Source organism: Aulonocara sp. 'chitande type north' Nkhata Bay, linkage group LG16 (assembly GCF_057382095.1).
Source record: "Aulonocara sp. 'chitande type north' Nkhata Bay isolate Kocher_YH1m ecotype deep benthic linkage group LG16, A_spYH_male_GT1.1, whole genome shotgun sequence".
NCBI classification, from domain to species: Eukaryota; Metazoa; Chordata; class Actinopteri; order Cichliformes; family Cichlidae; genus Aulonocara; species Aulonocara sp. 'chitande type north' Nkhata Bay.
In genome coordinates this window covers 2,668,816-2,740,334 of record NC_141359.1, presented here as the reverse complement: position 1 = coordinate 2,740,334, position 71,519 = coordinate 2,668,816, and the positions used below count along the sequence as shown (strand labels likewise).

The 71,519-nt window shown below is 43.3% G+C and overlaps 3 protein-coding genes and 1 long non-coding RNA gene across 5 annotated transcripts; 3 read left to right on the top strand and 1 right to left on the bottom strand.

The window, feature by feature from the left end:
- Positions 1–9,644: 9,644 nt before the first annotated feature.
- On the top strand, positions 9,645–10,742 carry LOC147310801 (uncharacterized). Its single transcript, XR_015125267.1, has 3 exons — positions 9,645–9,729; positions 10,400–10,488; positions 10,686–10,742. It is a non-coding gene; the product is annotated as an uncharacterized LOC147310801 (long non-coding RNA).
- Positions 10,743–29,821: 19,079 nt separating this feature from the next.
- On the top strand, positions 29,822–32,239 carry LOC147310800 (uncharacterized). Of its 2 annotated transcripts, XM_086266763.1 has the most exons (4): positions 29,828–29,914; positions 30,288–30,398; positions 30,911–31,008; positions 31,341–32,239. In XM_086266763.1, the coding sequence occupies exons 3-4, from the start codon at positions 30,944–30,946 to the stop codon at positions 31,801–31,803; spliced, it is 528 nt and encodes a 175-aa protein (XP_086122889.1). In that variant the 5' UTR covers positions 29,828–29,914; positions 30,288–30,398; positions 30,911–30,943; the 3' UTR covers positions 31,804–32,239. The 2 variants fall into 2 exon arrangements, 1 of the variants encoding a protein (XP_086122889.1); XR_015125377.1 differs by lacking the exons at positions 30,911–31,008; positions 31,341–32,239 and adding an exon at positions 30,847–30,867 and having other exon boundaries at positions 29,822–29,914.
- Positions 32,240–37,277: 5,038 nt separating this feature from the next.
- On the bottom strand, positions 37,278–42,846 carry LOC147310799 (uncharacterized). The gene is made up of 12 exons (XM_086267442.1): positions 42,634–42,846; positions 42,453–42,485; positions 42,267–42,356; positions 41,784–41,855; positions 41,587–41,675; positions 41,372–41,474; positions 41,025–41,127; positions 40,893–40,945; positions 40,707–40,785; positions 38,368–38,864; positions 37,975–38,168; positions 37,278–37,866 (listed from the first exon to the last, which is right to left on the bottom strand). The coding sequence occupies exons 1-12, from the start codon at positions 42,844–42,846 to the stop codon at positions 37,722–37,724; spliced, it is 1,671 nt and encodes a 556-aa protein (XP_086123568.1). The 3' UTR covers positions 37,278–37,721.
- Positions 42,847–61,099: 18,253 nt separating this feature from the next.
- LOC147310798 (uncharacterized) lies at positions 61,100–62,829 on the top strand. Its single transcript, XM_086267465.1, has 4 exons — positions 61,100–61,243; positions 61,911–62,114; positions 62,278–62,455; positions 62,693–62,829. Exons 1-4 carry the CDS (start codon positions 61,100–61,102, stop codon positions 62,827–62,829), a joined length of 663 nt encoding a protein of 220 aa, XP_086123591.1.
- The last annotated feature ends 8,690 nt before the right edge of the window (positions 62,830–71,519 follow it).

The following is a 71,519-nucleotide window of genomic DNA, read 5'->3' as shown; positions in this document are numbered from 1 at the left end:
CCTATTTTTCTTCCTTTCATCTGATTGGTAAATGTCATGTCAATCACAAATGTAACAATCCAATCAGAGAACAGATGGGTTTGGCTCTCGGAGGGGCGCTTTTTTTGAACTGCAGGTCTTTGAAGGGAATAAATGCCCTTTTACATGCCAACCCAGCGTTTTCCTTCATCACCACGAAGGAAAACAGTCTGTTGTCGTCCGAGTTTGGTGATTGTTGTTTCACAGGTCTACGTGTTTAATACAGGGACTTCCACAGCCTTTTCAACAGCGCTGCGGACGCAGGGGGGGCAGGCAGTGTTTTGGAAATGACAGTCTTTGTTACAAAGCTTTCTTCGTTATGAATTAGCATACATGATTTTATTGAACATTTGAAGAACCAGCAAAAAAACAGAAACTCTTGTAGAGGACATGAAGTCAGAGATAGAAAAGACAAGGAGCAGGTGCATCTAGTACAGGTAGAGCTGCTGCAAAAACCCACAGAGCCCAGCAGCCAGCAACAAATTCTGGATCCTTGGCTTTTAGTTAGCAGTTAGCATTAGCAGCACATCCTGCGTCCGATGTGAAAGGACTTTTATGCTGCGCACTGTGACTCACAGCAATGGTCCCGGGTCAGCCCTGACTTTGTGTTAAACTAATCCTAAAGTAATAATGGTATTTCTAACCACTGACATACCACAACTTTATCCTTTCAACAGCTGCTGAAAGTAAGGGGACCTAACTGCTATCGGATATTTATATAGAGATTACCCTTCAAGGACCTGCAGTTCAAAAAAGTGCCCCTCCGACAGCCAAACCCATCTGTTCTCTGATTGGATTGTTTAATTTGTGATTGACATGACATTGACCAATCAGCTTAAAGGAAGAAAAATAGGGTCAAAATTCGTATTTGTAACTTGCAGGGGTTTTTTTGGGCTAAGTCCACACACAAATCTTTTTTACACACCCACAAATCTTTTTTACACATACAAATCTTTTTTACGCACGCACAAATCTTTTTTACACATACAAATCTTTTTTACGCACGCACAAATCTTTTTTGCACATACAAATCTTTTTTACGCACGCACAAATCTTTTTTACAAGTACAAAATATTTATGACCACATTTTGAGCCCATAGATTCTCAAAAAAAGGAATGAGACGTGTAATTTGACTTATTTTGTTGTTTTGTGTGTGTGTTTCTCTGTGTGAAGTTTTGATGTGTATCTGAAAAACACAATTTCGAAAACACTGGAAAGACCTCAAAGACATTTTTCCTTTACTTTCTATGTAAACAAAAAATTTGATTTTATTTATTTTCTGCTGTGTTTTACTTGCATCTATTTGAAAGAGTGAGTGTAAACACACAAAAAAATATATATTTTATGTGCTGGAATGTGCAGAAAATAGGTTTAAATATTAAACAAATTTCTTCCAGTCAGAGAATGTTGCATATAATAAAATTTTTGCTTGATGCATAAAGTTAAAAGGTTAAAACTAATAAAACAAGTTTTAAAAAGAGACTTTTCCATTTGATTACATTTTGTATGATGGATTATGTAGAAAAAGTAGAATTGGGCTGAAAGATCTATCACTTTATCACCTATTCAGGTTGTAAATCGTGTTTTTAAAAGTAACTAAGTAACTAAGTAATTAATTACTTTTAAAAATAAGTAATCAGTAAAGTGACTGGATTACTTTTTTGGGGAAGTAATCAGTAATTAGTTACTGATTACTTTTTTCAAGTAACTTGACCAACACTGGTGCACAGTGACACAAAACTCATTTAACAACGCAAACTATTTAAAAAATGATGTAGGCAGATCAAGGCAATGTTACAGATTCAGTAAGAACGGAAGTTTATCCTAATCCTTTAAATATGCAGGGCGTCACACTAACACCAGGGAAGGAGCGTGGGGGTGGCTTACTGGGTTGTTTTGTCAGAAGCCCGGGGTCTTTTGGAGTGTAATTTTTTCATAGTTAGATGCCTGGCTGACAACTGTATAAAACAAAAAGTACACACAATATTCGAAGGACATAGTGCACACCGTGGGAATTTACGACTGTGCGTGAATCCCCCCTGATATTGGTATGATCCGAGCTCAGGCACTAAGTGACTGAGCGAGGGGGCGGGGCAGCTGCTGCCAGCAGTGAGTGCGCTGTTGGAGAAACGGAGCCAGCCATACTAAGGAGAGCTTAAGTTTGACCAGGTACCAAAGCAAATCATTCATACCGTACAAATAATGTAAATATGACGGTGAATCACGAAAGATTGATATCAAACTGATCACTTGACCAATATTACGTTACTTGCTCTTCAAGTGAATCAACAAATGGCGAAATGAAAAGCCGAACTGTTGTATGTTCACCAGTATGATAATGATGAAGCAGTAATCTCAGTTAACGTGGTTTTATTAACCAGCACAGCAGCAGAGAACTTACATGCTTGGATTCAATAACGGAATGGCGCCTATACCACTCAAAACATACACACACCTACACGGAGGTACGGCAAGCGGATTAGGACAAAATACCAAACTAACAGCAGGTTATCTACATCCCCCTTCTTTAGTACATCCCCAACTGGACATAAAGTTTAATGCATACTGAATAATAATAATCACAGCATAAAAGGTGACATACGCTGACCCTTAGGAACATTTAAATTTGCAACCAGATGGAAGAAATAAACATGACAAGAATATCATTTTGCTGTATAAAGTTAAATATGATTACTACTGAAAATCACCTCAAACAGAATTTAACTTGAAGCATTGACATCAGTTACTGATGGCTCAAACATCAAACCTGAAAATGTTCTGTGTTTTAACTAGTACCCAATTAATCCTTATATCTTGGATTTGGTTTGCACACACGACCAAAGCGTGTCCTGTAAACACCATCACTCTTGGAAGGTCTTGGAGAATGCAAAACATCAGAAGAGCTCTCAACATGAGTGCTGTCTTTAAACTGTTCTACATCATTGTTTTCACCCACAACCTGCAGTCCATCATAATGATGATGATCAGTGTCTTTCTGAACAGTAACAGGCTCAGACACAGGCAATATGTGTCTGCGATTTCTCCTGTAAGTGTTTCCATCTGACTGTACCAGGTAGGATCTAGGTTCTTTACAAAGTTCCTTTACCACACCTGTGCGGTCATAACCCTGTGGGGTCTGTAACCTCACTACTTGTCCTTCGTTGAGAGGTGGAAGTGGTCGGCTGGATCTGTCATAACAGACCTTCTGAGTCAGTCTCTTGTTGAGTAGTTGGGCTTTCACTCTCTCAGATTCAAGGTGTTGTGGTTCGAGCAGTTTCGTTGTGATTGGGAGCGTAGTTCGAGTCTGTCTGGATAGAAGTCGTTCTGCAGAGGAACCCAGGTTCACATCACGTGGAACATTCCTGAGGTTCAGCAGGTTGAGAAATACATCAGTGCCATCTCTGTGTGATTTCTCCATCAGCTGTTTAGCACTGCGCACTGCTCTCTCAGCAAGCCCATTGGATTGAGGATACTCTGGACTGCTGGTGACATGTTGAAAGTCCCACTGTGAAGCGAAGTCTTTGAAACGCTGGCTTGTAAACTGCCTGCCATTGTCTGAGATCAGAGTGTGTGGAGCACCATGAACTGAGAAGTGTCTTTTCAGCTTTTTGATGACTGTCGCTGATGTCAAATCCTTTAGCAGGTCAATCTCAAACCAGCCTGAGTATGAGTCGACTACTACTAAATAGTGCTGACAGTGCCACTCAAAGATATCTGTAGCCACAGTTGACCAAGGAAGCTCTGGAACTTCATGCAGATGAAGGGGCTCTTTTTGTTGATGAGGTTTAGTGCTGTTACACACCGAGCAGGAAGTAACTGTTTGTTCAATATCTCTTGACATGAACGGCCAGAAGACGATCCCCCGTGCTCTCCGCTTGGTAGCTTCTACGCCGGGATGTCCTCTGTGCATGATGGTGATGTAGTCTCCTTGCAGTGATTTTGGGATCACAGCTTTGGAACCTTTAAGAATGATGCCATCATCCACAATCAGCTCATCCCTGAAAGGAAAATATGGATGAACTGCTGTGGGAAGGTTGTGGAGTCGTTGTGGCCAACCATGTTTGATGAACGAGCTGAGCGCTTGCAGTGTCTCATCCTCAGCTGTGTGTCCTTTAAGTTCCTCCAGGCGTGAAGAAGAGATGCAGCTCACCGTCATGACATCAAAGTTGTCCTCTTCTTCAGGCTGCTGGAAAGTGGAGCTGTTGGGAGCACGAGACAGTGTGTCAGCCAGATACATGTGTTTTCCACATTTATATGTGAGGGTGATGTTGTATTTTTGGAGCCTTAACAACATCCTCTGTAATCTGGCTGGTGCAGCGTGAATAGGTTTCTTTAGTATGGTGACCAGTGGCTGATGGTCTGTTTCTACGACCACAGGCTTGCCATATATGTAGTCATGAAACTTTGTACATGCGAAAACAACAGCCAGCAGCTCCTTTTCTATCTGAGCATATCTGGTTTCAGTGTCTGTCAGAGTACGTGAAGCATATGCCACAGGTCGCCCTTCCTGTAAGCAAGCTGCACCAAGACCATACTGTGATGCATCGCACGTTAGTGTCACAGGTTTGCTGACATCATAATATGACAGAACAGGTGGATTAGACATGTGCTCTTTAAGTGCTTTGAACGCAGTCTGATGCTGTGTGTCCCACATCCACTCGCTGTCCTTGTGTGTGAGCTGTCGCAGAGGAGCTGACAGATGGCTGAAGTTTGGAATGAATTTTCCAAGATAATTGACCATCCCCAGGAACCTCTGCAGGGCTTGGACATCTGTTGGAACTGGCATCTCTCTGATTGCGGCTGTTTTGGAAGGGTCTGCTTTAAGCCCCTCGCTTGTGAAAATGTGTCCGACATAACTGACCTGATTCAGCCGGAATTTGCACTTTAATGGGTTTAGTCGCAGGTTTACTTCTCTGGCACGATCAAGGACTTTTCTCAGGTTGTCGTCATGTTCTTTCATGGTTCTTCCGCCGATGAGTATATCATCAACAATGATGGCACATGGATACCCAGCGAATATCTGCTCCATGGCTCTCTGAAACACCTCGCTGGCAGCGTTAAGACCAAAAGGCATTCTGAGGAACCTGAAACGACCAAAACAAGTGCTGAAGGTGGTTAGCATGGATGATTTTTGATCCAATGACACCTGCCAAAAAGAGTTCTTAGCATCCAAAACAGAGAACACAGTAGCGTTTGACATTATTGCAGCCACTTCTTCTACTGTGCGCATGGGATGGTGTGGTCTTTTCAGAGCAGTGTTTAAATCTCGAGGATTTATGCATATCCTGATTTCATCTTTGCCCTTCTTGTTGGTGGCTACCATGGAAGACACCCAGTCCGTCGGCTCTGAGACGGGAGTAATGACGCCTAATTTCTCCATCCTGACCAGCTCTGCCTTGACCCTGTCTTTCATGGCCAAAGGGATGCGATGTGCTAGGCGAACAACTGGTTTCACATCTGGGTTCAGTGTCATGCGATAGGTGACTGGCAACCTCCCAAGCTCATCAGAAAATAAGTCGCTGTATTCTGTGATAAGCTGTTGTGACAGGTCATCTGCAGACATGCTCAATTGGTGGACGTCATTGCTGAATGATACAAGTCCCATTTCTCTGCATGCACATAGTCCAAGTATTGGCTGAACATCTTCATTAATAACAAAGAATGATAGCACATGTGGCTGTCCATGAAGAAAACACTGCAGCTTAATTACACCTGAGGTTGGAATCTTGCTGCCTCCAAATGCTACTAGGTTAACGGACTTGGGGTGTGCTTTCATTTGTTTATCTGCTCTTATAATGTTAACCGTTTTCTTGGGAAGCACATTACATTTAGCACCTGTGTCCACCTTCATTTCAACAGGAATCCCATTAATCTGCACGGTGACAAAAACTTCCTCTTTGTGTTCCACATCCACATCAGTCGCATGGATTGCATATTGCAGATTTACACCATCAACGTAGAATGTGTCGTCTCCGCTGTCATCAGCTTGGTCTGGTTCCACATGATGAACTGACTTTCTGTGTCTTGCTACGTTTTGGGTAGGCCGAACAGCTCTGCACCGTTTCTTAAAGTGATTCCACTTTTTGCATGCATGACACTGCTGCCCAAAAGCTGGACATTTGCTCTTTTTTGCAGCATGAGCACCCCCACAGTTAGTACAGTTAGTGACATGCTGTGTTTCAGACCTGTCTCCTTGTATTTTCTTTTTATCTCCTCTGTGCTTTCTCGTAAATGTGGGCTGGAGCACATCAACATTTGATGCAGATTGTTGAGGAAAAGCAAGTGTTTTATTATGCTCTTCAGTCATTTCATGAATCTGGCAGACAGATATGGCTTTTGCTAGCGTTAAATCACTATCACGCAGTAGCACTTTCCTTAAATTGTCATTGTTGATGCCACAAACTAGTCTGTCTCTTATTAGTTCTTCACTCAGATCACCAAATCTGCAGCTTTTTGCTTTAATCCGTAAATCACTTACATAGGATTCAACAGTCTCGCCAGTCCTCTGATTCCGCGTGTTGAACTTGTGTCTTTCCATCGTGACATTGGTTTGAGGGCTGCACGTTTCTCTGAATTTCCTTTTGAGGCACTCAGGATCCTCCTTCGATTCTGCAGGAATGAGGACTCGTCCTCCCTCGCCGGGCTCTCTCACTTCTGGCGCGTAAACAAAAGACCGCTCCCGTTCTATAGCTTCGGGACCTGCTAAGTTGAGCAATATGTAGGCTTGTGTGCGCGCTGGCTTGTCAGAGTGTGCCGCCGCTATAAAAATGTCATACTCTTGCTCAAAAATGCGCCAATTTTCAGCAACATTACCATCGAAAACAAGCGGGTCGGGCCTCCTGAATCCTTCCGCCATGTTGTCTGCAGTCCGGATACAAAAAACGCACCCACAAAATAGACTTGAGACGGGGAAAAAAAAAACACCGTCAACTACGAAGTACGTGTTCCGTCGCTTCTGACACCATGTTGTATGTTCACCAGTATGATAATGATGAAGCAGTAATCTCAGTTAACGTGGTTTTATTAACCAGCACAGCAGCAGAGAACTTACATGCTTGGATTCAATAACGGAATGGCGCCTATACCACTCAAAACATACACACACCTACACGGAGGTACGGCAAGCGGATTAGGACAAAATACCAAACTAACAGCAGGTTATCTACACGAACAAATGCTATTTTTTTTAGAGTCTTAGCTTACGTGTGTTTATTTCATATTTTCAGTTCTTACCCTCCCCGACTAAATCGGTTTCAGTTATGTACTGAAATATAAGAATGGACATTAGAGGGTTCTTTCAAAGAAAAAACTCAGGTAAATGTTATTTTATATATTATGCTTTGTATGTTGTTCAGTATATTTCTATGCAAAACAAGAGGGATTTCAGTACACAGCAGGATATTCACATTTGTAACCAGATATTTACATACACTTTAGGGAGAAAACATAAAACATTTTTACTGTACAACATGAATTTAGAGTAAACTTTTGTTTTAGATAAATATTGAAATATCTTTTGAATTAGTTAAATGTCAGAATAAAGAGAGACAGAGCTGTCTATTTTTTATCACTTTGATCAAATTTAGGAGTACATATACACTAAGTTTGTTAATTAATAAGAAAACTGCAGACGATTCCATTCTGAGCTGAAGAAGCTTCTGATAGGTTAGTAGAGTCCATGTGAGTAAATTGGTGGCACAGCTGTGGATGCATATAAGGCAAAACACAGAGCCTGTTTCTTTGACATGGGAAAATCAAGAGATGTCAACCAAAACACCAGGAACTGTGGAGCTCCATAAGTGTGGCTCAATTTTGAATACAATTTGGTGCCATTTACAATTAAGAAATACAGATAGTTTCTCTCTTTACTCTTAAAGTTAACAAATATGTTTTTTATATTTATCAATCTAAAAAAATAAACATTTAGTCTGATTTGATGTTACAATTAAAAAAGTGTTTGTGTTTTTATCTGAAGAGTATGTAAATATCTGGTTTCAACTGTATATTTGATGATTGTCAGCACAAAGAGGGAGAGAGAGGAACAGAGAGGGAGATGGAGAATGAGGACAGAACAGAGATGGAACAAGAGCAGGTGAGACTCACATGTTAGTCAAATGGTTGTTTACCAAAAGTATCACTGTATCATAGGTACTCATGTATCTCGTACCTAGTGTTTCTTTTTAGGTTTGCTATTTTTCAAATTCTATATTTATTAAGTTATGCAGGCTTGTTTGCACAACAAGGCTCAATAATTATATAAACTTTTCTAAATCTAAATAGTGGACTTTGGTAGAATTAAAAATATAAGTGTAGTGCAGGTCTATGATGATTTTTAGTGCTACTATCATCTAGTTCTGATTCTGGTTTTGTCTTTGTTAAATCCTCAGTAGTCCTGATTTTTAACTGTTGTAGTCCTTTTTTAATTCCGGATCAGTTCTGGGTCTGGTTGAATTGGGGTTTAGTCCTCATGTCTTGATACAGCCCCGATTTTGTTCTGCCTTGCTGCTTAATTAAAAAACTAGTTTAAGGTGTCCTGCACATGTGATACATATTTTCCCTATATGAAGTCATTCTTTTTTGAACAAAACTCAAAACAGAGTCTATTAATCTTTCAGTCATTTCTAACCCCCCCCCCCAAAAAAAAAAAAAAAAATCCCACATGCATACTACCCTTTAGGGCTAAGCCCCAGGTGTTTCAAATGTCTGGCTCCGCCTCTGACTAACACAGCTGCTTATGTCCAGCATCGCTCTGTTATTATCAATTTGATTCGAAACGTGTCCAGTTTAATGTCTTAAACTAAACTGGCATTAAAGCTTCAATGAACTAAAGTGGTCCCTCTGAGTCAGCACCCAGAAAGCTCGTCTCTTTGAAAAATGTGGCCATAAATACGAGCGCTGCTGGGATCTTAAAACACTGGGGCTAAATCCAGACCTGAAATCTTTGTTTCACTCAGTAACAGCACCTTTTTAATATTATTGACTATATGTTATAGTCACATTTATATAAAATGTCAAACATCATACGTTAGCTAAAGGTTGAAGTCACAGAATTATACTGAACAACAATGCAATTTGAGTTTTTCTTGTTTGTACTTTATATTTGATTTACTGTAAGCAGCGGGAGTAAAAGCTAAAGAAAAAATAGTAAAGATATGAATGAATCTCTGCTCTTACAGCTTTTATAGTATGGAATCAGAACGATGCCACCTTAAAACGAAACCGAAAAAAATATTGAAACCGAAAAAAAATATTGTAACTGAAATAAATGTACTGAAAAATCTTGTATTGAAACCGAAAAAAAAATTGATAGTGAAAAACAATTAATTGAAAAATTTTTTTTTGTTTTCGCTTACAATTTTTTTTTTTTTTTCGGTTTCAATCCATTTTTCGGTTTCAATCCACTTTTCGGTTTCAAACCATTTTTCAGTTTCACTCTGCTGGCACTGTTTTAGTGTACGGGGGCGCGCTGGGGGGCGGGGATTCCGACCCGCATGTATTTGCATATATTATAATGCCGACCAATGACTGGAGAAAACACTGACGACACGGCTGCGGTCATGGACAAACTCGCACGTGTCTGTTCGGGAATGGCAGATGCCGAGAGGTCCAGCGTTTACAATACCAACTATTTCAAAGTGACAGCCTGAGGTGTTCTTCAGTAAATTGGACTACCGGACAGGAGGACCTGAGGCCCCACCGCATTATTTTTGGTAAGTTAAATGTGTTAAGCTAATCCGTAATTTAGGTCCTTAGCTAGCTACCTAAGGACCTAGCTAGCTAAAATGAGCACTCGGCTGTCGGGGAAACTTGTTTTGTAAAGTTCGTTTAGCTAACCCGTGCAGGTGAATGAATTTACCCTGACTAAAGAAATCAAGAGAAACGCACCGGGCTGCTCGGTGACTAACCACGGTTACTGTACTTTTATTATGAGTATTATACTGTAAGAGCAACAGGCTGGACTCTGATTCTGCTCCTGTGCAGACCTGATTATTAAATATGTGCAAACAGCAGCATGTTTTCTGTCGCTTTCCACATGTGGAAGGACATTAACGCCAACTTTTAAATTCCCCTCATTAGTCAATAGCTACAGATTAAATAGCAAAGCCCGATACTTATGTACTGAAACCAACTACTTCCGCTTGTCAGCTTAAGTTAAAATGTTACATTTTTCCCCTGATTATTTTTTTAGCTTTTTTTTTTACTGAGTTTGTTACAAATATTCAGGTTAAAAAACTGTCCAAATTATTTTTAATGAATTATGTTCACAAAGCCACATGTGCAGTACTCTGTACAGCTTGCATCCTTTAGGACAAATAATTTGAAACATTAATATTTCTTGTTCAATACTGAGCTGATAACACCTCTGTATGTTGTGACCAGGATGCAGCAGCAGACTGAACCTCGACTGAAACCTGCTCCATCATCTCATCTTTGCAGATGTCCATTTATAAAGCATCAACAACTCAAAGGTAAACATGATATTAGAAAATGTGTTAGTAAAGCCTTTAAAACAAATAAAAAAAATAAACAGCTGTCAGCAGAACTGTAGGACTGAACAACTTCAGATCCCGAGTGTGAGGACTGAGAAGGATCAGCTCTATTTCTGATTTGAGAGATAAACTTGATATTTCAGTTTGTGATGATTCTGTTCTGTTTGTGATTACAGGAGCTGTCCTCAGATTCAGACCTCAGCACCACCCAGTGACAGCAGACAGATCATCCTATATCTATCTTTGTAGTAACTCCAAAATTAACTGAAGAAAACAGTACAAAGGTTAAAGTACCACATGTGCTGTCAGTGAAAGCTGCAGCTGTTTTATTGATAAATTTAAAGACAAAAAGTCAAAAGGATTAATCACCCCTGTAACTGTGTCACTATTGTTGTTAAAGACTAGTAGTTAAACATATGCCATTTTATGACCAGTAGTCAATGTAGTAAATTAGCTTAACAGCTGCAGGCCATATATTATCCTTTAGTTCTAATGGTGTGCTATGTATGTAGTTTAGTCTCTATTATACTCTTGAATAAAAGAAACATAATCATTTGTAGTTCATTAGACAAAATGTGCATTACTTTGTATCCTTGATCAGCTGTGAATGTCTGACACTGTTTTCTTGAGAATGTTTTACTGCTGAATCATGTGAAGAAGGCCATAAGAGGGAGACTAGGTGTCTGGGCAGAAGAGATAAAACCACATTCTTTACCCCCCCTTCCAGTTTCACACAGAAAGACAGGGAGGCAAGGTCAGGAGCCAGGCTCACTAAGAATTAGAAAAACATGTGAAGATGCAGCTTTTATGACAAAGAGGGGGGCTGGGATTAGCTATAAAAGTCTGTGAAAGTTGCCACCATTTTGAGACATGCTGTCGAACCTCTGTAGGCATCTCTCCCGTCCGGACGTTGTAATGCTCTGTTTGTGAATTGTACCGAAATAAATGATTGTTGATTGAGCATATATACACCGAGTATTGTCCTTCCTTCAGCCCAAAGATTCAAAGAACTGCGTGTTTTCAACAACTTGGTGCCGTGTGACCCGGATCTTTGGTGTGCTGAGGAGGTGCAGATTTGGCCTTTGGTGAGATCGTGGGGCGAGGCGAACGGAAGACCGGTCTAACAACAAAAGGTAAGCACAGCCTGTTGTATTATACCAAATGTGCATATTGGGCTTTCCAAATTAATCTGTTCGCTGAGTCACATGTGTTTTCACAGTAAATTTGTCGGTGTCTGGTTTTTGGCGCAAGATACTAACAACATAAGTTGAGGCTGAATTCCAGTGTGTTAAATAAACTGCTTCTACCGAGATACTAATAACATACTACGTTGGTCTAGATTGCAGTAATCTGCTTCTACCGAGATACTAATAACATACTACGTTGGACTAGATGCAGCCACTTTACCTTCCACATTTAATTTTGTCTAATACTGGCTTCTGTAGCAATAATACATTAGAATTTATTCTGAAGACGCGGCCATTAGTTCAGTACATTGAAGTTGAGGTTTGTTTATTTTGTTTATGGTGTCAGTGATGTCCTGGCTTTTGCCGGCTATGAAATAGAAGTTGATTTAAGGACAAGCAGATACTGGCTTCACGGTGCAGTTGGACGCTGGCAACGCGAGAGCGAAACACGTCCGTAGGTTTGGTTTATGATACGGCGTGTTCCGGTGGTGCGGCCGTGAAGTGCAGTAGTGGTTGGTGCTAGTTTTAGTACATTTGATAGAGGTTTTGACGGTGGTTTGTGGCGTCAGTCGAGTATAAAGGGCTGCGGCCATAATACAAAGTAAAAATTTAAGTACATAGCAACACCTGGTTTATGATGTCAGGTATAACTTCGGGGATGCAAGCATCACTTTTATGATGCGACTTTGCCCCGTGGTGGCGGTCATAATCGCAGAGAAAGGGGTATTTTGGTCTATGGTGCAGTGTGCTTTAAGAAGATCTAATAGTTGAGCTCAGAGGTTTCTGTGTAAAATTCCCGCTGAGGAAAAGTGTTGTGTGTGAGTGTCAAAGCGCGCTCTGGGTGAGAGAGTGTGTGTGAAGCTGCGAGGCGCGCTCTGGGTGCTGTCTTGTGGGTGAAGCGCGCACTGAGTGAGAGTGTGAGTGAGGCGCGCTCTGAGTGTGTTTTTGTGTGGAGTGTGAAGCGTGAACACAGTGACAGTGACGGTTAATGTGTTTGATTAGGAGGACATTAGAGCAAATACACATTTTAGGATCAAAGGTTGATGCCTAGTGTACCTGTGGAACTTTGCCCTAGGAGTGGCGACCCTCCTGTCCGTGGACGCGTGGCCAGGACCGGCGTTGTCCGGGTGCCGAGGTGGTGACTTGGGGAGGTGAGGGCCCCCGCATAGCTACGGAAATAACACTGGAACGGCCGTGTAATCACGGGTTCACATTTATTTCCGGACTAGAACAAGACACATTTTGCGAACAAACGTTGAGTCTAGATTAGTAAAGAAATATAAAAAGGTTGAATTCCTCGTTTCAGTGGTTGAAATTGTTGTGTGCCTGTCCCCTGACGAGTGTGAAATTAGAATAAAGAGGGAATTCGGAGCCACATAGAGATAGACGGGCATAATTGGGTGTGTTACTCTGTGGTGTAAACATTTAAAAGTATTAAAAATATAAAAAAAAGGAGTGAAAGGGTGAGAAGTGTGTGGTGGTGTGAATATGTCAGGTCTTAAATCTGACATAGAAAGAGGAGAAATGCAGGGTGAGTGGAAAACGGTTGATGAGCAGGTGAAGGAGTTGTTGCGGGCGCTGAGGGTCATGCGACCTGGCAGCGTGGGTGAGAAAAAATCAAAGGCTGCAGCTGTGGCAGCGAAAGTCAAAAAATTGTGTGATAAGGAAGGAGTGAGAGGAGAAACAAGAAGTTCGTTGGCAAAATTACTTCTGGGAATAGCACAGAAGCTCCAGGAAGAAGAGCAGGAGATTAGTACACAGTTAGAGGAGGCTGCTTTTTGGAGCAGGCGGAAACTCGGGAAAAAGTTGCAGGAAATTCAGGAGGAGAAAGCCCGTGTAACGAGGTGGGCTGTGACATGCCAGGGGGTGGAGCACTGGATGAGGGAGAGAAGGGAGGAGCCTGAGAAGCTGATGCTGCCGGCTTCTCCGGTGAAGTCATCGCTCACTGGCTTTCCCCCTCCCTATCAGGCCCCCGCCCCCCTCTACCCTGTGCTGAGGGTGGAGCAGGGCTGTCTCTCTGGTGAAAATGGCCAAGTTTTAGAAGTGACAGGAGGCTATGTAGATTGTGATATATCTAAAGAGCCCAAACGACCTACTCCACCCCCGAGGGGTGAAAGAATAAAGCAAAGCTCCACTTTTGTTAATGAAGAGGGAGCTTGTGGCGGAGTGCAGACACCGCCCATGAAACAGTCTCCCCAGCAGGCAGAGTCTGAAGAAGAGCGGGCTGTGCGGCTGCTTGAAACAGCTATAATAACTCTAGAGCAGCGTCATCAAATTTCTGAGGATGAGGCATGTAGTGGAGTAGTTGTTGCACCACAGGTTGAGAAAGGTGAGGTGTGCGGGCCCGATGGGGACGCATACGAGGGTTGGTTATCAGGCACACTGGATGATAATACGCCAGTAAGTGTCTGGGAAAAGCAGAAATTAGATGCAGTGCCGGAGCTAGAAGAGGCCTTTTACAATAGAGCAGCTAGAGAAAAAGCAGGAAGAGGCAGAGTGGTTAAACCCAAACTTCCAAACAAACCACACCCCATGACGCGTCGGAGCCAGGATGATAGGGACACTTTGTCTCTGCCGGGATCATTTCCCCTGGTGGTGACCGCTGGGGGTCACATGAAATACAAGCCATACGGGGTGGGAGATGTAACTGCATTGATTGAGTTATTACCTCCTATTACAGACGGAGGTGCGGGGTGGTTGAGAGAATTTGATAGAGCAACAACAGGTGTTCAACTGGCCCTAGGTGATTTCAGAGCTGTGGTGGCCAGATGCGTTAAAGGCACAGCACTGGATGACATAGAAAAAATAGCAGGTACAGCATTGATGGCTGATAGCACCCCGTTTTGCCGTGTTGTGAATGAAATATCTCATGCATTACGTGAAAAATATCCCACTCCAAATGCTGCTAAGATTTTGAAGTTGTTATGGAAGCCTGATCAAACTCCAAGGGAGTACATAGAACAGGCTAAAGCCACATGGGCCCTTAACACTGGCCAGCATCCTGGTAGAGAGGGGATGCAACAATTGTGGTTTAGAGACGCTGTGTTAAAAGGTGTGCCCGAAAAGGTCAGAGTGGCCATGACTGATAATCCCGACATGGAGGGAGCAGAGTCTCATGTGTGGGAGAAACATCTGGTGCATCGCCTGCAGACAGCTCATGATGAGGTTATGGCTAAAACTGAGGAGACGGATAGCATGAAAGAGCAATTGTTGAAATTACAGCTGGGCGAGATGAGGGGAAAAGCAAATGACAAGAAAAAGGATGAAAAAATAGCAAAAGTAATGGTAGCTCAAGGTTTCCAGCAAATGGGGACTGATGTTGATCCTAATGCATTGCCAGTAGACACACCGGGACCCGCGCGAGGCACAAATTGGGGTGGCCGTGGGGTCGGTAGAGGAAATTGGGGCTCACGTGGTGGTCAACGGGGAGGAGGCGGCGGCATGGGCAGGCAAAGGGGTGCGCCAAGAGGAGGTTTATATGTGCCAGGGACTGTGTGCTTCAACTGTGGTCAGACTGGACATTGGTTTCGAGAGTGCCCAGAACCACCTCAGCCGTTCAGCAACAACATGCCACGTTCAGCCAGAAGGGGGCGTGGACAATGGTCGGCCCCCAACTCACAGATGGCTCCACCAGGCCAGTATTCAGTGGAATACTGGCAGCAGGGACAATACTGACACACCCCACAGAGAGGCCTGGAAATAGGGGGAGGGGCAGACCCCCTGTTGCCACTGAGGGTTCATGGACGTAACCTGCCCTTTTTAGTGGACACAGGAGCAACGTATTCCACCATTCGTACGGCTCCTGACGACATCCCACTCACAGACACAAAAATCAGTGTTATCGGCTTCTCTGGGGTAACCATGACTTTGCCAGTGACCGTCCCTCTAAAGACGGAGTTAGGACGCCAGTCCTTAACACATTCATACATGATTTCATCACAAGTTCCAGTTAATCTGTTGGGCAGGGACCTGCTCATTAAGCTGGGAGCTACTATCATGTGTTGAGCTGATGGATTGACAGTGACTTTGAGAGATGGCACACAGCTGTCCTGTTTGCAATCAGGAATGAGAGGACAGTGGCTGTTATCTGAGGATTGTGAACGTACAGCGCAGATTTACTGGGCGCGACTGACCACATCAGATGGAATTCTGGCACAGTACCAACTCTGGCGTCCCTGGATAATGTCCATGTCTGTTTACTCTCCCTTGCGTGACCCCTACCACGTGACCTTGTTTTATGATCGTGAGCGCACTGAGTGCTTTGAGGAATTGTTTAATGAGTGTTTAGATGAGACAACTTGGGAGCTTAACTCTCAGGACATTTATGTTGGTACAGCTGGAGTGGCAGCGTTTGTTCCACTCCCTGAAGATAAAATGAGTTGGTATAGAATGGGGGATGAAGCGGTTCCCCATGTGTCTTTGGCAGTACACGAGGATCATCAAGCAAAAGATTTAGGCCCCATGGTGAGAACAGCCACAAGGGCCACAGATTGGCAACAAACACAACTCACTGATGTCTCATACTCACCCAGTTGTAAAACATATCGAATTTCTGTGACTGCTACTGATCAGAGTGTGTTAGAGCACAAATTTTTAAAGCGCACACATGGCAGGGAGAAATCTGATCACGAGGAAGCTGTTAAAGGCTTAACAGAACTCCCAGACACTCTGTGGTCTAAAGGTCCAACTGATGTGGGTTTAACATTTTGTTCACCCATCACATTTGAGTTAAAGGATGACACCCCTATTTGGCGTTCACAATACAGACACAGTCCAGAGGCAGATAATGGGATTGCAGAAACTATTTCAGGGCTCCTGCAGGTGGGTGTGCTGGAGTCGTCTTCCTCTGCGTGGAACACTCCGATCCTCCCAGTTGAAAAGTCAGGCACGGGCAAGTATCGCATGGCACATGACCTTAGGGCAATAAACGCTGTCCTTAAGACACAAACAGTACCTGTACCAAACCCCTACACAGCTCTGACTAATTTATCTCCAGATCAGCGGTGGTTCACATGTATAGATTTGGCAAATGCTTTCTTTTGTCTCCCTCTGCATCCATCTTTAAGAGATATTTTTTCATTCACTTACAGGGGCCAGCAGCTGCGTTACACACGGCTGCCGCAGGGTTTTGCCCTTTCACCTGGCATTTTCAATCAGGTACTAAAAAATGCTCTTTCTCCATGTGTTTTACCTGAAGGATGCACACTGATCCAATATGTGGACGATTTGCTGATTGCCGCTAAAACAGCTGATGCTTGTTTTCAAGCGACACTGACGGTGCTTCGGCAGCTGGCTAAAACAGGCTTTAAAGTAAGTAGAGAAAAACTCCAACTTGTCAGAACTGAAGTTACATTTCTAGGTCGTGTGGTGGCGATGCAGACGGTGGGCATGTTGGCGTCCCAGAGGGAAACAATTATGTCACACCCCCAGCCACGTACAGTTAAAGAAATGTTGTCATTTCTTGGGCTCACAGGTTACAGCAGACACTACATTCCTGACTATGTGGGCAAAACCAAACCTCTGAGGGATTTGGTAAGAGAACACGGCATGAGAGATCTCACAGCTAATCTCAACTGGACCACTGAAGCTGAAATGCGGTTCATTGAATTAAAGCAGGCCCTGTCTCGTGCAGCAGATTTGGCAATCCCCGATTATAACTCTGATTTCTCAGTTGATGTTTCTGAAACAAATGGAGTAGTAAACGGTGTGTTGTTTCAGAAAAAAGGGGGAAAGAGACAAGTACTGATGTATATCAGCATTGGCCTGGATAACACAGAAAAAAGACACCCCATGTGCACACAACATGCAGCAGGGGTAGCAAAAATAATTCAGAAAGTGGCTCACATTGTAAGAGGGCACCCACTGAAAGTGCTCACAACACACAGTGTGGTGGCCTATGTGAACTCACAGGCATTTACAATGACCCCATTGAGACAACAGAGACTGACTAAGATTCTGGAGTCTCCAAACTTGACCTTCACACATGAAGGGATTAACATGGCAGATCAAATGGGGGGGGGGGGGGGAACCCCTCATGACTGTACACAAATAGTAGAGGTTGAAGAGAAAGTAAGATCTGATTTGAGAGCAGAACCGGTGAGTGAGGCAGATGATTACTTTACAGATGGATGTTGTTTTAGAGATCCGAGTGAAGGATTGAAAACAGGCTATGCAGTGATGAAAGGAGTTGGAGAACAGCTGCTGGTGGAGAAATCAGGAACATTAGAAGGGCCTCAGTCAGCACAGAGAGCAGAGCTTATTGCAGTGATAGAAGCTCTGAGATTAGGGAAAGGAAAAAGAGTTAACATTTATACTGACTCAGCATATGTTTTCGGAGCAGCACATGTGGAGTTGGGGCAATGGAGCAGGGCTGGATTCAGAACAGCCACAAATAAACCGATCAAACATGAGGAGGAAATGAGACAGCTGGAGGACGCTCTGAAAGAGCCTCTGGAGGTCGCTATCATAAAGTGTAAAGGGCATGACGACTCTGACACTTGGGTGGCGAAAGGAAACAGAGCAGCCGACGAGGAAGCAAAACGGGCGGCAGGCTATAAGGAAGGAAAACAAATGGTAAGTATGGGTATGGAATGGGGAGACTTGCCAGCCCAAAAGCGAGAGGACATCGAAAAGGCGCAAGGAGGAGCCTCACCCGAGGAAAAGGCGGTGTGGCAGGAAAGAGGGGCTGTACAATCAGAAGGATTGTGGAGAGGGCCCGACGGGCGGCCAGTGCTCGCAGCAGAAGTGGCCCAGGAGAAAATCAAAGAAGCTCATGGGTTAGGTCATGTGGGAGTGGCCCAGATGGAAAGGGATTTGTGTCATTGGTGGCATCCCTACATGAAAAACCTGGTAAGGGAACATGTGAGAGCCTGCCTGATTTGCGGACAACACAATCCGAAGCCCACCGTGAAACCAGAAATGGGTAAGTTTCCTTTGCCAGAAAGACCAGGCCAGGAAATTGTGATTGATTACACTGACATGATAACCGCCGTTCGAGGGTGTAGATATCTGTTGGTGTGTGTGGATGGACTGACTGGTTGGCCAGAGGCGTGGCCTACCCGCAGAGAGGATAGCAAAACAGTGATCAAATGTCTGGTGAATTATTATGTCCCTTGGCATGGATTCCCAGAGAAGGTAAGATCAGATAATGGCACTCACTTTAAAAATCGAGATCTCGCTGAGGTGGAATGTATGTTGGGGTTGCAACATAGATATGGTACAGTTTACCATCCACAGTCTCAGGGAAAAGTGGAGAGAATGAACCAAAATCTTAAAAACAAATTGGCAAAAATCTGTGCACAGACTAACATGAATTGGGTTGATGCTCTTCCCATAGCCTTAATGAGTGTAAGGTGCGCCGTTAATCAGCGCACTGGGTTCACTCCATATGAGCTGCTGACAGGAAGACAATTTCCAGGCCCTGCAGCAGGTGTAAGAGAATTAAGAGAGGAAGTAAAAGTGTCTGAACATGTGAAACAGTTTAAAGCACTAAAAGCTCTTGTCTCTAGTTTCACTACGCAGGTGGGAGATCCAACAGGAAAGGAGGTGACCACGCCAGAGGCGAAGTGGGTGTGGCTGAAGGTGTATAAGCGAAAGTGGGACGAGCCCAGGTGGACGGGACCTTTCGAGGTGACCACTCGAACCTCTCACGCGGTCCAGCTGAGGGGCAAAGGCGACACCTGGTACCACTGGAGCCAGTGTGCAGCGGCGGAGGAGCCTAGGCGATCGGAGAGGCTCTTGGCGAAAAAGGGGGACACGGCTGTGACCCCAAAAAACACAGATCTTAGTATAGAGGGGGCAGAATAATCCCCTGATCTGTGTAACGACCAAAGGGTAGTCCACCCCGGAGGTTGAAGAAAGAAGTCGAGAATCACCCGACGAGAAGATAGTATTAGCTACAGCAAAATTAAAATTTAAAAAGTGCCGTAGGCCTAAAGCTCTAGTTTAGAAGTTATTAGCAAGTATTAAAATGGGGGAGGAAAAGTCTAATGCAAAAATAAAGCTACTGGAGAACTGGAAACTGATGGGAGTGTTAGCTATGATCACTATTGGTGTGCTAACTACTGTTTTTCTGTTGTGTGAGTTGCCCAGTTACAGAACTCATCCACCTCCTCTTCCTCTCGCGGACCCTGAGGCGACCAGCTCTGAACGCGATGTAGGTGAGAAACCAGATCCTTGTTTGGAGTATTATGGAGGCATAGAGGTGGATTACGTTAGAGGATCCACCACAGCCTTCACTTTTGATCTGTGTTCCGTGATAGACTGTGGAAAGGATCAGACCAGTTGGCGCGGGTACGAAGTGTGGACATGTCATGACATAAGATTCACGAATGCTTGTCTTATAGGTAAACCCACCGCCACGGGGTACACCCCGTGTGAGGAGTGGGACATGGTGACCGGTTACACCCTCCCAGGATGGGATACACGGGGCCGTTGGGAGGGGTTTGCAATCCAGCGTGATTTCAGTAACACACAAAATCCACTTACAATGTCTATTGGTGGGTGGCAGGTTACACCGCAGCGGTACAGGAAAGAAGATAAAGTGTTTTATTTAGTGTTAGGTGTAGATGTATTTGGGAAAGACCCGAGGGGCGTAATAAAGATAAACTTTAAAGATCCATCCTGTAAATCACCCAGCCACAACGCCACATTAAGCTGTAATTTATCTAGCAGCGACACCGCATCAACCAAAGCCCCCCCTTCCGTGTCTAAGGTAACAAAAATGGACTACACAAAGTGGAAACCCCGACAGCTGATGTCTCGTGCCACAGGCTATGTGGACAGCAACCTGTGGTTGGACTGGCTGATTGAAACTACAAAAGAGCAAAAGGTGTCTGATTGTGTGGCATGCGCTACAGCACGCCCACGCTTATTTATTGAACCGGCACCTCTGTATCCAGAGGACCCCTGGGGTTTTGATTGCATGCTCCGACTTACTCGGAGAGCAGTGAATTCAGGAAAATGTGCTCCATTATCTGCTTTATTTCCCCCAATAGATAATAACACCATTCCCGGACCATTCACACCTAGGAAAGCTAATTATACTTGTTTCAATTTTACTGCAGATGATCCCGGAGAGCAGGAGTATGACGCTGGAGAGATCCTGGCTGATTGGTGTGAGGCCACATTTCCAGGAAGAGGAGAGGCAGCGCGTGCGGGCGCCACGGTCGTGGGTACTTGGGCTCGAGCCGGTTTGTACTATTATTGTGGAGGTGGGAGTCTGCATGTGCGAATACCACATCAGCATTAACAGTACCTCAGTTTGGTGTTTCAGAAAACTGCTGATCTCAGACCTGCACAACTTCTGTTTTAAACACTGAATGTACTCAGCTACATGAAGACCACATGTTTTCTCTGACACAATTAAATAAAACCTGATTAAAGTCAAAGGTTGTTACTTGTATTTGAACTAAAAACTTGTGATCTGGAATTCTTTCACTGTTTTTTGACAATAGTGTGTTATTTATCATAAAGTAATTCAGAATCAGAATCAGAGTAAGAGTAAGAATTAAAAGTGCTAAGTAGATAGATAGATATATACATGATATATACATGAGTGCAGGTGGTGATCATTGCCAAACATGGAATGATACAGTGAACACAGCGTAGGGTCATGTGTTAGTGGTGGGAACAGTCATACGGTTATTGTTCATGTGTCCAACAGCAGAGGGGAAGAAACTGTTCTTATGGCGAGAGGTTCTGGTGCGAATGGACCGGAGCCTCCTGCCTGAGGGGAGCAGGTCAAACAGACTGTGTCCAGGGTGAGAAGGGTCAGCTGAGATCCGAGCTGCACGCCCCAGTGTCCTGGAGGTGTACAGGTCCTGCAGAGATGGGAGTCTGCAGCCAATCACCTTCTCAGCAGAGCGCACAACACGCTGCAGTCTCTGTTTGTCCCTGATAGTGGCTCCAGCGTACCACACGGTGATGGAGGAGGTGAGGATAGACTAGAGTAACCAGTGAGCACAACATATATTTAACTTTCTACAGGACTTAAAGCTATTACTATAGTCTATAGCTATAGCTATTACTTACCTGCACTACTGTATAGCTCTGTGTAAATAATCATTCTGTACATATGATAATTTTTAATCCTACAACTGTTTATAACTTGCATAGTTCACATTTCTGTATAGCTGTATATCTCAGTTTTCTTTAAAGTTATTTATTTCATATTCTGTATAGTTTTTCATATTTATATCCTGTTCACAGCCTGTACATAGTTTGTACTCACTACAGCTTGTACATACTTATAGTTATAGAATATTCTTAACATACTTCATACCGTGTGCATTGTAACATACCATAATAGACCCATTTCTGTAATATACTTACATATCTATATTATTGCTAATATATATTGTAATATAGCTATATCACTAAAGCACTCCTGGATGGATGCAAACTGCATTTCATTGCCCTGTACCTGTGCATGTGCAATGACAACAAAGTTGAATTCTATTCTATTATATTATGTAAAAGTCCAGACCCTCTGAGGATTATCTGAGTACTTCTAATATTACACAAAGCAAAGGTCTCCATCAGTGTTTATGAAATGCTGGGTTTATCCTTCTTGTGAGGGAGCTGCTGGTGAAGATCACGAGCCCTGCTTGATCCTGGTGACGAGTTTCAGTCTTCCTGGTGTTTCTGAAATGATGCCTCTCACTGTGGGTCAACAGAACTTCTGGCACAGGACAGCTGTAATGAAAGAAATTGAAGTTTAGAAAAAAAAAAATCTTGGAAATGCCCTAAATGTGAGAAGCAGATTTTGTATTTACTTTTCTTTTGCCAATCAAGATAACAAAGTATCATTTTCACCACACAATTACTAACCTTGTCATCTCCTGCACTGTCTGTTTTGGGCTCTGGGCTCGTCCTTCCCAGCGCTCATGAGACTGCTTTGATGCACTGTGGTATGAGGTGCTAACCTGTTGACAGTGTTGGGAAGGTTAATTTTAAAATGTATTCCACCAAAGATTATAGAAGTAATGTATTCTGAATACTTTACAACTACATGAATGTACTAGTGCTGTGTGATTTATTACTATTACTGAAGGCTACTCGCCATACCAATACCAACTAGATGTTAAAATCTTAATATAAATGAGTAACAGTAGGTGGACATTAGGTAAGGCTGCACTTTTTGCAGCGATCTCGTGTAGAAAACTATTCAGCGCGTATATAAAACAGGTCCGCGCCTCCGAACCGTAGTAAAGGGACCTCTGGCTAATACGTCGGGTTCTGTGTCGGGCTCGTAGCTGAAAACTAGCTTTACTTTGTTGTCTGGGTCAACTTTGCTAGCGAGAGACAGAGAGAGGCGTTGAAAGGCTGCTTATTGTTTCGGAGGAAAACATGAACATGGTGTACAGTCGAGTCTTAACAGCTTACTTACAGCTGGGCTCGTCAGGCACTCTTTTTGGCTTTAGTGGTTATTATTATATTTACATGCTTCCAGCTCCTGTTTCTGCCCGGTGACAGCTCGTACTTTTCCTTTCTCTCCCTCCCTCGCTCACAGACACATAACGGGTATGGCAGTCCATTCTCCCTGCAGCACTGCCCATGAGGCTACATTGTTTAGGGCGATGCCTGTAACACTCTGCTATTGCCTTCATATTAAATAATGTTTGCATAATAATTTTTAGAGGCTCTTATTGCGTGTTTTGTTTGGGTTTCCACCGGGGTGGAATTACCAAAAATAGAGAGACCATAGCCTAACATATGAAACAGGAAAACACCGCCATGTAATCCATTTATTTCAACAAACTAACTGTATTCTCAATATCACCTATTGAACAGTAACTGTAACGGATACATTTACTCATATTTTGTATTTTAAATACGTAACGCCGGTGCATGTATTATGTTACTGCCCAACACTGCCTGTTGAGATCCTGAGATCCGCTCCTAGAACACCGGCCTCCAACTCCTGAAGAGACACGGGTGTCCCTAAATTTAGCAAATATTAGCTTCAGGCTAGCTTGCTACGACGAATAGGCTAATACCAGCATTTTACCACAACTTCACCAGATGTAGCTAAAAAAACTAAACTAATGTCCAGTCGAGTGGGACAGCAAGAAAAGATGACAAAAAATGATTACTTACTTGCGGTTTGGAGGTTCAAGCTGAAATTGAAGCAGCCATTGAAAGATGGGAAGAGAGAAAGATGGCAGCTTGGTCAGCACTAGTGGCCTCTATAATGTATGCAAATACATGCGGGCCGGAAACACCCCCCCCCCCCCCAGCGCTCCCCAGACGCCAAAACAGTGCCAGCAGATTGAAACTGAAAAATGGTTTGAAACCGAAAAAATAAAATAAAATTGTAAGCGAAAACAAAAAAATTAGTTTCAATTAATTGTTTTTCACTATCAATATATATATATATATATATATATATATATATATATATATATATATATATATATATATATATATATATATATATATATATATATATATATATATATCCATAGGTCCCTCATCCTATTCATGTAGCCCCTTCCGCCGGGGTTACTTGCGTAGTAAGGCTGGGGTCTATCACACCAGGCAAGACCCCAGGTGCAGGCTGTGTAAAGATGCCCCAGAGACAATCCAGCACATAACAGCAGGGTGCAAGATGCTAGCAGGCAAGGCATACATGGAACGCCATAACCAAGTGGCCGGCATAGTGTACAGGAACATCTGTGCCGAGTATAACCTAGAAGTCCCGAGGTCAAAATGGGAGATGCCCCCAAGGGTGGTGGAGAATGACCGAGCTAAGATCCTGTGGGACTTCCAGATACAGACGGACAAAATGGTGGTGGCTAACCAACCGGACATAGTGGTGGTAGACAAACAGAAGAAGACGGCCGTAGTGATCGATGTAGCGGTTCCGAATGACAGCAATATCAGGAAGAAGGAACACGAGAAGCTGGAGAAATACCAAGGGCTCAGAGAAGAGCTCGAGAGGATGTGGAGGGTGAAGGTAACTGTGGTCCCCGTGGTAATCGGAGCACTAGGTGCGGTGACTCCCAAGCTAGGCGAGTGGCTCCAGCAGATCCCGGGAACAACATCGGAGATCTCTGTCCAGAAGAGCGCAGTCCTGGGAACAGCTAAGATACTGCGCAGGACCCTCAAGCTCCCAGGCCTCTGGTAGAGGACCCGAGCTTGAAGGATAAACCGCCCGCAGGGGCGTGCTGGGTGTTTTATATATATATATATATATATATATATATATATGTGGCGTGGGTGTGGTCCTTGGCCAGCTGCAGAGGAGGGGTGACGCAGTGAGCTCCCGGGGCGGCGCAGGGGCGGGGTGAACAGGTGTGCTGGGATCTGACAGTGATTGTGTCTCTTTATATGTTGGCAGTGACAGACGGAGAGGAGACGGACGTGACAGCAGAGAAAGAGAGCGCGGGAGTATATGTGTCCACGTACAACCCCGAGTTTAATAAAAAGTTCTGCATTGTCAAAGTTGCTCCGGCTGGTATTTCTTGGGTCCACCGTTACAATATATTTTTAATATTTTATTTAATATTTACATTGTATTGCAAAAAACCCCAAAACAAGTTAAAATGAATTAATGAATATTGACTAATTAAACCTTCGTTATTTTTCCACCAGAAATGGACGATATAATTAGAAGAAGTGTTCTGAATGACGAAAAAAAAAGAACTGGAAAAGATACACAACTTTGTGTGCATGTGTCACAATGCCAGGAGGACCCATTCAGTGTTGTGTTAGAAAAATTGAACTCATTAACCCTTCATGGACATTAGAATCAGAATCAGAATCAGAATACTTTATTGATCCCTGGGGGAAATTATTTTTTGTTACAGTGCTCCATTTTAAACCAACATTAAGACAAGACAGACAATACGCTAACTAAGAATAGTACAATATATACATATATATACATACATACATACATACATACATACATACATACATACATAAGTCACTTATAAATAAATATTTGGAAAAGAAACATGTGTAGTTGTAGCAGCAAACAGTGTGTTAAGTGGATGCGTTGTACAGGGAGATGGCCACAGGCAGGAATGATTTCCTGTGTCGTTCAGTGGTGCTTTTCGGTAATCTCAGTCTCTCACTGAACGAGCTCCTGTGGCTGACCAACATGTCATGGAGTGGGTGGGAGGTGTTATCCAACATTGTCTTTATCTTGGACAGCATCCGCCTCTCCGACACCACCTTGAGGGAGTCCAGCTCCATCCCCACAACATTGCTGGCCTTACGGATCAGTTTATTAAGTCTGTTGGCATCTGCGACCCTCAGCCTGCTCCCCCAGCATGCAACAGCATAGAGGATCGCACTGGCCACAACAGACTCATAGAAAATCCTCAGCATTTTCTGGCAGATGTTGAAGGACCTCAGTCGCCTCAAAAAATAGAGACGACTCTGGCCCTTCCTGTAAAGTGCTGTGGTGTTTTTAGCCCAGTCCAGTTTATTGTCAATGTGTACGCCAAGGTATTTATAGTCCTCCACAATGTCCACACTGACCCCCTGGATTGAAACAGGGGTCAAGTGTTTCCTGGTCTTCCTGAAGTCCACGATCAGTTCCTTGGTCTTTGCCACGTTGAGCTGCAGATGATTCTGCTCACACCACGTGACAAAGGAGTCGACCACAGCCCGGTACTCTGTCTCATCATCCCTGCTGATGCATCCAACCACCACAGAGTCATCAGAAAACTTCTGAAGATGGCAGGTCTCTGTGCAGTGGCTGAAGTCTGTGGTGTAGAGGGTGAAGAGGAAGGGGGAGAGGACAGTCCCCTGTGGTGCCCCTGTGTTGCTAATCACCTTGTCAGACACACACACTGTGGGAGACGTACATATTGTGGTCTTCCTGTCAGGTAATCAACAATCCAGGACACCAGAGAAGCATCCACCTGCATCGCTGCTAACTTATCACCCAGGAGGGTCGGCCTGATGGTGTTGAAAGCACTAGAAAAGTCAAAAAACATGACCCTCACAGTGCTCGCCGGCTGGTCCAGATGGGTGTAGACACGATTGAGCAGGTAGATGATGGCGTCCTCTGTTCCGAGACGAGGCTGATAAGCGAACTGAAGGGGATCCAGATGTGGTCTTACTATGGGTCGCAGCTGGTCCAGGATGAGCCTTTCCAGGGTCTTCATGATGTGGGAGGTCAGTGCCACGGGCCTGTAATCCTGGGGGCCACTGGGACGAGGCGTCTTTGGTACAGGGACGAGGCATGATGTCTTCCACATCACCGGGACCCTCTGCAGACTCAGACTCAGCATAAACAGTTTATGAAAGACTCCACACAGCTGGGGGGCACAGGTCTTGAGGACGAGGGGACTCACTCCGTCTGGTCCAGCAGACTTGCCTGAGTGAAGTCTCCTCATTTGCATCTCAACCTGGTATTGAGTGAAGGTGATGGGTGGGGGAGGGGTGTCAGGAATCTCACAGGAGGCAACATGTGAAGAGAGAGGCTGGCACAGTGGTGTGGCTCTGGATTCCAGGCTGACTGCAGGTGAGGTTGTGGGGGTGGGAGCAGACACTGTGGTGTCGAATCTATTGAAAAACAGATTCAACTCGTTGGCTCTATTCTCACCTCCCTCAGCTCCCCTGCTGTTGGTTGGCCTGAATCCAGTGATGGTCTTCATGCGCCTCCACACCTCTCTCATGCTGTTCTGCTGGAGTTTCCACTCCAGCTTCCTCCTGTAATTTTCCTTAGCCTCTCTGATCTTGTCCTTTAGTAACACCTGGATCTTCCTCACCTCCTCTTTGTTGCCCCCTCTGAAAGCCCTCTTCTTGTTGTTGAGGAGGGCTTTGATGTCCTTAGTCACCCACGGCTTGTTATTTGGGTAACAATGAACAGTCTGAGCTGGAACAATGGAGTCGGTGCAGAAAGTTATGTAGTCTGTGATACACTCAGTAAGCCCATTGATGTCCTCGGCGTGAGGCTCACAGAGTGTTTCCCAGTCGGTCACCTCGAAACAGCCCTGTAGTTCCGCTATTGCCTCCTCTGACCACCTCCTGACAGTCCTGGTGGTCACAGGTTCCCTCCTCACAATTGGCACATAGCGGGGGGTGAGGTGAATCAGGTTATGATCTGACCTACCAAGTGGGGGGAGGGAGGAGGAGCTGTATGCATCCTTGACGTTAGCATACAGTAAGTCTAAAGTTTTCTCTCCCCTGGTGGGACAGTCCACATATTGTTTGAATGTTGGTAGTGTATTGTCCAGTGATACATGGTTGAAGTCACCCGAGATCACAATAAAGGCACTCGGGTGCTGAGTCTGTAGCCGAGCTATGGCAGAGTGGATAGTGTCACATGCAGCTGTGGGGTTAGCAGAGGGGGGAACATAGACAGCCACCAAGATGACGTGAGAGAATTCCCTGGGTAAATAATACGGCCTGAGTCCAACAGCACACAGTTCAGTGTCCGGGCAACAAATCCTTTCTTTGATTGTTATGTTGGCAGGGTTACACCACTGGTTGTTAACTAAAACAGCAAGCCCACCTCCTTTACGCTTACCGCTAGCGATGCTGTCCCTGTCCGCCCGAACAGTGTGGAAGCCTTCCACGGAAGCATTCTCATCGGGAATGACCTGGTGCAGCCATGATTTGGTGAAACACATCAGGCTACACTCTCGGTATTCCCTCTGACTCCGTACCAGTGCTGAGAGCTCGTCGATTTTAATTGCCAACGATCGCACATTTCCCATCACGATAGACGGCAGACACGGTTTAAACCTCCTCCTCGCTTCGAGCCTCCGCTGTCTCACCGTCACCTTTTTTCTTCTCTTCTGTCCTTGACCTCTGCATCCCCGATGTGTTTTCCTCCAAATTTCAGCTGGTACTTCTGCGGGCCTGGCCAGCGAGCCGGCCGGCATCAGGGCGATCAGCTGATCTCTGGAGTAAACAGTCCGTGCGTGTAGGAGATGTGCCGCGGTCCCGTTCCATGATAAAAGTAACAGTTCCACGGCCACCAGAAGAACAAAAACTCTCTCAATCCACATGATTGAGTAAGAGATAGAAAACGGAGGAAAATACAAGTCAGAAAAAAAAAGAATACGTAAGAAAAAAGAGCTAAACTAAGAGAAAAGCAGGAGCGACTGTAACAGGCTGCACGCTGGTTGGCGCATGCGCACTGGAAATATAAATGTTTAAATGTGGCCTCAGGTAAAGACAGGAAAAGAGACTATTACAAATTCAACTGCATCAGAGCTGGAAAAAAAAGTCGAAACAGCTACAGAGCAGTGGGCTGTAAGGCCTATGTTTCATTTAAAGTACTCAAATGTTGGAAAGACCACACAGTCATCGTGCAGCGTACATATGATAAGCATGATGGGCATGATCCTTCGGACCCAAAAGACGCACATTTCAACAATATTTCCAGTGATTTGAGGAGGAAGATTGAGGAACTGCTTTCCCTTGGAACTAAGCCAGCCATCATACTAACCGAATGTCATAAATGGGCCAAAGAACATGGACACAGAGATCTTCACAACAGAGAGCATTTTGTCACACCACGTGACATTGACAGTGTTAGAACCTGCATGATGAGGAAGAAGCACTTTAACTGTGGAGACAGTCAATGTGTACATACCTTACTTAATGGAAAACATCAAGAACATGTTCTCTTCTATCAACCATACACATCTGACCAAGAACTAATGATTGTTTTGCAGACACCTGTAATGAAATCAAACATGGAGAACTATGCAAAACAGTTAGTATTTGTTGACACCACGCACTGCGTTAACCAGTATTCATTTCCCTTATTCACACTTGTTGTAAGAGATGATCATGGGCATGGAGTCCCTGTGGCCTATGCTATTGTCAGCAACGAAAGTCAGAAAACCCTGGAAACTGTTCTTGGAATAGTTTGTGAGCATTTCCCAACTTCCCCGAGGTAAATAATACATTGACAGCTATTAATTTTGAAATAATTCCTTTTCAAAAAAGTTATAACATGCCAGAATCTAATGCTATAGCTGCAGCATGGGCTGCAAAAACTTTCCTTTCCAGTTGTTAAAGTTATTCCTATAGGCTGTATGCAGTATTTTATATATCTACTTGTGAGTTGAAATGTTTAATTTGGCATTGAAGTGATGCTTTGAGATAGCAAAAACATTTTCATACTGTTTAATCTCATTTAGTGTTTTCTTTTTATGGTTGACAAAGACTTTGCGGAAATAAATGCTTTGCAGAAGGTTTTTCCAGAGTCAGCTATCCTTCTATGCTGGTACCATGTCTTGCAGGTAAACCACATTGTTTTCTTTTCACGTTGTCTAAGATGGACCTGAAACACATTTTTACAACAGGGTCCTGTTGTTATGATTTGCCTCATTGTGATATTCACCTACTCAGGTTAATGAATATAAAGGGATAAAATGTTGAGTGACTTTGTCCATCCATTTAAGACCACAGTGCACTCATCTTCTGGTGGCTGCTTCCCAAAGCTCTTTTTAACATTTAAAAATACGTTTGCCTGGTTGATTTCTGTAATGCACAGGTCCTCTTGTCCAGTGAGTGACAAAGTTATTTTTGGACGTCAGCTTTCTTTTATGCTTTTTGTACAGCTGCTCCTCTGTCTCTCTCTCCAGATTAACTTTTTTTCTCTTACATTCACAGGCTGTTAATCGATGGCTTTCAAAATCAGAGTCCGGGGTCCATGGGCTTTCTAACACCCAAAAGAGAAATGAAATCATTTCTTTCTTTTGTAAGCTGAAAGCTTGCACATCTGTAAGTGTAATTTGTCTATTTCACATTTTGATTTCTTGATTACACTAAGAGCATAATAACTTTCAGTTGCTAAAAAAAGTTACAGAGAGATACAAAATAGATTTTTGAAACAATTTCTAAAACTGGCTTCTTATCTTGCTTATCAAAACAAGTACTTAAGCTGTGCAGACCATCATTGTGTCACCCACTGTGCAGTAGAACTTGTGAGTGGGATTCTTTCACAGACAGATGCTGAAACCAAATATGCTTATAGGTTTAGTGTTCCTTCTTAGCCATTGTAAGGTAAGAAATAATTGCTTCTTAATACAAAAAGACGACATATTATTAATAACTTAAAATTCTTAATGTTATTCAATAAAAGGAAAAGGGCTTCAATACATAATATTAAAGATTTCAATGGGTCTGTTAAATGGATTGAAATATATTCTGTTGCATCCAATTCTCTTAGGAGGACGACTTTAAAGCCACATCAGTTCTGCCAGACATTTAAGCAATACCCTTTGGTGTGCCAGTATTTTCAGAAGCACTGGGAAGGCATTGGCCACATGTGGTGTGACTACGGCCGTCGCTTCAGTCACGCTCGTTCTGAAACAAACAATGTGATTGAAAGGTATGATTTATTATTTTGACCTCATTCAATTGTATTGCTGAAAAAAAGATATTATGAATTAATCCAAGAGGCTAAACTGAGTAGGTTCTTCATGTCATTGCCAGAACAGGTTTTAGGCAAATCCTTTAAATTCTAGCAGCGTTTTTTATGTTATCACAACAAAAAACAGAGTAGGTGGATTTGCCTAAATCAGCTAAACCGGCACAGAGCATTCCTTTATAAAAGACCTGTGCAATAGGTATTCCAATTTTTAAAAAAATAATACAGTCTTGATTAAAACTTTAAATTCCTTCAATTACAGTTACTAATCATTTCAAATAACTGTTTTTCAGATTTTTCCACCGCCTGAAATACCAGTTTTTATCTGGCTACAAGAATAAGCGTCTGGATGATCTGATTGAAGTGCTCCTAGGGAAGGCCGACGACTACTTCTCAGTCATAAAAACCCTGCAAGATGTGGGCCGCATGAAAAAAAGGTTTGCTGACACCTTGTCTCAAGTTTCAGACTCTGCTTCAAGACTGATGGAAAGTGGTTGGGCTCTTAAAATTACAGTCCAGAACAGCCATGGAGTTAATGCATATCAAGTCCCATCTGAGTCAAGAGAAGACATAGTGTATGATGTCTGCCCTGTTGAGTCCTACTGCAACTGTACATATGGCTTACGAGGACTTCTTTTCAAGCATCTAGTGTTACTTGCAAAATTAGCAGAGGTTGACAATGACATCTATCCAAACATGGAAACAGACCTTGGCAAGAATTGCAGTGAAAGAAAGGCATTACTTTGTACACTGTGAGGACTTGAAAGTGATAAAAATGCCAAGTTTGTTTGGAAATCTGTGTTTTTTTGCATCGGCTGAAACACTTCAGTGCACTTGTTGTACGTTCTCTCACTATAACACATGTGCTTGCCTGAAGGTGGCTTGTAGCCATTTTAAACAAATGAAAAACTATCTGAAAAGTCCTCTATCAACTTTGAATGACACTCCTGTAGTTGAAAGCACAGACAAAAAATGCACAGAAGATGCAATTGGAAAACTAAATGCTGTTTTAGACACAGTTAAACAGTGGGCATTCATTCCAGAGGGTATTACTGCAATGATAGATGAACTGCATACAAATGTCTTAAAAACAAAACAAGTAGGCAAAAGTATATGCCAGTACGAAATAAAGACGACAGATAATGCACGCAAAATTAGGCCATTGCATTCTAGCAAGAAACGTTCGGCCAGCATCGACATTCCAACCCTAACAAAATGAATGTGAACAGTCGATAACCACTGAAAGAGAGACATCCTCTGGAGAAAATGAAAACCTTTTGGAATACAAAACAAAAAAGAGAAGAGTTAAAGCTAAGTATATGCACAAGTAGACTTTTGTGTGACATTTCAAAGGGACTGCATCCATTACTTCTGTTTATTGAAACCTAAAGCTGAATAGCTGTCTTAACTTTCTGCCAAGGAACAGATGAAAAGAAATTGTTTGCGCTCTCAAGCAGTTGTTATTTATGTGTGTTATTCATTACGTTGGCTTGGTTGCTGTTTTTGATACAAATTCATCTGTGCCCATTGTAATATTTTCATATGTTACTATTTTTATATTGCTATGCATTATAAATAAAGGATTACTTATTACTATTAAAGGTCTGCATTTGTAATTGTTGGTATTATTTATAAAATATGCGCTCTTAAGTTTTTTGCTCCATAAAACGATACCTGTCACTTTTTGGACATAGAGTATCAGCTGTTGAGAACCCCCGGCTCATACAAAATAGAAGTAAAAGGTTTCAACATCCAGCCTTTTTATGATTAAATACAAAGTGTAATAAATGAGTTATTGGGGTGTGATTTTGTTAATAGTTAGTCTTAAGTATAAGTTTAATAGTAATGATGAGTAAGAAAATATAGCCAGAATAATGGAATGAGACTAACACCTGACCTCACACTGAGATTTGGTATGAAGTGGCATGTTTGTGCTAATGCTGACATTGGGGCTCAGAGTTCCTCTGTGTGTATATATTTGTGAACGTTAACTTGGCTAATGTCCAAGGGTTTGACTGCTTTCCTGTTGGATTGTATCACACAGAACAGGGATAAGAGCACCAGTGGCCGTGCACACCCTCATCTCTCTCCTTCACCCGATCATTAGTGTTGGAAACCGGCATTAGCTCAGAGTAGATTAGACTTCAGTATAGTGCAAGTGATTTGATTTTATGATTATTTGATTCAGTTTTTTCTGTGTTCAAGCTCAATTACTTTAATAAAATATGTTGAATTCAAACAAATAAATAAATAAACAAATAAACTGTGGACATTACCCTTTTAAACCTTTCTGAAAAAAGACAGGTATAAACCAGTGTATAAAAGTTTACATAGGTATAAATAGCTCTAACACTTTACTCCAGCCTGGCATCCACATATGTGGACATAAGATTTTGGGTTATTTAGACCAAAATACTAAATCTTGATCAACAAGTGCCTGAGTTACAGTTACGAAGACATTATACTGCAACTGTTCTATCGAAATTTCAAATGAATGTCCTCATATGTGGCTCTCATTTTTCTCAGAAACAAAAATTAGGTAAAAAAAAAAATAAATCTGGTAATTCTTTCTTTTTACATTCATCGGGTTCCAATCGGCCCAAATATCAAAGAGAAATTAAAAATGCATGCCATGGAAGATTTCGGGTCTTAGGGGGTTAAAATGACCAGACCCCTCCGGCCTGTTTTCCAGGCCACTAAATTAAACCCAGTCAATTACCAATTGCACAGAATAAAAACCTACGAGGTCCACTAATAGAATAGAATAGAATAGAATAGAATAGAATAGAATAGAATAGAATTCAACTTTATTGTCATTGCACATGCACAGGTACAGGGCAACGAAATGCAGTTTGCATCCATCCAGAAGTGCTTTAGTGATATAGATATATTACAATAAATATTAGCAATAATATAGATATGTAAATATATTACAGAAGTGGGTCTATTATGGAATGTTATAATGTACACGGTATGAAGTATGTTGTGAATATTCTATAACTATAAGTATGTACAGGCTGTAGTGAGTACAAGCTATGTACAGGCTATGAACAGGATATAAATATGAAAAACTATACAGAATATGAAATAAATAACTTTACAGAATCTGAGATATACAGCTATACAGAAATGGGAACTGTGCAAGTTGTAAACAGTTGTAGGGTTAAAAATTATCGTATGTACAGAATGATTATTACAGAGCTATACAGTAGTGCAGTTAAGATAAGTGAGATATGTGGATAATTCTACAGAGGCTATATAAAGTGCTGGTGGTTGTGAGTGGTGGTTCAGTCCATGTTATTATTGTGTGTTTGAGGGTACAGTTGTCCATTGTGGGTGTGTGTATGTTCAGTCCATGAGTTAACGTGGGTCAGATGTCAGGAGGCAGAGTTCAGGAGTCTGACAGCTGTGGGGAAGAAGCTGTTCCGGTACCTGGTGGTCTTAGTCCGGAGGCTCCTGTAGCGCCTCCCAGAGGGCAGGAGGGTGAAGAGTCCATGTGATGGGTGACTGGGGTCTTTGATGATTTTCCCAGTCCTTTTCAGACACCGCTTCCTGTAGATGTCTTTTATGGCAGGAAGTGGTGCTCCGGCGATGCGCTGGGCAGTTTTCACGACCCTCTGCAATGCCTTCCAGTCCGAGGCAGAGCAGTTCCCGTACCAGACTGTTATACAGTTGGTCAGGATGCTCTCGATGGTGCAACGATAGAAGTTCACCAGGATGTCTGAGGACAGGTGGTTCTTCCTCAGAGTCCTCAAGAAGAAGAGGCGCTGGTGAGCCTTCTTGACCAGCTTGGAGCAGTTGGTCGTCCAGATGAGATCCTCAGAGATGTGGACTCCCAGGAACTTGAAGCTGCTCACACGCTCCACAGCCATCCCCTTAATGTGGATGGGTGGATGTGGGTCAGCATTCCTCCTGTAGTCCACGATGAGCTCCTTGGTCTTCTCGGTGTTAAGCAGCAGGTTGTTTGTGTCGCACCACTCAGCCAGACGATCCACCTCCTCCCTGTAGGCGGCCTCATCGTTGTCACTGATGAGGCCAATCACCGTGGTGTCATCTGCAAACTTAATGATGGTGTTGGAACCATCAGCAGGTCTGCAGTCGTGGGTGAAGAGGGAGTAGAGGAAAGGGCTCATCACACAGCCTTGTGGTACACCGGTGTTCATTGTGATGGTAGATGAGCAGTGGTTATCCAGCCGGACATGTTGGGGGCGGTTGGTCAGGAAGTCCAGTAACCATTTGCAGATGAGGGAACTGATGCCCAGGTCTGTCAGTTTCCTGATGAGTTGTGAGGGGTGGATTGTATTGAATGCTGAACTGAAGTCTATAAACAGCATTCTGGCGTAGGTGTTGTTGTTGTCCAGGTGTGAGAGGACAGAGTGCAGTGCGATGGAAACTGCATCCTCTGTGCTCCTGTTCTGGCGGTATGCGAATTGGTGGGGGTCCAGGGTGGGGGGGAGACAGGATTTGAAGTGTGCTAGGACCAGTCGCTCTAAGCACTTAGTGATGATGGGGGTGAGTGCTACTGGGCGGTAGTCATTGAGGCAAGATGGGTTGGAGTTTTTGGGTATCGGGACGATGGAGGTGGATTTGAAGCAGGCCGGTACCACAGCGTGGGCCAAGGACAGGTTGAATATGTCTGTGAGCACTCCTGCAAGCTCCCCAGAACACGCTCTGAGAACACGCTCGGGGATGCCATCAGGACCTGCAGCCTTGTGGACATTGATCCTGCTCAGCACCGCTCCTACATTGGTGGGGGAGAGAGTCAGAGGTTGGTGGTCTGGCGTCACGTCTGCTTTGGTTGTGGTTGTGGGGTTCCCTCGCTCAAAGCGAGCATAAAAGTTGTTGAGCTTGTTGAGGAAGGAGACATCAGAGGATGCGGGGGAGGGTTTGGTGGTCCTGTAGTCTGTGATGATCTGGAGTCCTTGCCACATGCGTCGGGGGTTGGAGTTGGAGAAGTGTTCTTCTACCTTCTTTTTGTAATGGTGTTTGGCTTTTTTGATGCCCTTCTTTAGATTAGCCCTGGCTGTACTGTAGGCATGTGCATCTCCTGACCTAAAGGCGGTGTTGCGGGCCTTCAGGAGGAGACGAACATCCCGGTTCATCCAAGGCTTCTGGTTGGGGTACATGGTGATCCGTTTCTGGGTGGTGACACTGTCTGTGGTTTCGGAGATGTAATCCAATACAGATGAGGCGTACTGGTCCAGGTCTGTGTGCGTGAACATATTCCAGTCTGTGTTTTTAAATCTGTCCTGGAGCACTGCGTCTGTCCCCTCTGGCCACACTTTAATTGTCCTCACAGCAGGTTTCACACGTTGGATGAGTGGTGAATACCTAGGTGTCAGGAACAGGGAGAGATGGTCCGATTGTCCAATGTGGGGGAGGGGTGTGGCTTTGTAGGCTCCAGCCAGGTTGGAATACACATGGTCTAAAGTCTTGTCTCCTCTGGTGTGGCAGGAGACATGTTGGTGGAATCTGGGGAGGACTGTCTTTAAGTTGGTGTGGTTGAAGTCGCCAGCAACAATAAAAGCAGCCTCGGGGTGTTTATTCTGGTGTTTGTTAATGGCTGCAGAAAGTTCTTTCATGGTGTTTGTTAATGGCTGCAGAAAGTTCTTTCATGGCCAACCTAGCATTAGCGTTGGGGGGGATATACACGGCAGTGAGTATGATAGAAGTGAGTTCTCTGGGGAGGTAATAAGGTCTGCATTTGACCATTAAAAACTCCGCATTAGGTGAGCAGTGACTCTCAGTAGTAGTGGAGTTCATGCATCAAGCATTGTTAATATAAATGCACAAACCTCCACCTCTGGTCTTGCCGGAGTCATCTGCTAGCCTGTCGGCTCGGTGTGTGTGGCATCCTGCTAACTCGATAGCATTGTCCGGGCAGCTGTTGTTCAACCATGTTTCGGTGAAAAAACATGACATTTGAGTCCATAATCCGTCTGTTGTTAGTGATGGAGAGCCGTATCTCATCCATTTTGTTTGCCAGAGAACGGACATTGGCGAGGAAAATTCTGGGTAAAGGCAGCCGGTGTGGTGTTAGCTTTAGCTTAGCCCGTAGCCCGTAGCCCTCCGCGCCTACCTCGCCTTTGTTTACGATCCCGGCGCCGTCTGCGTGCACTTCCGCCTGGCCAGGGAGAGTGGGCAGCCTCCGGTGTTCTGGAGATCTCTGGGATGAGTCGGAGATCGGCGATAAAACTGTTGGAGTTATGAGTCCATGGAGTTATGGACTATAATAGTCCAAAAGTCCAAATCTTTAATAGAAAAGACAGGCAGAACTCAAACAAACAATAATCCAAACGAGGAGCTTATATACACACTGGAAAGTAAATAATTATAAGTTATTAAATCAGACTAATTAAATACAGTAAAACTAATAAGGGAAGACGAACACACGGGAAATAAAAATGACAACAGTGTAAACATACCAAAACTCAAAATAAAACAGGAAAGCTACTACAAACCGAGTGTGACACAATTACATTCATATTGAAACATATGTGATAATTTTCTTTCTTTGTAGAATTTTTAAGATATGTGTTAGAACAGTCATTATCCTGTTTGGATTAGGAACCAATCATTTTTGCCAAATAGTTAACACAAACTTAGAACAACAATGAACAATTTTCAAGATTCTGATTTACAGAACAAACAAAAGTCACAAAAGGTTTCATTATTTAAGAGACAAGATCAAGTTTTTCACACAGGAATGAAATGACAGAATCCAGTGCAGCGGGGCCAAAGGTGTGTGTCAGCAAACTGAAGGTTGAGGAATCAGTCAGCTCATGTTTAAGGTTGTGTTGGATTTTGAGAAGAGTCTGTCTGTTATTAGAAAGTAAGATTAACAATGTTACACCAATAACCCAAATACGGGGAAATGACAAATAATACCAAAAAAGATACAACTTTCATATTGTTTTACTAACTTACTTTGTCATATCAGCACTTGAATGGTCGATGCCTTTACAGACCATGTCTGTTGTGACATCACAGGCCAATCTTCCGGCAAACCCGAGGGCTAGCTCCCCAGCCTCCTCTTCACTCAGAACACTAAACACTGTTACTTTAGTTTTGGCCTTCTTAGGCCTGTCAAGAATCATTGCGGGCAGTTTGGCTTTACGGACCTAAAAAAGAAAAAGTGCAAAAACCAAAAGAGCAGAGAGAGACACACACACACGCACAAAGTTAAATGCTTTTGTTTACATGGTGTAATTGTGTATATGTTGCAGCAAATGCACAATTTCCAGCCACATTGTCACTTCATTGATACGAGTAACCCGGATTTATTTCAGGTGACATCAAAATCACGAAATGTATACCTACCCCAATCAAACCTCTGAAAACATGAACTGACATGTTCTCTGCGTTGATTCTGCGCTTGATCTCGTCTTCTGTTATTGTGTAGGTTTTCTTTTTTGAGCTTGGTACAGATAAGCGACCATGCACTCTGTAAACTGTACTAGTTCCTTCTGAATCAGTTTGGAATTCTGTATCTGCATCGATCCTGTCAACATCAGCAGCAGCAGCATTATCTGTACTCAGACTTGTGCCGTATACTTCTGCTTCTTTTTCTTTGTCTTCAGTCTGTGTACCTTCATCTCTTTCAGTCTGTGTACCTTCATCTCTGACTGTCAGTCTTCCTATCTCACTGTTACTTGTCGGTTTGCTGCAGATGTCCTCTCCCTTAGGAACTTTTCCTTTGTCATTCGCTGCCTGATGCTTTCCCTGATGACATTCTTCACTGGCTACTTCTATTGCTCCTCCTGTATAGCCACCTACTATGCTGCACAACTCCTTTCCCTCTGCTGTGCTGCACTGTGCTGTTACATAAAGAAGAATGATATAAACAGCACTATATCAATTTAATTGTGAAGAGAAATCCCCACAATACGACACAGTTATGTCTAAAATAGTTTTGTGTAAAAACTGGATCTTGAAACGTCCACTTTAATTACACAGTCCTGGTGTGCAAAGGCAAAATTACGAAAAAATTTTTCACTTTAAACATTTTTGGACATTGTTTAGTTACAGTTGTGGTCAAAAGTTTACATACACTTGTAAAGAATAGAATATAATGGCTCTACCGAGTGTCCCGTTATTTCTAAAACTCTGATTTTTCTCTGATAGAGTGATTGGAACAGATACTTCTTTGTCACAAAAAACATTCATGAAGTTTGGTTCTTTAATGACTTTATTATGGGTTAACATAAAAAAGTGATCACATTTGCTGGGTCAAAAATATACATACAGCAACATGAATTAGCAATTTTGGTGACTTAGAAAGTTGTCAGTGAACTGAGCTTCATAGCATGGCCTCTTAAATTCTTGCGAGTGATTATGAGTGACTACAGTTGGTGACTTCTCTTAGGCCAATTAAATAGGGCTCATTGGATACAAACGCCCACAAACGCTACAATGGGAAAGTCAAAGTAGCTCAGCATGGATCTGAAAAAGAGAATTTTTGACTTGAACAAGTCAGGAAAGTCACTTGGGGCCATTTCAAAGCAGCTGCATGTCCCAAGAGCAACAGTGCAAACAATCGTTTGTAAGTATAACGTGCATGGCACTGTTTCATCACTGCCAAGATCAGGAAGAAAACGCAAGCTGCTGCTGAGAGAAAATTGGTCAGGAGGGTGAAGAGTCAACCAAGAATCACCAAAAAGCAGATGTGCCAAGAATTAGAAGCTGTTGAAACACAGGTGTCATTGTCCACAGTCAAACGTGTTTTGCATCTCCATGGACTGAGAGGCTGCTGTGCAAGAAGGAAGCCCTTGCTCCAAAAGCGGCACCTTAAGGCTCAACTGAAGTTTGCTGCTGATCACATGGACAAAGATAAGACCTTCTGGAGGAAAGTTCTGTGGTCAGACAAAACAAAAATCGAGCTTTTTGGCCACAATGCCCAGCAATATGTTTGGAGGAGAAAAGGTGAGGCCTTCAACCCCAAGAACACCGTGCCTACAATCAAGCATGGTGGTGGGAGTATTATGCTGTGGGGCTGTTTTGCTGCCAATGGAACTGGTGATTTACAGAGAGTAAATGGGATAATGAAGAAGGAGGATTACCTTCACATTCTTCAACATAACCTAAAATCATCAGCACGAAGGTTGGGTCTTGGGCGCAGTTGGGTGTTCCAACAGGACAATGACCCCAAACACACATCAAAAGTGGTAAAGGAATGGCTAAATCAGGCTAGAATAAGGGTTTTAGAATGGCCTTCCCAAAGTCCTGACTTAAACCCCATTGAAAACATGTGGACAATGCTGAAGAAACAAGTCCATGTCAGAAAGCCATCAAATTTGACTGAACTGCACCAATTCTGTCAAGAGGAGTGGTCAAAGATTCAACCAGAAGCTTGTGGATGGCTACCAAAAGCACCTAATTGAAGTGAAAATGGCTAAGGGACATGTAACCAAATATTAGCACTGCTGTATGTATATTTTTGACCCAGCAGATGTGATCACTTTTTTCTGTTAACCCATAATAAAGTCATTAAAGAACCAAACTTCATGAATGTTTTTTGTGACAAAGAAGTATCTGTTCCAATCACTCTATCAGAGAAAAATCAGAGTTTTAGAAATAACGGGACACTCGGTAGAGCCATTATATTCTATTCTTTACAAGTGTATGTAAACTTTTGACCACAACTGTATATTGTGACTTACTCTCACAGAAGATACAGATGCCACAAACAGACTTTGAACAACGCATGTGCTTGTATGCACCACATTTCTGGCACTGCACCTGTGAATTAAAAAAAAAGAAAGAAGAAGAAATAAACAAACAAAAAACAAATGAACAAAGTCCATTATATAAACAATCTATATGGCTAAGGACATGTCATAGTGTACCCGGTCTTTGGCTGCAATCACACACCAGCACTGACTGCACTTCCTAGTTCGTTCTGCAAAATATAATTTGTTTAAGTACAAGTTACATTTTCCAATGTTAGAGAAAAAGAAGGCGGCTAATTTTATCTTTACCTATTGAGGAAAATAAGTAGTGGCAAAGTCGGGACCTGAGCTTTGTGATTTCAGTGTTGTACTCCTCCACTTGTGTTTTACCGTCAATGGGAGATTGGGCAAACTAATAACTGACGAAGAAGAAAAAAAAAAAGAACAAAAAGAATTAGATTAACAAAGAAATGGGGTTTTTTTTACACCCCCCGAGAAAAAAAAAATAGAGCAACCAAAGCCAAAGCATTACTGCTGAAATGGTTCAATCTACAACAAAAATTGAGATTTTACCATCCTGCCTCTAAGGCTTTAAAAACTGAATAGACAAAAATGTAAACATTACTTATATAGGTTAAAGCTATAGTTTTCAGTACCATTATGACATGCACTCCACATGAGTTCCCATCCTGTTGATGTGGGTGGCTCACATGTGACAAAGTCCACTCTCCAGTGCAGCCTCTTGCTGAAGCAAATGAGCTGAGAGATGGCAGTTATTACAAATAAAAAGCATATAGAGAAATCAATAACCACGTTCGGTAATGATTTCAATTAAATTAAATATGTTATGTTAAATATGTTAATTAATTACCTCCAGTTTTTCAACACCGCACTTTTTCTGACCTCCGACTCGCCAAATGAATTCATATAGGCTATGGTCCTCTTGGGTATGTCACAAAACTGTTTTGTAAAAAGATGGATATGGTAGGCTTGGGCCTTGAGCTTTCCTAATGAGGGACACTGAAAAGTATCATGCACTAGAGAGAGTGCAAAATCTGTGCAACTTACAAACAAGGTCCAGTGGCTGCCGTTTTCCAGACAGGCTCCAATCAATTTCTCATACATCTGAAAGATGTTTTTCTGGAAATAAAAAGAATGTGACAAGTATGTTTTTCTGTCAAGAATGACACTGCAAAACTGCGAAAGCTTGTCAGGTGAGACTTGTAATTAATTCTGCAGATACACAAACATATAGAAAGTGTCATTTTTTGTTTACATTAATTAAGTTCTATAGTGTGTACGAAACAAATCAAGACCACAGACTCAACACGCACCACTCAATTTTTGGTTTTCTTTATCAGTTGGCCAAGACAGAAATGTTTTAATCTGTGTGCATTGCTTTTGAGCAAGTCTTTACACAGAAAAGGTTTCAGAAAGGTATTTTTCAGGTTCTTCTGACAAGGCTTCAATTTTGGAAAATGCTGTTTGTTTATAGTGGCAACTTATAAACCCTTTGTGATAAGAACATAGTTACCACAGTCCAAGTCATACCTTCAAAAAGTATGCACTTTGTGCTCTTGTGGACCCATCCAAAATTTTTCCAGTGATTTGGCTTGGTATTGGATAAATGTGAGGGAAATTCTATAAAAATAACATAAATACACTTATGTTTTCAAATACATTACAAAAAATGTAAACATGCTATGTCATTATCATCAAACAAGCTTTTCAACATACCTCACACTGCAAATAGATTAGGCCATCTATTACCTTATAAAACAAATAAATAAATACATATAAATAAAAACAGAACTAAGGAATACGATTCATTAAGTAAATTGTACAATAAAGTGTATTTAAAGCAGAATTTAACATTAGTTTTATGACAACATAAAAGGATTTTTATGTCAAGAGGTACCTCATCTGAAATGTTTGTCTGGTCAAACAGGGATTTCAAACTTGAAATACCAATAGAGTTTGGTCCAGCTACTCCCACAAGGTAATCTGTGAGAAAGCATATGCTGTAGTCAACAGATATCATTTTCTTTTTGCATGCTGCAACCATCATCCATTTCAGTCTTCTAGGAGCTTTGTCTGGTTGTAGTTCTTTTTTCTCCTCCTCTCCCCTCATCTATGAATTAAATTGTTTTCTGACCTTCCTTCCCAATGGGATGTTTAAGCAATATATGTATGGTCAGAAGGGGGTGAAATTTTCATTGCAGTTGTACGTGTAACATTGCATGTGATAATAAAAGGCTTGATTGGTTGATTATTCAACATGAGTTGACATTTACCTGACATTGTGAAGGAGTCACACTTTATGTAAGGGTGTAAGAACATAACATGTGGATTTGTTACACTTCTTTTTCACAAGTTAATAACAATCAATAATTTTCATTCCATTATTAACAAGCTATCACACGATGTCCCAGGGACAACATCTACACGATGTCCCTGGGACAACATCTACACGATGTCCCTGGGACAACATTTACACTTTGTCCCTGGGACAACATTTACACGATGTCCCAGGGACAACATCTACACGATGTCCCAGGGACAACATTTACGCGATGTCCCAGGGACAACATTTACGCGATGTCCCTGGACAAATTTGTAAATATCTGGATTACTGTTAATCTCCATAGAATCAAGAACTCATGTCAAGTTTCACAGCTATGGACCAGTTAATTATGTTTCCAGGTGATAGTTTGATTCATAGATTCAGCACACAACCATAAGTCTAGGCCTTTTAGTCCAGATTCTCTTCACTTATGTTTGTAAAATGATCAGGGAAGCTAGTGCAATTTTGCCTGACCCAACCCCCGGGCCACGAAACACCCAAAAAGTTGGGGAACGCTGGTCTAGAGAACACTGGTTAGCTAATGCTGTCGTCAAGTAGCCTATCGCTAGCAAACAAACAGCAAGCCAAGTGAGGAACATATGTATAATGCTTACCGTAACACTGGTTAGCTAATGCTGTCGTCAAGTAGTCTATCACTAGCAAACAAACAGCAAGCCAAGTGAGGAACATATGTATAATGCTTACCGTTTATTAAAGAAAAGTATTCTAAATTGACTTCAAATTCGGCGGACAGGCGAATTGACTTCAAATTCGGCAGACAGGCGGCGGTTTCTCGCTTCTTCACTTGTATTTCGAAATACTCGAAGGCGGGTATTTCGAAGTCGCAAAGGAATGACGTCACAAGAAGGTGATTGGTCACCTGCAATGTTGAAACTGGAACAACATTAATTATGATGATGTGGGAACAACGCCAACACGAGGATATCAGATCGTCCTTTTGACACAACACCAGCTAACTGACAAGACTTAGTTAAAAGCTAATATTATGGTTGAATATTATTGCACCTAACCTTGGGCTCCAGTATTCTGAAATCCCCACTTCCCCTCTGATAAACCACATGATTATGTAACAAATATGTCAGCTTAGAAGAAGAACAGAGGACAGTTTATTCAGGGTGTGACAGCACTTTACCACCTGTGGCCAACATATCATACAAATTTCTGGACTGGAGCACGTACATCCTTAAAAACTCCAGGACTTCATCACAGCCTCTCTCACATCTGCTTCACATGTGTAGTTTACAGGAAACTTAAATAACACTGGCTGAATATGTTTGTAGCAGGATAAAATTAGGGTCCCTTATATGAATGGGATTTAAACAGGGAGAAAGAAGAAAATGTTGGCATCAGTTCCAACACTTCATTTAATTGAGACTCACTTGTGTTTAACCTTGGAATATGTGAACAGATTACTTATTGAGTCCTTTCTCAGTCCATGGGTTGTAAAACCGCAACATCCTCCATCCGTAGTAAGAGAAAGCGTCTGTGGCAATAACCAAAATGTCTCCATACAGCCTTCGTGAATAAGAAAATGGGTGGCCAGGAATTTTTTTTTAATTTTTAAATTGTATAGAGCTAAATATGAAACGTGTCTGTGAGTCCTTCAGTCCAAATACTCGAGGTCGAGAAGAATATACAGCAGCCGCTGATCCCTCAATGGCACCAGTAAGACGGCAGGACAGCAGGGCCTCTTCCTCAGCAGAAAAGTCTCCTCCACTGCTAGCAGGAGAATGACACATGAGTATTTTAAAGGTACTGCGTGTACAGATATCACCGTTGGCTCACACAAGCTTGCTCTGACACAGCTACAGACCTTGGCTGTGTCCCAATCCAGCGACCGCACGCTCCTGAGTACACATTTTGAGACCTATTACTTCACAGCGACACGACGGCTGTCCCAATCCGAAGTGTACTCCAAATGTGCCATCGATTTCCCCAAATTTGAAGTGTGGTCCGGTGTACACTTCATGGTCCCATATATCCCACAATTCATAGCGCGGTGGTGGGTGTGGATAATTTTCCCGAAAAATACGGCAGAGGGCAGAAGCGGAGCGGCCGAAGAGTAAACTTTCAAAAGTAAGTACTGAATATGATGTCACTTATTATGTGCCAATGTTTAATAATGAAGAGCATTGAAACATTGCTGTTAGCCACATGTCGGCAAAGATATGTGACATTAGGGATGTTTGTACTAACTTGGTTTTAAAGCCTTTAAAATATACGCCGTTCAATAGTCGACCTTAATCTTACAGAGAATGTGATGATTTTGTGGATAATTAAAGTCAGTCATATATCCACAAACACAACAAGCTGAAAGTCAGTGATGCTGCTCGGTTTGCAGTCCTGAACATCACGGCACAAGCAGGATCCACTGCACTGTTAATGTTAGCTATGTTATATTGCTGCCTCGGTGGTGTCGAGCCAAACGGACTTTAACGTGTGTTTGAACGAGCTGACGGTTCACTCGTTAAGCTGAAAGAAAGATGCTTCAATCACAGGAGTCACACATGTGTCCACTGCACCATCTGGAACTCTTCTTGTTTCGTAATAACACAAACACTAAATCCTGCTTCTCTGGTGCTGTTGTGTAGCAGTGTATACACCTGAGACTGTCACCTGTCTGTCTGTCCTGCACTCTCTGTTTCTTTCTCTCTGATTGTGGAATAAAAGTATGAACATGTGTTTATAAGTTACACTTTTGTTTGAATCCTGCAGCTTATCACACATTTGATTTCCATGTGTGACGACTGCAAGTGTCCAGAGTGAGGACAGACTGAGGGACCCACTGCTGCACATCATCTGTGAGGCTTTGCACCCCTGATGATCCACCAGGACAAACTCAGCAGTGTGTGAGGAAGAGGAGGAGGAAGAGCCAGCAGCAGCTGACAGATGGAGAGAACAGACAGACTGTTCCCTGTTTGTGAAGGACTGCTAGGAAAGTTTAACATAACTGTCTGTGCTGAATCAGTCTTATTAGGTAATGTTCAAATAATGTTATCATCCCAGTGTTTCCAGTGTGGGAGAAAGTACTCAGGGCCTTCAAGTTACACACTATGAAAGGCAGCAACAAGTTTAATGTTCAGAAACCTAAAGTATGTATCAGCAGCAGAATGGAGCTAAAAAAAATGTTTGTTTCAGTTCTATGAAGCTTTGAGTATTTTGGATCAGTAGCACTGCTGTGTTTGTTGCATCATATTGCTGTGATTGTTTATATGCTTTATATATAGTTAGTTCAAATGCACAACATAAATGACAACTTACTGTTCACTGAACACACATCACTCACTGAGTTAGGTCCTTCTTGCACCTTTTTAAAAACACATCCCTTTAGCTTACATCTTGAAAGTAGTGCAAGCCATATGGGTTTATATTCCAAACAGTGACACACGAACTTGATCACCAAAGTCCGCTTAACATGGCTGCTAATTTTCAAGCTTACTAGCTTATTCACGATTAGCACATCATAACATAACCAAACGATAACATATATAAAGAAACAATATACGTATAAAACACCAATTCTTACCTAGCAGGAGAATAAATAATCAGTATTTTAAGGCTACTGCATGTACAGATGTCACTGCTGGCTCACATGAGCTACCTCTAAGAGTTTACTCCCCAGCTGACTGTCGCGAAAGAGTCGTAAATCACCGGCATTGTAAAACTTTAAATTATTCCAGGGCATGTTAAAAACAAAACACCAAACAGATGGACTGGATATTAAACGGTATCAAACGACTAAATGAACACAGGGTTACAATTACATTCTACCATCGTCACATCGAGAGTTTATTCATTAATCATCAGAGTTCAACAATGTGACATCCAGTTGAAAAGAGCTTCAGTAACGCAAGCCAAAACAGGCTAACAGTAAATAACAGCACAAAAACAGCCGTGCTTATCGACAGCTCGACAGTTCGACATATCCTCAACAACTCACCTCAGTATGGCTGCCATTGGTCACATTTTAACTGTCCGTTTTACAGCCTCTTACAGAAAATGAACGCTTACACGGTACACCGTACACATATACAGTATATTGATTTTATTTGGTTTTAGAGTTTAACCTGAAATCTTTTGCTGCTGAGCAGCAGAGCTCCAAAGCTTCCCCTGTAACCATGGTTACGCAGAGGCGTAACAGTGTTCCAACAGTGACGTCACATACCTGTGTCAGACTGATACCTGGATCAGTCTGAAACTTTTATTGGCACTTTTCTGCTGAGATCCGGAGCTCGTGGGCCTGGCGGCCTGGGATCAGATGAGCTGCTGTGTTTTTCATGGAGAAAAAATAATTAACATGGAATAACGTCAGTCTCAGATGGGAAAAAAAAAAATGCAAGAAAAAGAGGACAGCAGATTGAGAAGAGATTTCTTCAAACGGTAAGGAGCTTCTACCAAGTGATATTTGATAAGGTTAAAACTTCAAGCTTAAATCTAATGTCTAGATTCATGCTAAACTTTTCTGATTACTCAGTGAATCTGTTCATATGTTGCCGTTTTAAGCTATCGGGTAATTTCATGGTGACAAATGTCTTTGACAAAAAAAAATGCAGGATTAATTAAAGGCTAAATATGACTGCTAGGTTAGGACGTGGTTAGGAGCAAATACTTAGGAGAGACAGATATTTTGCTCTGATAGAAATCTTTATTAATATTTATAGAATGGAATTTGAATGTGAGGGTGTGCTGGGAACGTCTAGCAGAGGCCCCAGTCCGCGAGATCTTCAACGCACACCTCCGGCAGAGCTTCAACAGCATTCCGAGGGAGACTGGGGACATTGAGTCCGAATGGACCATGTTCAGCGTCTCCATTGCCGAAGCTGCTGCATTGAGCTGCGGCCGCAAGGTGGTTGGTGCCTGCCGTGGTGGTAATCCCCGAACCAAATGGTGGACACCAGAGGTGAAGGGAGACACCAGGCTGAAGAAGGAGTCCTATCGGGCTTGGTTAGCCTGTGGGACTCCGGAGGCAGCCGACAGGTATCGACAGGCCAAGCGGAATGCGGCTCGGGCAGTGGCTGAAGCAAAAACTCGGGTGTGGGAGGAGTTCGGAGAGGCCATGGAAAAAGACTTTCGGACTGCCTCGAAGAGATTCTGGCAAACCGTCAGGCGTCTCAGGAGGGGAAAGCGGTGCTCTACCTGCACTGTGTATAGTGCTGGCGGAGCACTGCTGACGTCGACTGAGAAAATTGTCAGGCGGTGGAAGGAATACTTTGAGGACCTCCTTAATCCCACTGACACGTCTTCCGAGGAGGAAGCAGAGTCTGGGGATGAGGGGAATGACCTGCCAATTTCCGGGGGCAAGGTCACTGAGGCAGTTAAACAACTCCTTGGTGGCAGAGCCCCTGGTGTTGATGAGGTCCGCCCCGAGTTCCTGAAGGCTCTGGACGTTGTAGGGCTGTCCTGGTTGACACGCCTCTGCAATGTTGCGTGGAGATCAGGGGCAGTACCTGTGGACTGGCAGACTGGGGTGGTGGTCCCCATCTTTAAGAAGGGGGACCGGAGGGTGTGTTCCAACTACAGGGGGATCACACTCCTCAGCCTCCCTGGGAAAGTCTATGCCAGGGTGCTGGAAAGGAGAGTTCGTCCGCTAGTCGAACCTCGGATACAGGAGGAACAATGCGGTTTTCGTCCTGGTCGCGGAACACTGGACCAGCTCTTTATCCTCTCCAGGATACTTGAGGGTACATGGGAGTTTGCCCAACCAGTCTACATGTGTTTTGTGGACTTGGAGAAGGCATTCGACCGTGTCCCTCGGGGTGTCCTGTGGGAGGTGTTGCGGGAGTATGGGGTGTCTGGCCCATTGCTACGGGCCATTCGATCCCTATACAACTGTTGTAAGAGCTTGGTTCGCATTGCCGGCAATAAGTCGGACTCGTTCCCGGTGGGTGATGGGCTCCGCCAGGGCTGCCCTTTGTCTCCGGTTCTGTTCATAATTTTTATGGACAGGATTTCTAGGCGCAGCCAAGTGGCGGAGTGGGCTTTCACTTTGGTGGCCTCAGAATCTCATCTCTGATTTTTGCGGATGATGTGGTTCTGCTGGCTTCATCGGGTGAGGGCCTCCAGCTCGCACTGGAACGGTTCGCAGCCGAGTGTGAAGCAGCGGGAATGAGGATCAGCACCTCCAAATCTGAGGCCATGGTTCTCAGCCGGAAAAGGGTGGAGTGCCCACTCCGGGTCAGGGATGAGTTCCTGCCCCAAGTGGAGGAGTTCAAGTATCTCGGGGTCTTGTTCGCAAGTGATGGGAGAAGGGAGCCGGAGATCGAGAGACGGATTGGGGCTGCAGCTGCAGTAATGCGGACGCTGCACCGGTCCGTTGTGGTGAAGAGGGAGCTGAGTGTAAAAGCGAAGCTCTCAATTTACCGGTCGATCTACCTCCCTACCCTCACCTATGGCCACGAGCTGTGGGTAGTGACCGAAAGAACGAGATCGCGGATACAAGCAGCAGAAATGAGGTTCCTCCGAAGGGTGGCTGGCCTCTCCCTTAGAGATAGGGTGAGAAGTTCGGCCATCCGGGAGGGGCTCAGAGTAGAGCAGCTGCTGCTCCACATCGAAAGGAGCCAGCTGAGGTGGTTCGGGCACCTGACAAGGATGCCCCCTGGGCGCCTCCTGGGTGAGGTGTTCCAGGCATGTCCCACCGGGAGGAGGTCCCGGGGCAGACCCAGGACACGCTGGAGAGATTATATCTCTCGGCTTGCCTGGGAACGCCTTGGTATTCCCCCAGATAAGCTGGAGGAGGTGGCTGGGGAGAGGGAGGTCTGGGCCTCTCTGCTTAGGCTGCTGCCCCTGCGACCCAGCCTCGGATAAAGCGGATGAAGCTTGATGGATGGATGGATGGAATTTGAATGAAAACAACAAAATTTGAATGAAAACAACAGGATTAGAAGGTAAACAACGGATTTTGAACGAAAACAACAAAATTAGAATGACAAGAACGGAATTTGAATGAAAACAATAGAATTAGAATGAAAACAATAGAATTAGAATGAAAAGAACTGAATTAGAATGAAATGAACTGAATTAGAATGAAAAGAAAAAAATTTGAATGAAAATACAGTATTAGAAAAAAGAGAAAAGAACTTGAATGAGGAAAACAGAATTAGAATGACAAGAATGGAATTTGAATGAAAACACCGGAAGTTGAAAGAAAACAACAAAATTTGAATGAAAACAACAGAAGTTGAAAGAGAACAACAGAATTTGAATGAAAAGAACTGGATTAGAAGGAAAACAACAGATTTTGAGCAAAAACCACAGAATTAGAATGACAAGAATGGCATTTGAATGAAAACAACAAAATTTGAATTAGAAGAACAAAATTTAAATGAAAAGAACTGGATTAGAAGGAAAACAACGGATTTTGAACAAAAACCAACAGAATTAGAATGACAAGAACGGAATTTGAATGAAAACACAGAAATCTGAATGAAAACAATAGAATCAGAATGAAATCAAAAGAATTAGAATGAAAAGAACTGAATTAGAAGGAAAAAGAACTTAATTAGAAGGAAAAGAACAGAAGAAGAATGAAAAGAACAAAATTTGAATGAAAAAACAGTATTAGAATGAAGAGAACAGAATTTGAATGAGAACAACAGAATTAGAATGACAAGAATGGAATTTGAATGAAAACACCGGAAGTTGAAAGAAAACAACAAAATTTGAATGAAAACAACAGAATTAGAAGGAAAACAACAGAATTTGAAAGAAAACAAGAGAATTAGAATGAAAAACACACAATTTGAATGAAAACAACAGAATTAGAATGACAAGAACGGAATTTGAATGAAAATAACTGGATTAGAAGGAAAACCACGGATTTTGAACGAAAACAACAGCATTAGAATGACAAGAACGGAATTTGAATGAAAACACAGGAATTAGAATGAAAACAACAGAATTAGAATGTAAAGAACTGAATTGGAATGAAAAGAACTGAATTAGAAGGAAAACAACAGAATTTGAAAGAAAACAACAGAATTCGAATGACAAGAATGGAATTTGAATGAAAACAACAGAATTCGAATGACAAGAATGGAATTTGAATGAAAACAACAGAATTAGAGTGAAGACATGGCGGGGGAGGATGCTGGACAGACCCGGTGCACCTAAACGCGTATTGAGGGTGTGCTGGGAACGTCTAGCAGAGGCCCCAGTCCGCGAGATCTTCAACGCACACCTCCGGCAGAGCTTCAACAGCATTCCGAGGGAGACTGGGGACATTGAGTCCGAATGGACCATGTTCAGCGTCTCCATTGCCGAAGCTGCTGCATTGAGCTGCGGCCGCAAGGTGGTTGGTGCCTGCCGTGGTGGTAATCCCCGAACCAAATGGTGGACACCAGAGGTGAAGGGAGCCACCAGGCTGAAGAAGGAGTCCTATCGGGCTTGGTTAGCCTGTGGGACTCCGGAGGCAGCCGACAGGTATCGACAGGCCAAGCAGAATGCGGCTCGGGCAGTGGCTGAAGCAAAAACTCGGGTGTGGGAGGAGTTCGGAGAGGCCATGGAAAAAGATTTTCGGACACGGTCGAATGCCTTCTCCAAGTCCACAAAACACATGTAGACTGGTTGGGCAAACTCCCATGCACCCTCAAGTATCCTGGAGAGGATAAAGAGCTGGTCCAGTGTTCCGTGACCAGGACGAAAACCGCATTGTTCCTCCTGTATCCGAGGTTCGACTAGCGGACGAACTCTCCTTTCCAGCACCCTGGCATAGACTTTCCCAGGGAGGCTGAGGAGTGTGATCCCCCTGTAGTTGGAACACACCCTCCGGTCTCCCTTCTTAAAGATGGGGACCACCACCCCAGTCTGCCAGTCCAGGGGTACTGCCCCTGATCTCCACGCAACATTGTAGAGGCGTGTCAACCAGGACAGCCCTACAACGTCCAGAGCCTTCAGGAACTCGGGGCGGACCTCATCAACACCAGGGGATCTGCCACCAAGGAGTTGTTTAACTGCCTCAGTGACCTTGCCCCCGGAAATTGGCGGGTCATTCCCCTCATCCCCAGACTCTTCCTCCTCCTCGGAAGATATGTCAGTGGGATTAACGAGGTCCTCGAAGTATTCCTTCCACTGCCTGACAATTTTCTCAGTCGACGTCAGCAGTGCTCCGCCAGCACTATACACAGTGCAGGTAGAGCACCGCTTTCCCCTCTTGAGACACCTGACGGTTTGCCAGAATCTCTTGCAACGGACAACTGTTTCAAGAGCTTGGTTCGCATTGCCGGCAATAAGTCGGACTTGTTCCTGGTGGGTGATGGGCTCCGCCAGGGCTGCCCTTTGTCACCGGTTCTGTTCATAATTTTTATGGACAGGATTTCTAGGCGCAGCCAAGTGGCAGAGTGGGCTTTCACTTTGGCGGCCTCAGAATCTCATCTCTGCTTTTTGCAGATGATGTGGTTCTGTTGGCTTCATCGGGTCTCCAGCTCGCACTGGAACGGTTCGCAGCCGAGTGTGAAGCAGCGGGAATGAGGATCAGCACCTCCAAATCTGAGGCCATGGTTCTCAGCCGGAAAAGGGTGGAGTGCCCACTCCGGGTCAGGGATGAGTTCCTGCCCCAAGTGGAGGAGTTCAAGTATCTCGGGGTTTTGTTCACGAGTGATGGGAGAAGGGAGCCGGAGATCGAGAGACGGATTGGGGCTGCAGCTGCAGTAATGCAGACGCTGCACCGGTCCGTCGTGGTGAAGAGGGAGCTGAGTGTAAAAGCGAAGCTCTCAATTTACCGGTCGATCTATGTCCCTACCCTCACCTATGGCCACGAGCTGTGGGTAGTGACCGAAAGAAGGAGATCGCGGATACAAGCAGCAGAAATGAGGTTCCTCCGAAGGGTGGCTGGCCTCTCCCTTAGAGATAGGGTGAGAAGTTCGGCCATCCGGGAGGGGCTCAGAGTAGAGCCGCTGCAGCTCCACATCGAAAGGAGCCAGCTGAGGTGGTTCGGGCATCTGACAAAGATGCCTCCTGGGTGAGGTGTTCCGGGCATGTCCCACCGGGAGGAGGCCCCGGGGCAGACCCAGGACACGCTGGAGAGATTATATCTCTCGGCTGGCCTGGGAACGCCTTGGATAAGCTGGAGGAGGTGGCTGGGGAGAGGGAGGTCTGGGCCTCTCTGCTTAGGCTGCTGCCCCCGCGACCCGGCCTCGGATAAAGCGGATGGATGGATAGAATGAAAACAACAGAATCAGAATGAAAAGAACTGAATTAGAATGACATGAACTGAATTAGAATGAAAAGAACAGAATTAGAATGAAAAGAACAACATTTGAATGAAAAAACAGAATTAGAATGACAAGAATGGAATTTGAATGAAAACACCGGAAGTTGAAAGAAAACAACAAAATTTGAATGAAAACAACAGAATTAGAAGGAAAACAACAGAATTTGAAAGAAAAAAAACAGAATTAGAATGAAAAGAATGGAATTAGAATCAAAAGAACAGAATTAGAATGAAAAGAACAGAATTAGAATGAAAAGATCTGAATTAGAATGAAAAGAACATAATTTGAACAAGAACAACAGAATTAGAATGACAAGAACGGAATTTGAATGAAAACAAAAAATTTGATTGAAAATGCAGTATTAGAAAAAAAGAGAACAGAACTTGAATGAGAACAACAGAATTAAAATGACAAGAATATAATTTGAATGAAAACACCGGAAGTTGAACGAAAACAACAAAATTTGGCGTCTACTCTATGGTGTGAAGACGTGTCTCCCGGGGCTCCGCAACGCAGTGACAAAAATATTGTTTTAAAATGCATCCGCACTTTCTATATCAGCCCTGTGGGCTCTAAATAACCCTTTTTGCCGCTGGGCACCCGCTTGTTTATTTATTTTCACTTTTTCACTCTCTGAGGTCGGGAAAGCTACTTTTGACAACTTCTGGGAAAGGCCGCAGGAGTTTCTTTCCTGGTTGGCTGTGGTAACCTTAGCGGCTCCGTCCGGACAATCAAGTTCTCTCACTAAAAGTCCCACTATTTAACCTTTATTCTTTTTCTGCACAATGGCAGATAAGAGGGAGCAACGTCGAAAACGGGGTCAGGCCGGCGCGGGTGGTTCACAGAGCCCGGAGCTGGGTCGCGAATCTCAACGTGACGCGGCTATCACGGAGAGCAGCTACGAGCAGGGTGCGGGCGCACCGCTCGGCGAAGTCACATTTACCAGAGCATTGGAGGTTCTGAAACGGGACATCTGCGACAAGCTTGAATGCAAGATTGATACGGTTACCCATACACTGAGTTAATGCTCAAGGGACCACCATTAAAGATTTGGAGCTTTCAGCTACAACCTGCAGTGACGACCTGACTTCTCTTCAATGTGCTGTAAGTGTCCTAACGGAGGAGGTCAGACAACTGCAAGCTAAATGTGAGGATCTAGAAGGAAGATCAAGGCGCAATAATATTCGTCTTATTGGCATCCCCGAGGGTTTGGAGACTTCTAACCCTAGGGAGTTTATTTCCCATCTCCTGCAAGATCTTCTGAAGCTGAATGAAGCACCTTTGTTAGATCGGGTTCACAGGTCCCTTGGACCAAAGCCCAGAGAGGGAGCGCCTCCTCGCCCACTCCTCATTAGAGTCCACTACTTCCATGTCAAGGAACAGCTGCTACGTCTTGCAGGGGCAAACTCTCCTCTACTTTACCAGGGCAGAAGGATCTCCATCTTTCCAGACTTCACACCTGCAGTGGCTAAAAAACGTTCAGTTTACTGGGGTCAAGCGCCTTCTGCACTCTTGTCCTGGGATCAAGTTCGGCCTGTTCTATCCTGCGGAACTGAGGGTGACACTTCCAGATGGAGTTGTACGTAAGTTTACTGATCCTGCGTCTGCCACGGACTTTGCCAATAAGATCCTGGGGGGCCCTGCCTCTCAGGGCACATAAGTGTCTTAGCCCATTGGGCTGATATGTCCATCTTGGTTAATTTCTGTGAAATATTCTATTCTATTTTTTTTTTCTCTTTCTTCACTGTTTTTTATTTTTTATTGTATCTTATTGTATTTTTTTTTAAGTAACATACTTATGTTTATTTGAGGTGAGCTTGATTTATAGGATGTGTCTTGTTCTAATAAATTTTCATACAATCCTTGATTTGTCTCTGCCTTGTATTGCAAGGAGCTTGAACTCAACTGGGACTTCGAATGGTTGGGAGAAAGTGCTCAGGGTGTGTTTGGTGGGGGGTGCGCGCATCTTGTTAGGGAAGATGCTTCAGCATTTAGGGGGAAGTTTGGGTGTTCTTTGTTTTTTATGTTGTACTGTTCTGTTCACTGACTTTGTTTTTTCTGTGTTTTTCATTGGTCAGCTTTGGTTTTTTTCAACCTATGTTCTAACATGGTATCGCAATTAAATACTAATAATCAACAAGCAGGTCACTCGTTTAAGTTCTGTAGCTGGAATTGTAAAGGTCTGAATCAACCTATTACAGCTTTGTCCTGGTTAATGCTGAGAACCTTAAGAAAGTTTTCTCCACAGTGAGACCCACCACATGTCTTTTAGATCCAATCCCCTCTTCACTCTTTAAAACACTTTATGGATTTTTTGAGGCTGAGCTTTTATACATGATGAATTGCTCTCTTCAGTTGGGTGTCTTCCCTGCTGCCTTTAAAACGGCGGTGGTGAGGCCCCTTCTGAAGAAGAGCAATTTGGATTGTAATGATTTTAATAACTACAGACCTGTATCCAACTCACCATTTTTAAGTAAAATCTTAGAAAAACTTGTTTTTACTCAGATTAATGACTTTTTGAATGATAGACAGATCCTGGAGATATTCCAGTCTGGATTTAGGGTGAACCACAGCACAGAGACGGCTCTCCTAAAGGTTTTAAATGATCTTAGATGTAACTGGGACGCCCAAAAGCTCTCAGTCCTGGTGCTACTGGATCTAAGCGCAGCCTTTGATACAGTAGACCACGCTATTCTTTTAAACAGACTGAAACACATGGTGGGCCTCTCTGGTGCTGTACACAACTGGTTCACTTCCTATCTCTCTGACAGAACTTTTATGGTGAGTATGGATACATGCTCCTCTAAGATCCATAAAATGACATGTGGTGTGCCTCAAGGGCCGGTTCTAGGCCCTGTACTTTTTAATTTGTATATGCTCCCTCTCGGCGGTGTCATCAGGAGGCATGGAGTGAACTTTCACAGTTACGCTGATGACACGCAGCTGTACATCTCTGTGTCTCCTGATGACACCAGACCAATGGATGCCCTTTTTAACTGTATTTTAGATATAAGATCTTGGATGGCAGAAAACTTTTTACAGCTTAACCAGGACAAAACTGAAGTTTTAATCGCCGGTCCCGAGGCTCAGAGAGATAAACTCTTGTCTAAATTACAGGCATTTTCACTATATCCTTCGCTACAAGTGAGAAACCTGGGTGTTATTTTTGACTCTGAGCTTGGTTTTATCCCACATATTAAACATGTAACCAAAATTGGATTTTATCATCTAAAAAATATAGCCAGAGTCCGCCCTATTCTCTCTCGGGCCAACACGGAGATGCTGATGCATGCTTTTATTACCAGTCGCATTGATTACTGTAATGCCCTGCTCTCTGGTCTTCCTAAGAAGAATATTTCAACTTTACAACTTATGCAAAACTCGGCAGCTCGTGTGCTGACGGAGACCAGAGGGCGGGCCCACATTACACCGGTTTTAGAATCGCTGCACTGGCTCCCCGTGTGTTTCAGGATCGATTTTAAAGTTCTTTTATTGGTTTTTAAATGTCTTAATGGTCTTGGGCCTTCTTATCTCTCAGATCTGCTTTTACCATATGAACCCTCGCGGACCCTGAGGTCCTCTGGTACTGGCCTTTTGATTGTCCCTAAAGTCAGGACACATACTCACGGAGAGAGTGGTATGGTCCTCGTCTGTGGAACAGCCTGCTGGAGGAGCTCAGGGCCGCAGAGAACGTACATGTTTTTAAGAACAGGCTCAAGACCCACCTTTTTAATTTAGCTTTCACCTAACGTTTATTTATTTTATGCTTATTTATTTTGATTTTATTCTTATTCATTTTTTTAATCTTCTTACTCTATTTTTATTTATATTTATATTGTATCCCTTTCTTATTTATTTTATCATTTTACCCTGTATATAGCCTATTGTGTCTTATCTCCAGTGTTTCCTCGGAGGGGGCTCTCTGCACCGGGGATGTGATCGACCATGGCTGCTGGGTCTCTGGGGGTCCTCTCAGCCTGGCTGGGGGGCTCCTTTGCCTCCCTCCTGCTGTGTGCCCAGCCTGGAGGCTGCGGTCTGTGACCGGCTCCCGGTGCAGACGACTCCCTGTTATAGTCTTTCCTCACTTGGCTCATGTGAACCCAGCCCAATTTTTACTCTTTAAGTGTGCGCGTGTGTGTGTGTGTGTGGGGGGGGGGGGGGGGGGGGGATATGTGTGTATTCACATCAATTATGTTAATGAGAGTGTGGGGAGTGAATTGGAGGGTGGGGTGGGCTGCTTTTAACTATGTAAAGCACTTTGTGCTACATTTTTTTTGTATGAAAAGTGCTTTATAAATAAAGATTGATTGATTAAAAGGAGCAAGGTCCTCCATTATTTGCAATTTTTGGGCGCCCAGGTTGTGTTTTTACAAGAAACACACCTAAAAATTTCAGATCATTTTAGACTTCATAAGGGGTGGGTGGGCCAACTCTATCACTCTACATTTAAATCCAAAGTTCGTGGTGCTGCTATTTTAATACACAAATCAGTGCCATTTGTTTCTTCTAATGTTATAGCGGACCAGAATGGTAGATTCATTATTGTGAGTGGTAGTATTTTGAACACTAAATTCATTTTTGTCAGTGTCTATGCTCCCAATTGGGACGATCCAAAATTTTTTTAGCACTTTTTTCATTAAAATTCCTGACTTGTCTTCCCACTATTTGGTTTTTGGTGGCGATTTTAATTGTTGGCTCGGGCCGCTGGATAGATCCTCAAATAAGCCTGGTAGGCAATCCAACTCTTCCAAAATTATTAATATGTTCCTTGAAGAATTTTCTGTTATTGATGCCGGGCGTTTTCTCAACCCCACACGTAGAGAGTACACCTTTTTCTCCCCTGTTCATCATACATACATTCGTATTGATTACTTTCTACTGGACAGTCGACTTACTTCACAGATTCGCTCTTGCTCTCATAGTGTTATTGTCATTTCAGATCATGCTCCGTTGACTCTAGATTTGGCAGTGGGCTAAAGTTCTCCACCAGCTCCATGGCGTTTGAATACACGCTTGCTGTCAGATGATAAGTTCATCACATTTGTGAATTCCAGGATAGACTTATTTATAGAGACAAACATTACACCCGGAATATCACCCTCCATTTTGTGGGAAACGTTTAAGGCTTTTATCAGGGGACATATTATATCTTATGCTGGTTTTGAGGCGAATCAAAGGAAAGCAAAGTTGTCCGAGCTCATAATACGCATATCGCAATTAGATGAGTTCCCAGATAGCAAGGAGACATTGAACAGATGTTGATTTTCCATCTGAACCATCAGAATCGTCAGGATTGAAATGTCAACACAAAACCAATGTTGAAACAACATTGAAATACTGATGAAACCTGACACTGACATTGAAATAACATTGATTCACTGTTGTTCTGTCATCGTTGATTGTTGATCTATTTATAGTTGACAAGGTGACAACAATCACGTTGAAAAATCATCAATTTATGGTTGAGCGGGAAATTAAAGCTGCTACCACTTGGACTATTCCGCAGCACCCCTATCACATTGGTACGTCCCTCCAGGTAACCATTGTCTTGTACAGTAGAGCGGGACATTCGATTTACTCTCAGCGGAATTGACCGGAGAAGGCATCAGTTCATGCACTGCACTGGCCTGCACCACGATTAGTATAAGGTAAGAATGAATGACTTTTGTTCTATTCGTTATTTCCATGGTTGCATTTGAATAACAGTAAAAAAAAAACAAAAACTTGTTAATGTAAAGTTTCGGATAAAATGTGGGAGCCCGAAATTGTGTCTACTTTCATCTTACAATCCGGCAACAAATAAATTGCACTGTGAACAAAGTCTATCAACAAAGAAAACATTTTCGTTTCATACTTTTCCGTTATATTCCCCTACAAAGCTAGCTTTAACGCTTCGAGGGTTCCTTTGTTCTTGCCGTCGCCTCGGCGCTTGACCCAGACTTTCGCTCTGTAGTTGCTTTTTAGCATAGTACTACAAAAAATTGTAAATCTGTGATGTATGATTGATAAACGTAAAGGTAACTGTATAAATGTGTTCAATGACTTTGTTACTTTTAATGATTGGAGAGCACCCGCTTCGATTCGCACTCAATTCAAACTCTACGCTGCACGCTCACCTACCTTGCGTTTGCACCTTTTGTCCACACGTAAACTGCGTTTTCATCAACTGAAAACTGAGATTTTTAAAGACGCCTGACAGGGCGGATATTTTCGAAAACTCCGTTTTAGCATTTACGTGTGGACGAGGAAGACGGAGAAAACGCAGCGTCAAAGGTGTGCGCCTATTTTGATGCCACACTGTGCGCCAAGTTTTTGTCTCGGTGCCATGAATTCCTACAATGGCAGACTTAGACAAAATACTGTTAATTTTATTATCTTCAGTGTTTAAATGCTTACATATACACACGCAGTTGTATGTTAAAAAAAAAAGAGTTTGTTTTATCGGGTTTGCTTGTAATTGTTGCCTATATACATTTTAAGCTATTATTTATTACACTGACATTGAAATAACATTGATTCACTGTTGTTCTGTCATCGTTGATTGTTGATCTATTTATAGTTGACAAGGTGACAACAATCACGTTGAAAAATCATCAATTTATGGTTGAGCGGGAAATTAAAGCTGCTACCACTTGGACTATTCCGCAGCACCCCTATCACATTGGTACGTCCCTCCAGGTAACCATTGTCTTGTACAGTAGAGCGGGACATTCGATTTACTCTCAGCGGAATTGACCGGAGAAGGCATCAGTTCATGCACTGCACTGGCCTGCACCACGATTAGTATAAGGTAAGAATGAATGACTTTTGTTCTATTCGTTATTTCCATGGTTGCATTTGAATAACAGTAAAAAAAAAACAAAAACTTGTTAATGTAAAGTTTCGGATAAAATGTGGGAGCCCGAAATTGTGTCTACTTTCATCTTACAATCCGGCAACAAATAAATTGCACTGTGAACAAAGTCTATCAACAAAGAAAACATTTTCGTTTCATACTTTTCCGTTATATTCCCCTACAAAGCTAGCTTTAACGCTTCGAGGGTTCCTTTGTTCTTGCCGTCGCCTCGGCGCTTGACCCAGACTTTCGCTCTGTAGTTGCTTTTTAGCATAGTACTACAAAAAATTGTAAATCTGTGATGTATGATTGATAAACGTAAAGGTAACTGTATAAATGTGTTCAATGACTTTGTTACTTTTAATGATTGGAGAGCACCCGCTTCGATTCGCACTCAATTCAAACTCTACGCTGCACGCTCACCTACCTTGCGTTTGCACCTTTTGTCCACACGTAAACTGCGTTTTCATCAACTGAAAACTGAGATTTTTAAAGACGCCTGACAGGGCGGATATTTTCGAAAACTCCGTTTTAGCATTTACGTGTGGACGAGGAAGACGGAGAAAACGCAGCGTCAAAGGTGTGCGCCTATTTTGATGCCACACTGTGCGCCAAGTTTTTGTCTCGGTGCCATGAATTCCTACAATGGCAGACTTAGACAAAATACTGTTAATTTTATTATCTTCAGTGTTTAAATGCTTACATATACACACGCAGTTGTATGTTAAAAAAAAAAGAGTTTGTTTTATCGGGTTTGCTTGTAATTGTTGCCTATATACATTTTAAGCTATTATTTATTATTTAGTTCAATCAATAGATCAAGTTTTGTAGTGACTATGAAATATATTGTAATTATCTGTTTCCTGTTTATCCTAGACAGGGCAAAAAAGGACTCCAAATTTTAAAAAAAGATAAAAATGAAAGACTGGTGCATTGTGCAGTTCAGCACTGGTGGTACAGAAATAGTCCCTAGTTCATGGATAAATGGGGAGAAATTGTCATGGCCTCCATATCCTCCGTGAGACACATTCAGGATCCACGCCGCAGTAAAGAGGAGAGTTCATCCTGGTGCAACATGGCTCACCTATGCACCAGTCCGACTTCTAATAAGCCATGGTGGGTATCAACTGGATTGGTGTTGTATAAATGTAACAATAACAAGTTTTTCGTGTCCTAATTTATGTCTGGCCACACATTGTGTTTGTACTTCCAGACACATTTCACGAAGCAGAACACTGTGATACGTCTGACCTTCAGTCCGAAGCTGAAACTCAGACCAGTCATAAAAGAAAGCACAAGTAAAACTTTTTTTATTTCACAAACATATCTTTGATTGCTAAGAATTTATGATCTTGTCTTTTATACATATCTGTGGTGCTTCCATACTGCAATATCACCACATAATATAGTCCAAAAAGTGGAAGCTTGTAAACTTTTTATAGATGCAAAGCCGTGTACACTTGTGCACTTCAAAAATTCCTTGTATACTGTACCTTCTTGCACATCTCCGTTTCCTGTGTGTGTTGTTATAAATCAAACTGTAACTTTAGGAAATAATATTCCAAAAGCACATTTGTAATTACTTATGACCGTTTTCAACTTTTTTTCTTTAGACCAAATCCCCTGTACACATATAGTGACTCAGAGGATGAGCAGCCCACAAAAAAAAAAACGGTTTCCCCAGCCCCCTCGAGTGAAAATACCAGGTAATAAAATACTGTCTGGTGTCTTTGTACATATCTGTGTGTGACACAAGGAAACTTTTGACAAGTTGTCTGTATTCTTAGATACTTAAAAAAAATTATCTTTTTCTGTCAGACCTGACGAGAGCTGTTAACGAACTCCGTGAGGAGGTCAGAGCCATCCGCAATACCGGCTGCAATGAATCGGTAGATGCTGGGGTACTGCCTCTGGATTTGCCCTTGCACAACATTGAGGAGCTAAACAATGCACAGGCAGCTCTTCAATCACAAGAGGCAAATAAGGCAATGGTAAGTATATAAAGGTTATGTACACTTTGTAACTATAAAGTGTAATAGCTGTCAGATGTGATTTAAATACATAACAACGGCCTGTTGATTAAACACACAAGCACTTGCATACACATTAAAGACATGAGACACGCTAATTCCATCTCTTAAAATGTGTCTATAGGTGAGACGCTTTGCCTTGATTGGAGGGACCACACTGGAGGTGCGAGTACGCCGTGTAATGGCTTATGCCATCACAAATGAGCTGGCCTCGGTACTAAACTGGGCAGGGAAAAAAACCAAGGACCAGACAAAGCAAAAAAGGGCATTTAAAGATACAGCGCTCTGCAGATGCATATTTGGTAAGTTTTACCGTTTTTTTCCTATATTACTTTGTCCTTCTTAATAACAAGACTTTCATGTCCGGTTAATCTGGAGATGGAGTCTTTGGTCTTTGGCTTGTTTAGTCCTTGGGTTGTAGTTTGTACAGCTCAAGGACCCCATGTTTATTTTGTTTTAAAGACAGTTAACAAGAGCTTATTCATGTGCTCTAATTCACTTTTTTTGTTTGTGTGTGTGTGTGTGTATTTTTGTCCTAGATGGCCTGACGCAGCAGTTAGGGGCAAACTCTATGTCCGAGTTTGTCTTTGCACAAGCAGTGCAGAAATGGCTCCGATACGCCCCAGATCGTTTGGGTGGTGCAGGACGCACATCATGCATCCCCATCCCAGAGTAAAAATTACAAACTTCTGTGAAACATATAAATGTAAATAGGAAACTGTCTTTTAATAAAGTATTTAACAAACGAAACATGCCTATTGACCTTTTTTTGTTTAGTTTTTTCTCTGTTACATCACATGCAATGCTTATTTTAGGATATTAATATTGACATGATACATTGTGAGACATTTGGGTTTTTTTTTTAAAGGGTGTCCAATTTGAGGAATAAGTACAATTATGTGTTTAGGTGGTTTAAGTATTGATGGAAACATGCAGTAGTTTAGTATTGGTTAAAATACCTATAAAGAAAGGTAGATTTCCAGTCATTATTTAACTGTTGTTTTAATAAAAAGCAACTGTGCGAAAGAGGTGGAAAATCAACACCATAGCTCAACAGTGTTTCAATATCAGAATCTGACATTGTTTCAATGTCAACAGTATTAGAAAATATAACGTTGAATCAATGTCAGGTTTCAACATTGATTCAACATCAAAACCTGACGTTGTTTCAACGTTAAAAAAGGGTGCAAGAGTGACGTTAGGTCAACGTCACACTTCAACGTTGATTCAATGACATCACCTGATATTGACTCAACATTGTTTCAATGTTTCCTTGCTATCTGGGTTGTATGCTGTCTGCCCGACACCAGAGGTCTATAATGACAGGCTGTCTTTGCAGACTGAGTTTGATCACCTGTCCTCTGCTCGGGCTGAAGAGATGTTGTTGAAGTGTCAGTACTCCCAGTATGAGTATGGGGATAAGGCCAGTAAACTGCTCTCCCATCAGCTTCGTAGTGCAGCAGCTGCACATTCCATTCCTTGGATTCAGACATCAAGCGGTGTTTCTACGGATCCTAAAATAATTAATCACCAATTTCGAGACTTTTATTCATCTCTCTATGCGTCTGAGTGTGCAATTAGCACTGAGGCTTTGGACTCCTTTTTCAATCATCTTAAGCTCCCATCAATTGATCAGACACACAGCCTTCAGCTGGAGGGACCAGTAACTGTAGACGAGATCCTGCAAGCTATCAGCAAATTGCAGTGTTCTAAGTGTCCCGGTTTCCTGTTGAGTTCTATCGTAAATTTATGCCTAAACTGGCTCTGCTCATGATAAATATGTATAAGCATTCACTGGAAGTTGGATCCCTCCCACCCTCTCTACTGCAGGCATCTATATCCTTGATCTTAAAAAAGGATAAGGATCCATTACAATGTGGCTCATACCGTCCCATTTCTTTGTTAAATGTGGACTATAAAATACTTGCTAAACTTTTAGCGATGCGTGTGGAAGCAGTCTTGCCATCTGTAATTAACCCGGATCAAACTGGCTTTATTAAAGGGAGATATGCCTTCTCTAACCTTAGACGTTTGTTTAATGTTCTTTACAATCCCTCAGACTCCAACAACCCTGAGTTTGGGATCAGTTTAGATGCTGAGAAGGCTTTTGACAGGGTCGAGTGGGGATACCTTTTTTATGTTCTGGATAAATTCGGCTTTGGTAAAATAATCATCTCCTGGTTGAAATTTCTTTATATTTCCCCGCTTGCCGCTGTCAAAACAAATGGCACATGTTCTGACTTTTTTCCTCTGTTTAGGGGCACTAGGCAGGGCTGTCCCATGTCGCCGTTGCTCTTTGCAATTGCAATTGAGCCCCTGGCCATATCGCTGAGATCAAACCCAGGTATCACCGGGGTTACTAGAAATGGTATAGAACAAAGGGTCTCCTTTTTTTTTTTTTTTTTTTTTTTTGTGTCCCGTTTGGATCTTTAGCCATCAGAATTGTTGTCTTAAGGCCAAGAAAGATGCCAAGCGGATTTATTTTACCAAGTGGATCATATCGCTGAGATCAAACCCAGGTATCACCGGGGTTACTAGAAATGGTATAGAACAAAGGGTCTCCTTTTTTTTTTTTTTTTTTTTTTGTGTCCCGTTTGGATCTTTAGCCATCAGAATTGTTGTCTTAAGGCCAAGAAAGATGCCAAGCGGATTTATTTTACCAAGTGGATCATCATGGCCTTGCCATATTGGTCCATTTGATTGACCTTTATTATAATTATGAATCCATTTTATCTTCAGTTGCCACAAATGGGACAGACATGACTGGGGGATAGGACAGGGAGAAAGAATGAAAGAAAGAGAGGGAGAGAAAGAAAACCAGAGGGGAGAAGAGACGGTGAGAAGGGGGGGGGGGGGGGGGGAGGAAAAAAACCACACAAACAAAATACCTGGATCACCTGTATGGAGAAAAAAAACAGAAGAGAAAGCAAACAGCAAAAAGCAACATAATAAAAAAAACAGCACCATCACAATAAACTAGCTAGCAGTAGATATCAGTAGATACTGAATAATAAACGATATTGTGCAGCACACAAGATAGACAGCGCACAATGTGCTTTGAGGCAGCAGCCAAGAAAGCTGTAATCTGCATCTGTGAATACCCGTGTGTACACCTGTGTGCATACCTGTGTGGATCAGCATGCTTGTATTCCAAAGGTTTCTCCATGTAACGATCTGCTAGGGAGTGTGGGGAGCCACAGCCCCGTCCTCCAGGGTATGAAGCAGGTATGGAGGAGATCAAAACTCCAGACATCCAGAGGCCCCCAGAACACAAGAGACCAAGGAAGACCAACAGAGGGGCAGCCGCGCCACTGTCCCAGTAAGAGCTGAGGAGAGTCCCAGATGAGGGCTCACTCAGCAGCCGCGGAGCAGAAGCCAGGGGGAGTTGCAGTGACGCGCCTGTGAGCTCCGCCGGCAGCCAGCTGTGCCTGAGTGACCGAGCCCCAGGCCGAGAGGCCGGGGGCACCCCGCCTCCGAAGTGGCCCGAGCGAGCCCCAGGCTCCAGGCCCCGACAAGCGGCCACCAAGGAGTGAGCCGGTGTGTACCCGGACGCCCACCCCCAGACACAAAGAACCACCAACACACCGACACCTGAGGGAGTCCGCCACCGGCAGGGGAAGTGGTGGTGGGTGGAGATAGGCCTCCAAACCTTGGAGGGCCTGAGATGTCCCCAGAGAGGTGGCGTCTGATACCCAACCTGACATATAGACACAGACATACAGGCACACACAGACACAAACATCCATTCCCACCCTCATGCTCTCATATGCACTTACTCCACACTCAACCAACGTGGAGACGGACATAAAGAGACGCTGTACACACGATCACACTCCCCAAGCGTACTCTACGAACCGGGTCTAGGTACCCTTGCCCCTGGAGGGGGGAACTGCACCCAGACCCAGGTGGTGTTACCCTTTTCCCTGCGGTGGGGAGAGGCAGACCGCCCCGACTCCGCAGCAGCAGGGAGGCCCCACACTCCAGACCGCAGTCGGACGGCCAACTCCTCCTCCTAGCCCCCCCGCTCCAGCAGGCCGCAGAGAACGGGGGTGAGAGAAGACTCCAAACCTCCCTCCACCCACTCATTGTAGTGTTGATGCATGTGTGTTCTAAGGTGCAATTAAAACCCAGGAGGGCATGGAGCTACCTGCCAGAGAGCAGCAGGTAAGCGCATGGTCCCTCCTGCTAGCCCTCAATGTCTACGTGTATTTAAGATTGAGAGGAGGGCAACGACGCCAGGGGTGAGGTGTACACCCTGATGGTAATTTGGACTCCGTGTATCGTGCCCACCCCCAAGATCCTATATGTATGTGTAATGAGAGTGTGAGTAATGTGAATGTCTAAGTTGTGGGATAAAATTGAGGCAGAGGCAGCCAGAAGGGGACAGAGGGGGGGATAGCCTCCTCTGCACCCTGGTGACATACCCCTACTCCACGGCCCTGCATGTGTGGGTGGTTGTGGTGGAGCGGGAAGAGGGAGGCAGCTGGAGATGGGGAGGGAAGGAAGGGAGGGGCAGGTGACCCCTCCCTGGGGCCAGCTCCCCCGCTGACCCCAGTAGGCACTCCCATACTCCGCGACCCGCCAGGGAAAGGGGGCCCAGGCCCATCCAGACCCCGGTCTGGATGGGCCTCCTTATACGCAGATGATTTGCTTCTTTATATCTCAGAACCAGCATCCTCATTTCCTTTGGTGCTCTCAATACTTGAACAGTTTAGCCTTATTTCTGGCTATAAGTCGAATCTCGCTAAGAGTGAACTGTTCCCCCTGAATGCTGCTGCACAGAAATATCAGTGCACAGCACTGCCTTTTCGAGTTGTATCGGACAACTTCACATATTTAGGGGTTAAAATTACAAGTCAATTCCATGCTCTTTGCAAGCTTAATTTCGACCCACTTGTGGAGAAAGTTAGGCAGGATTTGGACAGATGGTCTCTACTCCATCTGTCTGTAGCAGGGCGCATAAATACAATTAAAATGAATATCCTCCCAAGATTTTCTTTTCTTTTTCAGTGTGTCCCTGTATTTATCCCAATTTCCTTTTTTGTTAAATTAGACAAGATTCTCTCTGGGTTCATTTGGAACAAAAACAACCCTAGAATACGCAAGACATATCTTCAAAGACCGAAAAAGATGGGGGGGATGGCTTTACCAAACCTTATGTTCTATTATTGGGCATGTAATATTCGTATTCTCAGGTACTGGCTACAGGGGGAAGGCCTGAATAATGCCCCGGCCTGGCTGAGTTTGGAGACTTCTTCTTGTGCCTCATCCTCTTTACCAGCCCTGATTTATGCCCAAAAGCAGCCTCCGAGTGCAGGTTCTTATAATAACTCTATTGTCAAAGTTACCTTGAAAATATGGTATCAATTTCGTCGTTATTTTAAGTTGACCTTTTTTTCCCTTCAGTCACCCATTTTGAAAAATCCCTCTTTTCAGCCTTCGTTAGTTGATGGTGCTTTTTATTTGTGGGCCTCCTTGGGTATCAGGTCTTTTTCTGATCTGTATATTCAGAATACATTTGCCTCCTTTGAACTGCTCTCATTGAAATTTGGCCTTCCAAAAAGTCACTTTTGTCACTACTTACAAATCCGGAGTTTTGTTAAGGAGAAATCCTCTCAGTTTCCATCTAGACCTCCTTGTCATGACTTTGATAACCTTCTATCGCCTCCCCCTTCATTACAGGGCCTGATCTCTTGTCTGTATGGGAGAATATGTTCCTTTGGCAACTCCTCAACCTCGGCTATTAAAATGGCATGGGAGCAGGATTTGGGGTGTGTGATTCAGGATGACTCTTGGGATAAAATTCTTTACCGGGTCCATGGCTCCTCATTATGTGCCAAACACGGGCTGATTCAATGTAAGATTCTGCATCGTGTACATTGGACTAAAGCCAGACTAGCTCAAATATACCCCAACCTTAGCCCTGATTGCGACCGTTGTCATCAAACACCTGCCTCTCTAATACATATGTTTTGGTCATGTCCATCCCTCAAACAATACTGGATTAATATTTTTCTGACTTTATCAAAGATCATCTAGCTAACCCTCCAACCTGTGCCCTTAACTGCTTTGTTAAGGGCACTGCTACTTATCTCTACAACTAAGCTGACCACTCATTATGTTTGTGGGTTTTTTTTGTTTTTTTTCTTGGTTTGTGTGTTTTGTTTTTTCCGTGTCTGTATGGGGGTGTGGGCTCTGAAACTCTCCACATCTCTCTTGTACACTCAGGAACTGTTATCTTGTACTCCAAGGTTTACTATTCATATTATTAGATTGGACCCTTTCTTTTTTCTTTTTGTACACCCACTGGTACTCCTATAATTATGAGGTGGGAGTGTATGTTTCATATTGTTTTATGTTCTTCAAAAAGAAAACGGCATATTGTTCAATTTGTCTTTTGTAAAAATGGATGCAGAAACTTTAATAAAAATATCTGAGGAAAAAAAAAAAGAAAACAACAAAAGAAAACAACAAAATTTGAATGAAGACAACGGAAGTTGAAAGAGAACAACAGAATTTGAAAGAAAACAACAGAATTAGAATGTAAAGAACGGAATTTGAGTGAAAATAACGGAAATAGAATGAAAACAACATAATTTGAATGAAAACAACAGAATTAGAATGAAAAGAACAAAATTTTAATAAAAAAAACAGTACTAGAATGAAGAGAATAGAATTTGAATGAGAACAACAGAATTAGAATGACAAGAATGGAATTTGAATGAAAACACCGGAAGTTGAAAGAAAACAACAAAATTTGAATGAAAACAACGGAAGTTGAAACAGAACAACAAAATTTGAAAGAAAACAACAGAATTCGAATGACAAGAATAGAATTTGAATGAAAACAACAGAATTAGAGTGGAGACATGGCGGGGGAGGACGCTGGACAGACCCGGTGCACCTAAACGCGTAGTGAGGGTGTGCTGGGAACGTCTAGCAGAGGCCCCAGTCCGCGAGATCTTCAACGCACACCTCCGGCAGAGCTTCAACAGCATTCCGAGGGAGACTGGGGACATTGAGTCCGAATGGACCATGTTCAGCGTCTCCATTGCCGAAGCTGCTGCATTGAGCTGCGGCCGCAAGGTGGTTGGTGCCTGCCGTGGTGGTAATCCCCGAACCAAATGGTGGACACCAGAGGTGAAGGGAGCCACTAGGCTGAAGAAGGAGTCCTATCGGGCTTGGTTAGCCTGTGGGACTCCGGAGGCAGCCGACAGGTATCGACAGGCCAAGCAGAATGCGGCTCGGGCAGTGGCTGAAGCAAAAACTCGGGTGTGGGAGGAGTTCAGACAGGCAATGGAAAAAGACTTTCGGACACGGTCGAATGCCTTCTCCAAGTCCACAAAACACATGTAGACTGGTTGGGCAAACTCCCATGCACCCTCAAGTATCCTTGAGAGGATAAAGAGCTGGTCCAGTGTTCCGCGACCAGGACGAAAACTGCATTGTTCCTCCTGTATCCGAGGTTCGACTAGCGGACGAACTCTCCTTTCCAGCACCCTGGCATCAGAGATGGGCAGTAACGCGTTACTTGTAACTTGTACGCGTTACTGAGTGAGTGTGTTTACACTCACTCTTTCAAATAGATGCAAGTAAAACACAGCAGAAAATAAATAAAGTCAAAGACTACCGGTCCTGTTGCTCTATTTTCACCTGTAAAGCAGGAGTGGGGTAGGCGGAGGTTTACCCTGGTGCAGGTGAGCCGCAGCGGTCAGTGGAAGAATCCGCGAGTTTCTCTGTGAGTTTCCCATTACGTCATAGCGCACTCGGTGCTTGTTGGAAGTTTAGGGGTTTTTTTCGCTGTAAAAATAAGTTTTTCTTCCCACGCACAACGGACGCTAATGTTTTTGTCACTTTTTATGGAATCAAACTTAAAGTAAGGTCAGTACTTCCACGCTTTAAACGTTGCACCGTCATACTCTCTCCTGCACTCGATATATTATCCATTGTTGATCTGCACACAGCTGTTGTCACAAACGTCACACTCACTTACGTCACTGTCATGAGACATTCTCGCAAAAAAAATCACGGTTTTAGTAACGCAGTAACGCAGCGTTCCTACGGGAAAGTAACGGTAATCTAATTACCGTTTTTGCAATAGTAATCCCTTACTTTACTCGTTACTTGAAAAAAGTAATCGGATTACAGCCATCTCTGGCCGTGAATACTCAGAACAAGACCTCTGAGTGCAAATTGGATTACATCTTGGAGTAGCTCACTGCGGTCGTGAGTTCTCACAATCGCCTCTTTGAGCACAAGAATGACAACATCACGGAGCGTAAGTTTGATAACATCATGGAGAAGCTCACAGCTCTCCAACGGGAGATTGAGAGACCAGTGTCGGACTGTTAAAGAACAGCTTTGAAATTAATATGAGTTGTTCGCACTAAAGGAAAAACCATCACTTCATGCGGATACCCCTTCGGCGCCAGCTGTGGTCTCAAGGCTGGAGCTGAACAAAAACACCCTGATAACTGTGCATAGACTGTTCTTCCTATCCTACGCAAGGCCACCTGGGTTGGCTGGAAGACTGTTTACTTAGCCTAGCAGGGTGAAGGACACTGTCTCAGCTGAACTCTGGACACACACGCACACAGGCACATATACACATGCAGTTGTACACTCATCCCCCTCCAAATTCCTTCGACGCTTATTCCCTTCCGATGCTGACGGTGGATCAAGGAGACCAGCGCATAGGCTGCAGGCCCGGATGTACTATCTACACTGGCTGTCTCTCACCCTTTACCCACCCCTGTTGCTTGTCATGTGTTTCTTTGGTGTATTAAGAGTTTTTTCATGTGCTTTGTGCAGAGGTGTTTTTTCTGTTCTCAAACTGATCTCCCTATTGGAGCTCAGACTGGGGGGAGTTATTTTTTTTTCTCCTTATCTTTCCTCATGTGGTGATTTTTCCATGTTATACCTCTCTGACCTGTCTTCCCCATGTGATGTTTGTGTAATGTATGTATGGTCGGAAGGGTAAGATGGCGCTGGCACGGCTGGCAGCCTTAACCCAATTTCCCTCGGGATGAATAAAGTATGATCAATCAATCAATCAATCAATCAATCAATCAATCAATCAATCAATCAATCAATCAATCAATCAATCAATCAATCAAACACAACAACAAATACACACATGTGACAAATGTACAATAACAGATCATTAAGTGTCACGGCGCCCTGCGCATTAGTATATTTGACTTAAGCTTAATAATCAGAATAATGCTCTGATCTCTTCAAATAAATGAAATCATACCTTTCTACTAAAACTGTTTCTGTTGGTCTCCACCTTTTCCTGAACCAGACCCTGCAGGATCCACCTGAGTGTCCCAGTCCTGGACCCTGTTTGTAACCAGGAGGATCCCA

Coding starts and splice junctions, on each gene's coding strand:
- LOC147310798 (XM_086267465.1), top strand. CDS start 61,100: ATGGATAAATGGGGAGAAATTGTCATGGCCTCCATATCCTCCGTGAGA. Junction 61,244..61,910: donor CTTCTAATAAGCCATGGTGG/GTATCAACTGGA, acceptor CTGTATTCTTAG/ATACTTAAAAAAAATTATCT. Junction 62,456..62,692: donor GCTCTGCAGATGCATATTTG/GTAAGTTTTACC, acceptor TTTTTGTCCTAG/ATGGCCTGACGCAGCAGTTA.
- LOC147310800 (XM_086266763.1), top strand. CDS start 30,944: ATGTGGTGTGACTACGGCCGTCGCTTCAGTCACGCTCGTTCTGAAACA. Junction 31,009..31,340: donor ACAAACAATGTGATTGAAAG/GTATGATTTATT, acceptor ACTGTTTTTCAG/ATTTTTCCACCGCCTGAAAT.
- LOC147310799 (XM_086267442.1), bottom strand. CDS start 42,846: ATGAGGGGAGAGGAGGAGAAAAAAGAACTACAACCAGACAAAGCTCCT. Junction 42,486..42,633: donor AGACAAACATTTCAGATGAG/GTACCTCTTGAC, acceptor TTGTTTTATAAG/GTAATAGATGGCCTAATCTA. Junction 41,475..41,586: donor GCGGTGTTGAAAAACTGGAG/GTAATTAATTAA, acceptor GCCATCTCTCAG/CTCATTTGCTTCAGCAAGAG.